At 41.3% G+C, this 69,446-nt stretch overlaps 3 protein-coding genes and 1 long non-coding RNA gene across 16 annotated transcripts in view; 3 read left to right on the top strand and 1 right to left on the bottom strand.

Annotated features, from left to right (window-relative positions):
• LOC141493306 (uncharacterized) overlaps positions 1 to 847 on the bottom strand; it is a 5,968-nt gene extending 5,121 nt beyond the window's left edge. Inside the window, exon 1 of the long non-coding RNA XR_012470175.1 lies at positions 1 to 847. This exon is cut by the window's left edge and continues 650 nt beyond it. This is a non-coding gene — a long non-coding RNA (uncharacterized LOC141493306).
• Positions 848 to 12,663: 11,816 nt separating this feature from the next.
• ZNF384 (zinc finger protein 384) lies at positions 12,664 to 38,746 on the top strand. Of its 5 annotated transcripts, none has more exons than XM_074194480.1 (11): positions 12,664 to 12,920; positions 14,085 to 14,142; positions 26,711 to 26,781; positions 27,406 to 27,643; positions 28,043 to 28,385; positions 29,302 to 29,388; positions 32,896 to 33,120; positions 33,969 to 34,151; positions 35,789 to 35,867; positions 36,173 to 36,331; positions 37,319 to 38,746. In XM_074194480.1, the coding sequence occupies exons 3-11, from the start codon at positions 26,716 to 26,718 to the stop codon at positions 37,685 to 37,687; spliced, it is 1,749 nt and encodes a 582-aa protein (XP_074050581.1). In that variant the 5' UTR covers positions 12,664 to 12,920; positions 14,085 to 14,142; positions 26,711 to 26,715; the 3' UTR covers positions 37,688 to 38,746. The 5 variants fall into 5 exon arrangements, with proteins under 5 accessions (XP_074050581.1, XP_074050583.1, XP_074050584.1 ...); XM_074194481.1 differs by lacking the exon at positions 12,664 to 12,920 and adding an exon at positions 12,955 to 13,243; XM_074194482.1 differs by lacking the exon at positions 29,302 to 29,388 and having other exon boundaries at positions 12,666 to 12,920.
• A 10,464-nt stretch (positions 38,747 to 49,210) lies between these two features.
• On the top strand, positions 49,211 to 55,020 carry ING4 (inhibitor of growth family member 4). Of its 6 annotated transcripts, XM_074194479.1 has the most exons (9): positions 49,211 to 49,308; positions 49,944 to 50,015; positions 50,491 to 50,594; positions 51,799 to 51,984; positions 52,160 to 52,274; positions 52,570 to 52,678; positions 52,789 to 52,936; positions 53,117 to 53,178; positions 53,279 to 55,020. In XM_074194479.1, the coding sequence occupies exons 1-9, from the start codon at positions 49,272 to 49,274 to the stop codon at positions 53,316 to 53,318; spliced, it is 873 nt and encodes a 290-aa protein (XP_074050580.1). In that variant the 5' UTR covers positions 49,211 to 49,271; the 3' UTR covers positions 53,319 to 55,020. The 6 variants fall into 6 exon arrangements, with proteins under 6 accessions (XP_074050580.1, XP_074050576.1, XP_074050574.1 ...); XM_074194475.1 differs by lacking the exon at positions 50,491 to 50,594 and having other exon boundaries at positions 51,818 to 51,984; positions 52,573 to 52,678; XM_074194473.1 differs by lacking the exon at positions 50,491 to 50,594 and having other exon boundaries at positions 51,818 to 51,984.
• Positions 55,021 to 55,133: 113 nt separating this feature from the next.
• Positions 55,134 to 66,992, top strand: ACRBP (acrosin binding protein). 4 transcript variants are annotated; one of them, XM_074194470.1, is made up of 10 exons: positions 55,134 to 55,583; positions 55,894 to 56,070; positions 56,268 to 56,362; positions 56,878 to 56,980; positions 59,932 to 60,199; positions 60,678 to 60,846; positions 61,522 to 61,701; positions 61,837 to 62,004; positions 65,613 to 65,696; positions 66,554 to 66,992. In XM_074194470.1, the coding sequence occupies exons 1-10, from the start codon at positions 55,262 to 55,264 to the stop codon at positions 66,674 to 66,676; spliced, it is 1,689 nt and encodes a 562-aa protein (XP_074050571.1). In that variant the 5' UTR covers positions 55,134 to 55,261; the 3' UTR covers positions 66,677 to 66,992. The 4 variants fall into 4 exon arrangements, with proteins under 4 accessions (XP_074050571.1, XP_074050572.1, XP_074050570.1 ...); XM_074194471.1 differs by having other exon boundaries at positions 55,135 to 55,583; positions 55,930 to 56,070; XM_074194469.1 differs by having other exon boundaries at positions 55,135 to 55,583; positions 55,852 to 56,070; positions 59,935 to 60,199.
• Positions 66,993 to 69,446: the final 2,454 nt, after the last annotated feature.

Below are 69,446 nucleotides of genomic sequence, written 5' to 3'. Positions count from 1 at the left end.
AGTGGCCTCACTAACTGAGTCCAGGCTTTGTAGGAAGCAAAGCCAGTAGGCTTAAGGCCATTGGGCACTCTGCCCCCCCCAACCCATGACTATGCCCTTCTTACCCATTCCCATTCCTTGTCTCACTCTGGCTCTTTTTTTTCCTGTTTTCTTTCTATCCTTGCCTTTCCTCCCCTTTCCTTTGCTTCCTCTCTGATACCACTCTATTTTTCTTTCCAATTTTCTTTTCTCTTCCTTCTCCTTTCCTTGCCCTACTTGGCCCCCTATGCTGTGATATATATTTTTGTATTATCTCTCTTTCTTCTTGTGGTGATAATCTTTGATTCTTGTGGGATGTAAGTTTCAGAATTTTCAAATAAAACCTTTGCAAAATATTCAAGGCCCCTCCTTCTGCCTTGTGACCCGTTGAGAGGAATGGGTATTGGGAGAAGGGAAGAGAAAGACAGGGTGGAGGAATCCCTTGCACCTATATCTGACCAGAAGGTAAGTCTACTTGGGGTCTCAAGCATTAACTCCTGAAGGGAAGGGAGGAAGAGGACAGGATAAGCAGTTATGAATGAGAAAAACCCGCCCAGCTTCCAATAAATACACCAAGAGACAAAAATGAGGAGGGGTGATGTGGTGTAATGTTTAGAGGGCTGGTTTTAGAGTCAGAAAGATTTGAGTGCAAGGTGTGGAGGTTTGTCACCAACACAAATTAGCAGTGTAACCTGAGGGCAATTCACTGGCCCTCTCAATGCCCCAGGCCATTCTCTAAACTGCAGAGCAGGTGCTAACTTTCATTCATTACTAGAGGAAGTTTCCTCACTAGAAACGAGTGGTATAATAATACCACTGAAATCACAGATCTGTGCCCACTCTTAACCCTACCCCACCCCACCCCCTCAAAAAAAAAAGAAAAAAAGAGTAATATAGCCAAGGAAGAATTAAAAGTGGAGAAAAGGAAATTATAAAATAAGATTAGAAACCTGGGGAGATAGGAGAAAGGGGAGAAATGAAAAGAAGATGGAGTTAAGGGGGAAGGTGGGGGGAGGAAGGATGCCTTGCTCTTCAGCCTTGACACCACCTCCTCAGAGTTGCCCAAGTTGCATTAGTGTGCCTGTGATTAGGTCTCCCCGTTGGCTCCCCAACTCCAGCATTTCTGATAGGAAGACCTCTAAGTAGCAGATCTAAGATGGGGTGGGGTGGGGAGTAAGGGGTAGAAAGGTGGAGGTTAACTGATTTGAACGAAAACAGGGAAATTCAAGACTCCAAAGACTGTATTTGGCTATTACAATAGCACCTAACGCCCTACCCCCACCCCGCCCCCGTCCCAGTTCAGACATTAGTCTATCGCTGTTGCTAGGTTCTGTTGCCATGGTAACTGTACAATATTGTTTCTCCCCTTATTTCCTACCCTCAGCCTCCACCCTGAAATGGGATAGCCTTGGGGTGTGTGAAAATAGCAGCAGGGAAGGGTATCTGAGTCCCCCTGAGAGGCTATATGTATATCTATGTGATAGTATATAAAAATAGAATTAAGACATGTATTTCTAGCAAGATTGTATGGTGATACATTCATGGGTCATGTCTAGGGAAAGAGGTACAAATAATATAGGTACAGATTCATATAAATGTGAAACTAGATTATCTACAAGTGATAAAAAAAAATATGATGTGGGGTGGGATAGTGAAGCAGTGGACCAAAACACACAGAAATGTAGAGAAAACAAATCTCTAGAGAAAAGACTCAACGAAGTGGAAACAGGAGAGATCAAATGAAGTATCAGTGACTGTGCTGGCTGACAGAAAACTAGAAACTACTAGAGAGATCATGAAGTGATGGGGTGATGAGACAGGGATAGAGAAGACAGAATGGGAGAACAGGGCAAGAAAATGGAAACTCAGAACAAATCTAATCTCTTTTGGAAAGCCCTAATTGTTAAAAAGTTTTTTCTTATGCTGAGCTCACATTTCCTTTCCTCTAACTTCCTCCTATTTATTGATCCTAGTTATACAATCATGGCCCAAGCAGAATTTGTGTTATCCCTCTTCTTAGTTAACCCTTCAAATACCAGAAGTGATTATGCCCTTTTCTTTAACCAGTCTGAGAATGGGCTCCAAAGAGACTCCAAATAAAGGGTTAGGGCTGAGAAATGTGGGAAGAGGCATTGATTGGAAACAAAGTCTTCTCCTGTGAATATGATAGAGACACAAAAAAGTTTGGAGACCAATGCCCTCTACAATTGTAATAACTTCCTAATTGGTCTCCAGTCCATACTCTTTCCAATCAATTTTCCATACTGTTGCCCGAGTAAACTTTCTATCATAATCTTTGGATTCTGTTATTCCTTTACTTAAAAAGTTTTGTGGCTTCCATTGCCAGCCAAATAAACCTCTGATTCCCACATTTGAGGTTTGTTATAATCTGGATCTAATTCATCTGTTCAGCTTTATCTTAGAGAATACCCTTTTATCTAAACTGATTGTTTGTCTCCTGTTTTCCTCTATCACCATGTCTTTGCTTCTAACATTCCCTGTGCCTAGAAGAGATTTCCCCACTTCCATATTTTTTGAAGGTCTTCCCTTCTTTCTAGGTCCAATTTAGATGCTACCTCTTCCAAGAAGCATTCCCAGAAGACTTTCCTTTTCATTCTTCTTCCCTAACCCTCAAAGTGAAAATGGTCACTCTTTGCTTAAATTTTTTTCCTAATTTTTTTAGGGGGGAGGCGGGGGGGGGGTTGGAAGGCAATGGGGTTAAGTGACTTGCCTGAGATCACACAGCTAGGTAAATTAGAATCTGAGGTCATATTTGAACTCAGGTCCTCCTAATCCCAGGACCAGTACTCTATCCACTGTGCCACCTAGCTGCCCCTTTTTCTAATCTTTTCCACAGGTTTGCCTCTCCTGTGACCTTCTCTTTAAAGTTTCTTGAGAGTAAAGCTTATATTATCATTCATATCTGCAGAGCCTAGTACCCCACCCCCCACACACCCCTATTTTCCTTAAAGCAACCTAAGTTCTCCCAAGTTTTCTTGGCTTTCATATCACACTGCTGACTCACATGGAGCCTAAATTCTGTTAAAACACCCAGATCTTTTTCAGATGGATTGCTGTCTAGTCATATTCCCCACATCTTGTACTTGTGAAGGTGATTTTTTTTTAACTCAAGTGTAGCATTTTACACCTAGCCTTATTAAATTTCATCTTGTTAGACTCAGCCCAACATTCTAAGCTGTTCTAATTTCTTTGGATCCTATTGTCCAGTGTGCTAGCTTCCCTCCCAATTTGGGGTCATCTGAAGATGTGATGAACCTGCCATCTACTCCTTTGATAAAAATGGTAAATAGCACAGGGTCAAGTTCAGATTCCTGATGCTTTCCATGAAACTTACTCCCAAGATGATGCTGACCCATTAATGACCACTCTTTGAGTCTGGCCATTCAGTATAGTTAGAATCCACATACTCTATTATAATGGACCCTATATCTCTTCCATCTTTTCCATAAGAATAGTGACAGATTTTTGTCAAAAGGTTTGTGAAAATCAGGATAACTCAATCTACAGCATTCTTCAGATCTACCAATCTAATAACATGATCTGTGTTGGATTTTGTTTTTCTCTTTAAAGGGAAATTGTTGGCTTAAATATTTTATTTATTCATTTCTCAATTCACTTACTGCTGTTGCCTTTTTGTTGTTTAAATATACACTGTAATTTAAGAACTTCTGGCTCTACTAAAATAAGTTCTGTTCTGTAGTAAAAAAAATGAAATGAAAATAATAAAGGGATCACTATGTGTGCATCATTCAGCACTCATAGTCCCCACTTTCACTCTACAAAAGAGAGAAGATGCTTACTCTTCTTTTGATTCAAATTCCGTCATTATTATTTTATGGTTTAGCTTACTTTAAGTGTACTTTTTATTGATGTTATTCTAGACATTGTATATATTGGTTTCTGGTTCCACATACTTCATTGTGAAGTTTTCTTGTCTCAAAATTCTTCATATTCACCATTTCTTACATTATAATAATTATTCATTACATGTATGTACCACAATTTACACAACTATTCTCCAAGGGATAGTTATTTACTTGGTTGCCAGTTTTTTCTTCCTAATCACAAAAAAAGTGCTTCTATGAACATTTTGATATATATAGAACCTTTCTTTTTTCTCTTTTTACTTCCTAAGATATATGCCGAGGAGTGGGATCTCTAGGTCAAAAAGTATGAAGAGTTCTATTCATTTTTCTCGTGTAATTCTAAGCTGTTGTTTCAGAATAGATGGAGCAATTCACAGCTTCACCAGCAGTATATTGTAGTGTGCATGCCTTTCTATAGTCCTTCCAAACTGATTATTTCTGTCTTCTATCATCTTGGCCAATTTGCTGGGTATTGAAAGCTTAGAGTTGATTTAATTTGAACTTCTCTTATTAGTAAATTGGAGCAATCTTACGTAGTTCTTGGTCATTTCCAGTTCTCCTTTGGACAACTGTTGGTTCATAGACTTTGATCCTCTACTGAAGAATCTATGATCTGTTTTGATAAGGTAATGCTGGCTTTTTGTGATCCCAACTTACTTATCTAGATTCCATTTCTTTGGTATTATATTCTATAATTTTTCCAGGACTCAGTCAGGTTAATTGACTTGTAGTTTTCAGAATATTTTTCATGAAAATTGGGATCTTTAACCTTTTCCAATCTTGTCATGCAACTTTCATTTTTCCAAAATCTTTCAAAGATCAATGATAGAGCTTCAGCAATCACTTTTCTCTCTCTTTTTAACACCAGGGGATGTAATTTGTCTAACTTTAGTTCTTTGAATTCACTAAGGGCAATTAGGTTGTTTATTTTTATTATTTTCTAAATATTCCTTTATCCTTTACAATCAACACCCTATAGTAACTACATACTCTATGCACAGCCTAGTGGAGTGTCAGAGAAAAAGGAAGCTAAGAAGGCTGAGCAGGGGAAAAACACTTTAAAATAATTTTAGAAATTTTTAAAGTTTATTTAGTATTTTATTTTTCCCCAGTTACATGTAAAAACAATTTTCAACATTCCTTTTTAAAAATTTGAGTTCCAAATTTTCTCCCTTCCTAAGTCCCCCACCTACTTCTTCCCCAAGCCCCCACCCAATTGAGAAGACAAGCAATTGGATATAGGCTATACATATGTAGCCATGTAAAACTTTTCCATAATAGTTATGTTGTGAAAGAGAATATATACCAAAAAAACCATTCAAGAAAAACAAAGTTTAAAAATGTGTATCAAACACTACCAGTTCTTTCTCTGGGGGTCAATAGCATGAAATACTTTTTTAAAAATGAAGACCTAAAAAACAATAAGGATAGTTTAATTATATATGATAATGAATCTTATCTATTTATTATTAGTTTCAATGTTTATTCAACAATTCAACAAACATTTATTAAGTACCTTTTTATGTGCACAAAGCCCTTTTAGTTCAGTCATATACAACTCTTCATGACCCCATTTGGGTTTTCTTGACAAAGACACTGTAGTGATCTGCTATTTCCTTTTCTAGCTCATTTTACAGATAAGAAAACTGAGGCAGACAAATTAAGTGACTTGCCTAGGGTCACACAATAAGTGTCTGAGGTTGGATTTGAAGTCAGGTCTTCCTGACTCTAGGCCAGGTGCTCTATCCACTTCACCATCCAGCACTATTAGGCATTAAATGAGTTACAAAGACTAGAAAAGATATAGCCTCTGCTTTCTTGAAATTTAGTTTAATGGGGAGTATGAATCATGTATAGATGATTGTAATACACAATTGATATAAATGGAAAATAGGTGATCATGAAAAATTTAAGAAATAGAGGATGGAAGATAAAGTATCTGCCAACAGATGATCTTTTCAGTGAAATAGGAGTTGTTAATATTATTTGTCTGTATTTTCTTTGTCCCCGTCAGTATTCTTAAAATTCTAAGCACCTTTATTTACATGTAAGCAAAATGTAAACATATCATATCCACTCTCACTCTATCATAAAGAATGTAGGCTCTTTGAGAGTTTTTTTGGGGGGGGTTCTTCTATCCAATAGTATGTAGAAAGGTGCCCTGCATGCAGCTGTTGCTTAATAAACATTTTTCTTTTAGTTTGTAAAAAAGAGACTCTTAAACCCTCTCAATATAGTACAGTCATATATAAAGAGAAGTGGTAAAAGCATAGTTATAAACCAGAGAAAGTAGGATCTGGATAGCATCATTAACTCTTAGGTTCTTTGAATTATTAGTTCAGTGACTTGGCAGGGGTCATTCATTCTTTTATTCCTTCAGACAAGAAATAGTTATTACATTCCTCCCTCCTTTAGTATTGCAGTGGATACAAGAGACAAGTTCCTCCACTGAAGAAACTTACAATCTGGTTATGGAGACATGATTATATATACATATATGAAAATAATAGTTCACATTTACATAGCTTTATTTTTTTATTTTATTTATGGCAATGGGGTTAAATGACTTGCCCAAGGTCGCACAGCTAGGCAATTATTAAGTGTCTAAGGCTGGATTTGAACTTGTGTCTTCCTGACTCCAGGACAGTGCTCTATCCACTGCACCACCTAGCTGCTCCTACAGAGCTTTAACATTTACAAAAGGCTTTCTACACAATTCTGTATTGAAAGTGTTATATCCTTTTTACAGATGAAGAAACTGAGTCTCAGAATGACTCAAGGCTACATAAATAGTGGAGCAGGATTCAAACCCAGGTTTTGTGACTCTATATTCAGTATTCTTTGTTATCTGCTAATTATGAAAAAGACATCTAATATCCAGAAGTAGAAGATGTATTCTATGAGCAATAGAGACTTCAAGAGCTGTAGCAAATCAGAACAGGAAGAGAGCGCTATAGGTTGTAGTGGAAAGCTTTTATGGAAGAGATGGTGCATGAGCTAGCTTCGAGCTCTAACTCGAGTGAAGAGATTTCTGAAAATTCCCTCTGTGGGTTGCAGTTCTCTCTTTAAGCACTATCAGTATTTCAAACTTAATATGACCAAAACAAAATTTATTATATTACTTCCTTATGCCACATCTATCCTTCCCCCATCTTATTCCTTCTCACTACTAATGTTGAAGGCATCACCAATCTTCCAGTCACCAAGACCACTCTTGATTTTTTAAACTTCTTCTCTATCTTCCTTCCCAGCTAATTAGTTGCTAAGTCTGTCATCTCTCTTCTTCACACACTTGCTATAGTAGTTCAGAGGCTTACAGCCATTCACCTGGGCTAATGCAATAGCCTCTTAATTGGTCTCCCTATCTCCATCCTCTACAAAGCTACTAAATTGATTTTCTTGAAATAAAGATTGGTTTATCTCACTGTGATTCATATCTTGACTTCCTGACTACAGACTTGATACTCTCTGTAATCTACTGGTCACACAAAAATACCTACTACCAGGCAGTGAGTTGATATTTTCCCAACAAGAGGGACTCGGGGCAGGAAAAGATCCCTGGTGTAGTGTGCAAAGTATGGGTTGAATCCTGCCTTGGACCCTAAACCTACTAGGGCCCAGAACAAACCAGGCTCTGTTTCCTCAGCTATAAAATTAAGAGAATAGCATTTGTCTCACCCAAGACAGTGTTAACATCTGTTAACATCAAATTAAGTAAAGTTTGTAAAGTGCTTATAAATCTTAAAATGCTATGTAAATGAGCTATTCTTTTTAATTTTTTTAATTAACAAAAAGTGACCAATCCCTCCTGTCTATTCCCCCCCTCTTTTAGAAAAGGAAGAAAAACAGAACTCTTGTAACAGACATGTATGATCAGGCAAAACAAACTGACCATGAGACATTGGCTGTATTTTAAAAAAAGGATTCAATCTGCATGGAGGCTGTATAAATTGTTCTCCTGTTCTGCTCATTTCATTTTGTATTAGTTCATTATTACTCAAAAATCATGAATGGCTCCTCAGTGTGGCATCCTAAAGGCCACCACCATAGAGTTCCTACTTACCTTTTCAGGCTCCTTCCGTGTCATTCCTCTCCATTCTGGTAGAACTGTCCCATTTGCTGTTCTTCTTGCATTCCATTTAAGACCTTCCTGCCTTCCAAGTATGGAATTTGATCCCTCTTCAATTCAGCCTCATAGAACTTTGGCTTCCTTTAAAACATAGCTCAATTAATCAAGCAATCAATAAGCACTCATTCAGCATTGAGCACTGGGTCCTCACCTTCTGGGAGACCAAGCACAGAGAACACTTGGCTGCCTTCAAAGCATAGCTCAATACATCAATAAGCATTTATTAAGCACCTATTATGGTGCAGGTACTAGGGGTGCAAAGACAAAAAATGAACCAATCCCATCCTTTCCTTCAGGGAGCTACTTTCTATGGGAGTAAACAATGTGTATAATTATATATAAGTAAATAAAGAATAAATTCAAAACAAATAACAATAGTTTAATAAGGGAGAACACTAGATAACTGTATGTGGGAAAGTCAGGGAAGGCTTCACATACATGGACCTGAGTTTTAAAGGACTGAGGTAGAGGTGAGGTGGAGGTGGCTGTCCATTCTTCAGATTGGGAGTATAGAGGGTAAGAAAGCAAGCAAAGGGAGATAGAATGTCTTGAAATAAAAACAGCAAAGGACCATCAAATCGGGGGATAGTAATATTTATAGTGAGACTGGAAAAGTGAAGGACTTTAAAAGTAAACAGAGGAGTTTATATTTGATCCTAGAAACAATAAGAAGACCCTAGAGTTGAGAGAGAGAGAGAGAGAGAGAGAGAGAGAGAGAGAGAGAGTGAGTCAGTATTTACAGAAATTCACTGGCAGCTATGTAGAGGATATTGTAGAGATAGAAAAGGCAAAAGTTGACCAAGGATTTCATATGTAAGGTAAGGAAAAATAGGATAATGATAATATTGTAAACCTAAGAGACTCAAGAAAAGAATGCTAGTGCCCACAACAGAAATAAGAAAGTTTGGAAGAGCATGGGTTTAGAGGAAAGGATAGATTCTGCCTCTGAACATGGTGAATTGAGATATCTATGTAACATCCAGTTTGAAAGTTCAATTGATGATGTGGCACTGGAGTTCAAGAGTTCAAGAGAGATGAGTCTGGATATATAGATTTGGAACCCATTTGCATAGGGATGATAATTAAATTCATGGAAGTTCAAAATGATCCAACAAAGGAAACTGAGGAGGGAATCAGAACTGGAGAAATAGGAGAGAATAGTGTTATGAAAATCCAGAGAAAAGAGTATTCAGGAAAAGAGGGTGGTCAACAGTATCAAAAGCTGCAGAGAGGTCAAGAAGAAAAGAGAAAAAGACTATTAAATTTGGTCATTAAGAGATAATTTAGGGGCAGCTAGGTGGCGCAGTGGATAGAGCACTGTCCTTGGAGTCAGGAGTACCTGAGTTCAAACCCGGCCTCAGACACTTAATAATTACCTAGCCGTGTGGCCTTGGGCAAGCCACTTAACCCCATTGCCTTGAAAAAACTTAGAGAGAGAGAGAGAGAGAGAGAGAGAATTTAAGGGGCAGTTAGGTTAGGTGGCACATTGCACATTGGTTAGGACACTGGCCTGGGAATTCAGACATGGTCTTAGATACTTAATAATTTACCTAGCTGGGTGACCTTGGGCAAGTCACTTAATCCCATTGCCTTGCAAAAACAAACAAAAGATAATTGATAACTTTGAAGGTAGTTTCAGTTCAGTGATAAGCTTTTTTTGTTACTGTTGGACACTCATTTCAGTCATGTCTGACTTTTTATAGCTCCATTTCTGATTCCTTGGCAAAGATTCTGGAGTAGTTTGTCATTTCCTTCTCCAGCTCATTTTATAGATGAGGAAACTGAGGCAAATAGGGTTAAATAATTTGCCTAAGGTTATACAACTAATATCTGAGACTGGAGTTGAACTCAAGTCTTCCAGACTTTAGACCTTTGGCTCTTTCCACTTTGTTCCTTGCCTAATTAATTTAAGAAGTCAGTCAGTAACAGATTAAAAAGTTCATGAATTAAGGAACTGGTGAGAAAAGGCCATTTCATCAAAGTAGACTCTGAGATGAAAATAAGAGGAAGTTTACAACAAATGGTCTTTTTTTCTCTCAGTATGGAAGAAAAATTGCTTTCCCTGGCCCAGATTGACCACTTTTCCCTGATTGGTGATATCTCCCAAGCATTGTAGACCCCAAATCAGTTGAATCCTTTCCTGTTCAATTCCCTTTAGCAAAACATTCATCCTAGTATGACACTATTGCTGCTTCTGCTGTCTGTAGTCTCAACTCTGCTGTTGCCCACTCTAATCACAATCCCTGCATAAATTTGAACTGCAGGATGTGGATCTCAGTCTCCAGCATCACAAATGCTAGAGCCTCAAAGTCTTCTACTCACCTCCAGGCCAGCCAGTTTTATTTCCTCCTTAAGTGTTTCTGTCCACTTACTGAACAACTGCCTAGGAAGTCTCTCAATACCAAAGGAGAAGGGAGGAAAATGCAAGGAGGGGAAGGTTTGTCATACTATCCAACACAAATCTAACCCTTCTCTGGGTCTCACTAGGAACTTAACCTGTTCCCATTTGAAACCTCCAAAGCAGGGGGAGACCAGTCACCAGCCTTTTAGTGATCAAAAAAGGAAATTGCAGTTGCCAAACACTCCAGTGTTGATCAGTCCCTAAGTCATTCTAGACCTTCCAGCAGATGAAAGTTCAGAATAGAAAAAACTGCTATGGGTTCTCTTATAACAGATTCCCATTAAAGTTGTAGTTACAGTGATGTAAAATAATTAAATTGATTGATGCAATAATTCTTTTTTTTTTGCAAGGTTAAGTGGCTTGCCCAAGACCACACAGATAATTATTAAGTGTCTGAACTCGGGTACTCCTGACTTCAGGGCCGGTGCTCTATCCACTGTGCCACCTAGCCACCCTGATGCAATAATTCTTTAAAAATTTTACATCTTTCCTATTTTTAAAATGCAATATAGCCTTTATTTTGCTGCAGTCATTTGTTTTACATATTTTTAGATAGAGTTTATAAATTACTGTCACATTATCAAGAAGACACCCTTTTATCCACTGGATAGCAAGCGTAACTTTTTTTTTTACGTTTTTTTATAAGGCAAACAGGGTTAAGTGGCTTGCCCAAGGCCACACAGCTAGGTAGTTAAGTGTCTGAGACTGGATTTGAACCCAGGTACTCCTGACTCCAGGGCTGGTGCTTTATCCAGTACGCCACCTAGCTGCCTTGCCACAAGCATAACTTTAACAAATAGCTCATACCCCCAAATCTAGCTTTGACTACTGCTTATAGGATTCAGCTCTGAATTATCTCCAATTCCTGCATTAAGCAAGAAAAACAAAAACCTTCCACAAACATATGGTCAAACTAATAAGTTTTCAATGGAGTTTAAATCAAGTCAATTCCTGTCACTGAAGTATGTTTCTTTCTTAGATACATTCTTTATTCTTTTATTATCCTTTTTTAACACATATACAGAGAAGTTTTGGGAATTCCTGTATTTCTAGAACAATTCAGATTCTCAGTATATTAATACATTTACCATCATTCATCCTTCCTTCACTGGGGATAAGAATTCCAGGCTCAGTGAAATAAAAAAAATCTAAAACATTTTTTGGGGGAATAGATGATTTAACAGTCTGATGAAGATGCATATGTTTTATAGGCTTATCTGGACTTCTAATATAGAAGCTCTGAATGAAAAAAGTCAGTTTCATTAAAACAAAACGAAATCCTCATCTTTGTGTTGTCTTGCCCACCGTGAAATTTTTAATTTATAACAATAATTGGCAGTTTTCCCCTGGTATTTTGCTGTCCTTCCAATTTTGAAAGCTTATGCCACACTGTAGGAATCAGTAAAAACCTCTCTAGTAACCAGGGTCCTCTGAAGGTCTTTGCTTATTTTCTAAGAATTAATCAGGCTATTTTGTAGCAATATTTTATCAGTTCTCTGTTGTTTTCTTTTTTTTAAATACTTTGTGTTTCAGTCACCTGGTGTGTCAGTGGGCCTTGAATGCCCATTGAAACACATGATTCCCCATACAAACAGCGGCTACAATACCTCTGACAATCAATGAAATGTGTTTTTTTTTAAAGAACTACAACTTCTATGTTTCCATTAAACGCACGACAAAAAGGCGCCAATGAGATCCGGGTATGAGGCTCCAAACCCGGCCCTTAACCGGCGGAGAACCGAAGCGGGTGGGTGGGTGGAACGTCGGTCCGAGTCTGAAGTTGTCAAGTCAGCCCCGGGGCAAACACGCTGGCACGCTCACACGCCCAGCTGGTTCCAGGCCGGAGTAGACCCGGCCCCACGGAGGGGAAGCTCCCTGAGGGCAGAGGCTATTTGTTTTGGTTTTCATCTTCGACCTCCTAGGACGGGGCCTTGAATGTGGGTAGAATGGAATTCACTGAAATTAACGTCCTGGCCCTTTAAGGCACCACCCCTCTCTACTTATCTTCGAGGATCTGCTTCATAATTCATGAGGACAAGATCCTCCCTCCCTCCCTCCCTCAAGCAAACGTCCCACCCCAACCTCCCAAAAGGCCCCCCGGGGCTAGTGAGTTCATTTCTGCCCTTACTTACCCCCACTAGTTCCGGTTAACGTCACGTTTACTTCTGACCACTGAAAGATTGCCCTCCGAAGAAGCTACTTCCGCCCTCAGTCATCCCGACTTCCGCCTCGGGGGGTGTCCGTCTTCCCCAGGTGCCCGTACTACCAGATTCGCTCCCGCCGCTCCCGGAAGTGACTGGGCCTCCCCCCCCCTTCTCCTCCCACCTCAGTTCCCTCCTTTCCCCACCCCTCCTTCGTTTCCGGTGTTCCCGCCTTCTCGCCGCAGCGGCTCCTCTCCAGGCCTGTGGGGGGAGGGGGGAGGGAGGGGGGTGGGGAGGGGAGGAATCTGGGTTCTTCAGTGCAGGAGCGCCAGCAGCACTTCCGGGTGAGTGGAGGGGAGGGGGGGCGCCGAGTGCCTCGCGCCCCCGCCCTGCGGGTGTGTGGAGCGGGGCGTGTGTGAGTGTGTGTATGTGTGCGTGTCGGCCCGTGTGCGTCCACGCTCCCCCGGGGCGGGGGGCCGGAGGCTCGGGCCGCGCAGCGCCCCGAGTGCGCGCGCTCTGCCCGGCGCTACTTCCCCTCGTCCCGCTCCCCTCCCTCCCCCCCCACCCCTCCGCCTCCCTCCCGGCAGAGGCACGCGCCGCCCCCTCCCGAGCAGCTCTCCGGCTCTCGCGCCGCCGCCGCCGCCGCTCGTGCCGCCGCCGGAGCCGGGTGAGTCCCGCGGCGCCGCCGCCACCGCTGCCGGCACGCTCCGCGTTCCCTCCTCCCCGTCCCGAAGGGGGTGGGGGGGCCTGTCTGTGTGTCGTGTGTGTGTGTGTGTGTGTGTGTGTGTGTCTGTGTGTCCCCTCCCGGAACCGGAAGTGGTTGTGGAGTAGCGGGCGCAGGGGTGGGGGGCGGGGGGAATGGTGGGAGTGGGGGTGTAGGGGGTGGGTTTCTGGTGGGTGTCGGAGCTCGGCTGGGAGGGAGGGATCCCGTGTCCCCGAAGGGCTCTGAGGAAGGGGGCGTGAGCGGGGGGTGTGGGGAAAGAAGGGGTTCATCAGAGCAGAGGGGACCCAGGGGGGAGCAGGGTCTCCCCGAGAAGGGGCAAAGTCCTCTCAGGAGTTGGGGGGAATGTCCAATGGGAGTGGCTAGGCCCGCGCTGGCTTCCTGGCGCAAAAACTTGGGGCACCCCCATCCCAGTTCTACCGCCAGACTTGCCTTCTGTCCTTACAGGGGGGAGGTGACCAGGCTCCCCCCTACCTTTTTTCCTGGCTTCTGCCTCTTAGCTACCTGTGAGAAGGAATTAAGTATCTTAAGTCCTGCTGGGGGGAAATTTTCCTTTGCAGCTCCTACTTAAATGGTGAAGATAGTTCAACTTCACTACTAGGGATTAAGTTCTTTTTCATTTAGTGACCAAATATCTTTTACGGTAACCTTCCCCCTGGGGTTAGTAGCAGGAGTTTTGTCTTCCCTCCAGACTGATAGCTGACAGATTAGAAATCCTCGGAAGTCCCTGACATTTCATTAAATTACATCTTTTTTGACCATTCTAACACAGAAACTTTGTTTTCAGAAAGTTCGGGAGCCTTGAGAAAGAGGAGGAATAGGACAGAAGGAAGAGGAGAGAGAGGGTAAGAAACATTTAACATAAAGGGGGAATCTCAGTTTGGGGTAAGAGAGGGTCGTTTTACCCTTATTGCCCATGGATGTTTTCCTTTGGCTAAAAAGTTAATTACAGCATTTGTTGTTGGAGAAGTTTCAGCCTTTACTAAATCAATGTAGACTTTCTCCAGTTTTGAAAGTGACATTCAGACTTAGTTTTTGGAGATCCTCAGTATGTTGGTCTGGGTAGCCCAGAGGCTGTTTAGCAAGAGGCCAGGTTAAACCACCCCGATAGTCACAGGGCCATTTAAAAGAGATGCTATTTGTGTTCCCCTGTGGCATTGTTGAGTAGTGGTTTCTGCTATTGGAGCAAGCTTCTCTCCTTGCTGTTAAAACTGGGATGTTTAGGGTAGGGCTGCTGATTGAGAGATTCTTATAGTCAGTGTGGTCAGACTGGAGAGTTGTACTTGGGGGCAGGGGGGGCATAGACAGTGTCAGATGTTGAGAGATCAGAATTTAGCCTCAGTTTGAAATAAACTGAGAATTGAATTGTCTTGAGAGGTAGATTTGGAATTAAATGTAGAACTAGTAAAATTCTTGTGTAGTAAAAAACTTATAAGATTATTTCTTATTACTGTTAGATTGTAAGACTGACAAAACTTTGGTAGAATAAACTAGTGACTGGTTTGACCCAAAGCTGAATAAGAAGTATTTTTATAGACTGGAATTTGAATTCATAACATTCATTTCTCTAAGGTAACTACTTAGAACTAAGGGTAGGCTGGCAAATTTGTAGAACTTAATTTTCTCAGGACCCCAAGTTAATGGTGACTATTTTGCCTGTGTCAGAGACAAGTTCCCTCCCTCCTCCCATAGTCCTTACTGTCCTGCTGTCTAGAGATGTCAGGCTCTCCACAAACCAGTTTCCCTTTTCCCTGTGTGTCTTGCCATTATTCATAGTAAGAATGTTAGCACAAGAGGAAACTATTTTGAAAGACACCTTTACTAATTTAGAATCCCAAGGATGCTAGACCAAGATCTGCTATTCTAGATGGCAGGCTATTTATTAGTAATAGCCTTGTTGGTTTCTTTGGGCATGGACCAGTGCTTTCTTTCCTACAATTTTTGAGATCTACATGAAAAGTTTTACGTTCAGTTCCATTTGCTTACTTGGTTATTCTTTGTAGTTGCTTGGGTGCTTGATGGCGTTGAACTGAAGTGTTTAGCAGGAGCTCAGACTTTATTTCTCTCTGGAGTTTCTCAGTTTATATGGTAGCCATAACTCCCCAAACTTAGCTGATTCTTATATTCTCATCATTTCTCTCTGTTGCCCTACTATGGGGGGGGGGGGGGAATAAACAAAACTTTTATATTTGCTGAAGCCTTTCTCCAGCATCTTACTTCTCAGGAGTACTTCTAGTCTGTTATGCTTTTGTTGTTGTTGTTGTTAAAGATTTTATTTTGAGTTTTACAATTTTTCCCCTAATCTTACCTCCCTCCCCCCACAGAAGGCAATTTGTCAGTCTTTACATTGTTTCCATGGTAAACATTGATCCAAATTGAGTGTGATGAAAGAGAAATCATATCCTTAAAGAAGAAACATAAAGTAGCAAGATCAGACAGTAAGATATCAGTTTTTCTAAATTTAAGGTAATAGTCCTTGGTCCTTGTTCAAACTCCACAGTTGTTTCTCTGGATACAGATAGTATTCTCCATTGCAGACAGCCCCAAATTGTCCCTGATTGTTGCACTGTTGGAATGAGTGAGTCCATCAAGGTTGATCATTGCCCCCATGTTGCTGTTAGAGTGTACAGTGTTTTTCTACTTCTGCTTGTTATGCTTTAATATAAAACTTTTCCCCTTACCTTTTCCTTCTAAACTTGGTTTCTGGAGTTCATTCTCCCCAGGTAGAGGCTTAAGGAAGCAGTGAATTGTCCAAAGAGAGATGAGAAGTTAACAAATCTTGAACTCAAGAATTTTTTCTCATTCTCATTTATGAAGTAGGCCAGATAAGGAGACTGTTCCTGGATGCTTAGCAGTGAACTCTGTACATACAGATTCATAATAAGTGGCTGGTGAATGAATTGATTGATGAATAAGAGTTCTTCCTAAAAGCTATATAAAAGGAGTATATCTTTTTTGGGAAAGGAAATTGAGACTCTACTTTAATAATACATGACAATTTGTTGTTAATAATGGGAAAATCAAAGGAGATGGTCTCTCTACTTACAACTTTGTGATAGAATGATACTCTAGTGGCATCAGTTTCATCGTTTTGTTTATCCTTTAGTAGCAGAGTGGTAGTTTAGAATTCTTAGTTCTTGATTGTGTATGGCCTCAGACAAATTGCTTCTCTGTCTCAATTTCTCCCACTTCTGAAGTAGTGTAAATTTTCACAGATGCTTTGCTGCTAGATTTTTTGAGAATTAGTGAAGTAATATGTGTATGTATAAAGCTCTGTGAGCCTTTTAAAAGAAAAATACTATATATTTAAGGTTGTAGAAATATTAAAATATATAATCATTCTTTTTAATGATGGTTCAGTTGATGCCTAAAGAGAACCTTCCCCCAAGGCCTTAAAGTGAAGAATTTGTCAATAGAATCCAGATCTTTGGCTTTCTACTCTCTTAAAACTCACTTAGCACAGTGAGATACTTAATATAAGTTTGTTGATTGATTGATTGATATGGTTTTCCACTGTCATTTCACTTTGGGGTCATAAGCTTTGTCTTCCCAGACTAGTATAGGACCCTTAGTTATTATTACCTACAAAGCCAGCATAGCCAACTTTTTTTAGTTTGGAGCCAGCTATGAGTATATAGTTAAGGGTTTGCACATTTATAAGGGTGGTGTCTTATAAAAGGGTGGTGAGAAGGAATATAGTAAGTAATAGAAGAATTAATATTGAGTGTTGAGAGACGGCTAGGTGGCCCAGTGGATAGAGTACCAGCCCTGGAGTCAGGAATACCTGAGTTCTATCAGACACTTAATAATAAATAATTGCCTAGTTCTGTGACCTTGGGCAAGTCATTTAACCCCATTGCCTTGCCAAAAAAAAATATTGAGTGTTGATTTGAAGGGTGATCTTCTCTGATGAATATATCCTCTGCTTTCATTCCTCCTTCTAAACCATGCTTTTTTCTTTAGTGATTTTATTGCTAAAATGAAAAGAAAAATCCCAGAGGATCATTATCCTTTCCTCCCCCCCAAAAAAATATACACGATCATTTGATGTTGTAGGAGATGGTTATATTTTCCTGAAAGTTAACCACCACTGACATTCTACTAGTCACCATTTCTTAGCTTATCCTGACTTGTTATAGGCTCTTAATCTCTGGGGTTTTTTTGTCTTCTTTATGATTTAGGGAACAGCCAGGTGGTGCAGTAGATAGAGCACCAACCCTGAAGTCGGGAGGATCTGAGTTCAAATGTGACTTCATATATTTAATACTTAGTTGTATGATCTTGAACAAGTCACTTAAACCCATTGCCTTTCAAACACCCCCCCCCCAAAAAAAGACTTAGAGAAGAGAACTAAGAAGCTGAATAAGGAGAAGTGTTTTTTTCTTCCCCATTTGAGAATAAGGTCTCATCATTCTAAAATCACCTTGATAGCTAAGACTGGATTCCAAAATTAGAACAATTTGCATTTATTCTCCAAAAGACTTGTTATGACTCTACATAAGTAGATGAGTACGGTGGTCCCACTAGAGAGCCATTCCCCCAGTAAGTATTCAAACTCCCTGAATTGAATTGTTTTTATTGATTTTGTTTACTTTTAGACAGCCCTTTCTTGAGATCCTTTCTTTCTTTTTTTTTTTAAGGATTTTGCAAGGCAAATGGGGTTAAGTGGCTTACCCAAGGCCACACAGCTAGGTAATTATTAAGTGTCTGAGGCTGAATTTGAACTCAGGTCCTCCTGACTCCAGGGCCGGTGCTCTATCCACTGCTTCACCTAGCTGCCCTGATCCTTTCTTTACTATAGTGTTCTTGTCATTAAAACTACATATTCCCATCTTCTTTATATTAAGAAATAGCTTGAGGCAGCTAGGTGGCGCAGTGGATAGAGCACCGGCCCTGGAGTCAGGAGGACCTGAATTCAAATCTGTCCTCAGACACTTAATAATTACCTAGCTGTGTGACCTTGGGCAAGTCACTACATTGCCTTAAATAAATAAAAAATGAAAAAATAATCTCTTGCTTTGATTACTTTTTTAGAATTTGCAAAGTATTCCCTCATAACTTTTCAAGGTAGGTGATACAACATTTTATAGATGGGAAAACTGGAGATAGTCACTCACAAAAAGTTGCTTCAGCAAAGGGTATAGCTGGCATTTGAACCCACATTTTTTGGTTTCAAGTTCAACAGTCCTCTTGAACATGTAATGATCACAGTGTATTTCTTTTAACTTCTTCAAACCTAATTTCTGGGACAGCTAGGTGGCGTAGTAGATAAAGCACCGGCTTTGGAGTCAGGAGTACCTGGGTTCAAATCCGGTCTCAGACACTTAATAATTACCACATCTTTTGGTTTCAAGTCCAACAGTCCTCTTGAACATGTAATGATCACAGTGTATTTCTTTTAACTTCTTCAAACCTAATTTCTGGGGCAGCTAGGTGGCGTAGTAGATAAAGCACCGGCTTTGGAGTCAGGAGGACCTAGGTTCAAAACCAGTCTCAGACACTTAATAATTACCAAGCTGTGTGGCCTTGGGCAAGTCACTTAACCCCATTTGCTTTGCAAAAACCTAAAAACAGACAAACAAACCTAATTTCTAATTCCTAGTGGCTGTCAATATTTTTATTCCTATCACTTTTCCCTAACCACCTGGGAAATTGAACAGCAGGATGTTGCAGGTGATAGGACTGGGCTTTAACATTGTTTTAGGAGCTTATTTGTATATATGACAGACATTGTTTTTCAATTTAAAAAAAATTAATAAAGAAAAAGCTATAAACAGAAGACCATACTAGTTGGAAGATCAGCAACATGGTGAAGTAGCAGGAAGAAATATACCTAAATTCTCTTCTGCATCTAAAGATGAATCCTGACCAAGGAAAAAAAAATCATTATCAAATCATTTTTCCAATCCAGGTCAAGATAAGGAGACAGATCTGCAGACCCTGAAAATATAGGGGTCTAGCTGGGAATGCACTGTTTAAACTGTATGGCTTTGCACTTGGACAGAGAAAAGGCCCAGACCCAATGCAGAATTAAAATTTATGCAGAAATGGGTGCCAATGAGCGGCTCTTTTATTGAGTACCTAGTACTGAATCACAAGATTCAAAATGAAACTAGAGGAGGAATTCTGTACTTCTAATGATCCAGGGCAGAGAATGGTCACAGACTCTAGACTGTATTGAGCAAAGAGCAAGTATGGAAGCAGGCGACAGTTGTCTGGATTTGACATGAGCAATTTTCAATTCCAATTTCCATTCTACTCTAAAATCTGACTATGGAAGGAATCAAAACCTGTCTCCTATAATTCTGTTGTTCTGAACTTGCAGAGTCTTTCAGCCAACCAATAATTGTTAAATCCAGCAGTGGTCTTTTGGAACTCCAGCCAGTGCTAATCCCACAGTTAGGACAGGAACTTGTAGAGCTCAGATCAAGAGGGTAACATTCAAACTTTGCCCCAGATCAGACTGCTTTGGATCAGAGCATTTACAGCTTGCAGGTCCCCAGCCTGAGCTGATCCTGAGATCTGGAATAACATAACACTCAGTACCTCAAGAAAGTCACAGCAGGACTGAAAAGAACACAAATTACGGCCTAGGTATTCCTCCAGAAATTTACAAAGTATGACTCTTAACATAATGTCTAAAATAAGAAAGTAGTTAGAAGAATAAGCAAACAAAAAAAGGAACTCCCACCAAAAAGAGTTCTTTTGATGATACAGTTTGGTTACAAGTTGAATAAGAGTTATTGAAGGGATAAAGCAAAGATTTTTTAATTAAATAATTTTATAAATAAATGAGAGCACAATAGGAAAAAATTGGAAAAGATCTAGAAAAAGAATGGGAAAGAAAATTAATAGCTCAGCACAAGAAGTACTAGCCTTTACTCAGCAACGCACTACCTAAATATTAGAATGGACCAAATAGGAGGTATTAGCTTCAGAAGATAAGATATAAAACCAAAGTTAAAAGATGAAAAAGCAGAAAATGTAGTTATATTCATGACAAAAAACAATTGACCTCGAAAAGAGATTGAGGAAAGATAATTTTTAAGACTCATTGAAATATTTAAAAGTTATAACTAAAAAAAAAAAATTCAAGAAATCAAAAGAAGAAAAATGCCCAAATCTTTTAGAACCAAAGAACAAATGAGATCAAAAAAAAAATCCACTGGCCACTTCTTTTTTTTTATTTTTTTTGGCAAGGCAATGGGGGTTAAGTGACTTGTCCAAGGTAACTCAGGTCCTCCTGACTCCAAGGGCTATTCACTGTGCTACTTAGCTGCCCCTACTGGCCACTTCTTGAAGGAAACTTCCAAAAGAAAACTCCAAAGAACATTATAGCCAAAATCCAGAGCTTCCAGGTCAAATAAGAAATGCAAGCAAGTAAAAAAAGAGACAGAATTCATATACTAAGGGGCCACAATCAAAAGTTCTCAAGATTTAGCAGCACAAATTTAAAAGAGTAGAGAGATTAAAATACAGTATTCTTTAAATAGAAGATAAATAGGCTTACAATCAAGAATAACTTGCTCAGTTATTGATTGTACTCCAGAGGGACAAATGACTCTTTAATGATAATAAGAGGATTTACAAATATTCTTGATGAAAAGACCACTGCTATGTAGAAATTTTGAAATTTAAACTCATTAAAAGACACACAAAAAGGTAAATATAATCTAGAAGTCATGAAAACTAAAGGATAAACTATGTTCTGAGTGTCATCAGAGGTCAAAGAGTCTTAAGACGATCGAGGGCCTCTTAGTGACTTTATTATGTTTTGATGATCCTAAAAGAAGAAAGGGAAGGGACAAGGAATACAGGGGAGAGTGAATAGGGAAGGAGGCAAGGTTAGAGGGGGAAATTAACTGACAAAAAAGGTAAGCAAGTAAAAGTCAATACAGAGGATTGGGGGGGACAGGCTATGGAATGCAAATGTAATTTGAATATCACTTTCCTCAGAAGTAATCAGAGGAAAGAAGGGTACATACTACTTACTTCTAGCTATATATATAAGAAAATGGATCTCAGATTTTAAAGCAAAGAAAGGAAGAATGACAAACTCTGGGCTCTGGGGGAAAGAAAGAAATGGGGCAGGGGAACAAAAGTAGATTTTGTTAAACCTAAATTATTGGTGCTGAGCATATTCCTTTCTCTCCACCTTCTGTAGAAGATAGAATAAAGAACAGAAAGCATAAGAGAATAGGAAAGAGGGAAATACATAAATACTCATCATATTCATGAATGTACATGGAATAAACTCACCCATAAAATGGGAAGAGGATAGTAGAATGGCTAGGAAAGTAACAATATGTTCTTTACAGTAAACACACTAAATTCACATAACCTTAAAATAAGTGACTAGAGCAAAATCTGTTATGCCTTAACTAGACTAGTAAAGAAAAAAGCAGTCATAATTTCAGTTATAATAGATTTAATTAAAACAAAGAAACTACACTTTGCTGGAAGATACTATTGACAAATTAATTTGCACAAATAGCATAGCATCTAAAAACTTGAAGGAAAAATTAAATGAGTTATGGAGGAAATAGACAATAAAACTATAACATAGGAAGACCTCAATGAAATTCTCCTAGCTCTAGATAGATTGATTTTTTTTTAAATGAAGTTAAGAACCTTTAGAGAATTTTAGAAAAGTTACCTATTATATACCTCTGGAGATTATGGAATAGGATTAGGAAAGCACATTATAGCTGTACATAACACCTTTATAAAAATTAACCATGTATTTAGGGCTAAACAGAAAAGAAATATTAAACTCATCTCATAATAATGCAATAAAATAAAAATTATTCATTAAAGGATCACTAAAGAAATTATTAAAAACAATTGGAAAATTATGCTAAAGAATGGGTAGATCATAGAACAATTCATAGAAACAAGATATAACTTCATTAAAGAGAGTGACAACAAGGAGATAGTGTACCAGAATTTGGGGGATACAGCCAAATCTTAACCTTAAGGGAAAATTTATATCTCTAAGCACTTTCATTAATAATAGAATAGATAGATGAATTGGGCAGGCCATTAAAAAAACTAGAAAAACCAATAAAATTGTAAAATAGGAAATCTGAAAATCAGAGTGTAACAAAATTTAAAAAAATCAAAGGCAGGATTTTTAAAAATTGGATGTTTACTAATTTGATTTTTTTAAAGAAGAATTATCAATATGAAAAATGAAATTTTCAGATACCTGAATAGTAGGGGAAGGGTTCATGACCAAATAAAACCAAATAAAAGGGTTCATGACAAAATAAAAAAGACAATTTTTATGATAAAAAGTTAAATGGCTTTTCTACCAAAAAACTCCCTAATCCAGCTAATGTAAAAAGGCAGGGGGGGAAACTTTATAGAAAGTGTCTCATTTCTAAAATAATTAGGGATCTGATTCGAATAAGAATAGTTCCTAAAATGGGAATAGTTCCCAATTGATAAAGGTTAGAGGATATAAAGGCAATTTTTTTAGAAAAAGAAATCAAATTGTTATCATAGTCAAAAAATGCTTTACAACACTAAAAATTAGAGAAATTCAAATTAAAACACTGAAATTCTACTTTACACTCCTCAATTTGGTAAGTTGACCAAAAAATAATGACAAATGTTAGAGTTGCTATTGGTGGAGCTATTAAGTGGTCCAGCCATTTAGGAAAGCAATTTGAAGCTTATTAAATCTTGCATACTCTTTCAAGTAGTGATGCCATTACTAGGTTTGTATCCCATAGAGATAATTTTTTTTTTTTAGGTTTTTGCAAGGCAGTATGGGGTTAAGTGGCTTGCCCAAGGCCACACAGCTAGGTAATCATTTAAGTGTCTGAGGTCAGATTTGAACTCAGGTCCTCCTGACTCCAGGGCCAGTGCTCTATCCACTGTGTCACCTAGCCACCCCTCCATAGAGATTTTCTTAAAGTGGCAGGGAAAATTATTGTCGGGGGTCGGCCCTGACCGCCTGGGTGGATAGGACCTCCCCGGGAGTGAGGTCAGACCAACCCAGAGAAGACACGGCTCCTTAAGGGGAGCAGTGGCTTCCCCTGGTTGGCCTGTGTCGCTTGCTCCAATCGGGTGGTAGGTTCTGCCCTCGGGGCGGATTGGGGTGGCAGCCCGGAAATAACTCCCTATATTAACCAGCGCCCTGAGCTATTCGGGGGATCCCTCTGCACCTAATAAAACATATGCCTCCTGAAGACGTGTCTGCCTGAGTCCCTCCTCGCTGATCCCCGGGGGAGGGAAAAACCGGGGACGCCCGATGCAGTGCCCACTGAGGAGCTCACTCGGGGGTCCGGGGAAGAAGACCCCGGACAAATTATAAAATAGACAATTTCAATATTAAAAGGGTTTTGTACAAATAAAGCAAATGTAGCCAAAATTAGAAGAAAAGCAGAAAATTGGGGGGGAAATGTTAAATACAGTTTATTAGATTGCATCGTGTGTGTGTGTGTGTGTGTGTGTGTGTGTGTGTGTGTGTGTGTGTATTAAGCTTTGTCAAATCTACAAGGATATGAGTCATTCTCCAATTGATAAATGGTCAAAGGATATGAACAGGCAATTTTCTAATCAAAACAATTTGCAGTTATTTAAAAATTGCTCTGAATCATTATTGATTAGATTGAAATGTTATTTTATATCTACAATCTGGCTAAAATACTACAAGGGCAAAGTGTCAAATGTTAGAGGGAATGTGGAAAAATTGGGACACTTCATTATTGGTGAAATTGTGAACTGAACCATCAGTTTTGGAGAACAATCTGGAATTATGCCCACAATGTTATTAAACTACTTGTGTAATTACTTGGTCTATTTCCAAAGATAATTAGGGGAAAAGGAAAAGAATCAAAGTGTTCTAAAATGTTTATAGCAGCTCTCTTTGTGATGGCAAAGAAGTGGAAATTACAGGGATGCCCATTAATTGGGGAATGACTGAACAAGTTGTGGTGTATGTTGCAATACTACTGTGCTATAAGAAATAATGAGCTCAGTGATTTTAGAAAAGCATGGAAAGACTTGAATGAGATAATGAAGGGCTAAATGAGTAGAACCAAAAGAACATTGTATATGTTGACTAGTGGGGTGAGTGTTTTTTAGAAAGCATGTAATGCAAAATCAAAAGGCATAAATTTAAAATCTATGGGTGTGTGTGATTCTTATAGATAAAGATGTGATATGGCTATAAAGATATTTTAAAGATTTCTCCAGAGTACCAGTAGTAACAGCAGTATTGCTTTAAGAACAACTTTGAGCAAATAAGTTATTTAGACTATTATAAATAGCCATATGAACTCTCTAAAGAACATATGAGGAGAGGTACTATCTGCATGCAGAGATCAATTTTACATATATATACCTCTTTGTGTCTAATGATAGCCATCTCTAGTGTAGAGGGAGGAAAGAAAAAAATTTACATGATGATTTTGTATATTTGAAAAGAATAGTAAGTTGTACATAGCAGATTTGTAGTTTAATGTGCAGTCATCTTTTATTGTGCTGTGTTATGGAAATAATTGTTTTATTCCATAGGAACCTATGTACAAAAATACTTAAAGCATTTTTTTTTGTTGGCAAAGTACTGGAAACTGAGGAGGTGACCATTTATGTGCAAATATTTGAACAAGTTATAGTATATGAATTTAATGGAATACTTGTATGTTACAAATTAATGATGGAAGGGGGATGGTTTCAGAGAAAATTGGGAAGACTTGTATAAACTGATCCAAAGTGAAGTGAATGGTACCAAGAGAACAATTTGTACAGTAACACCAATATTTTAAAGACAAACAACTTTGAAGGACTTAAAAACTCTGAACCCTATAAAGATCAACCATGAATCCGAAGACATATGCTGAAGCACTTAGACAGGTGGTAGACTGTAAATTGAGATAAAGAATTTTATTTTTCATACGGCCAACGTGGAGGTATTTTTGCTTAACTGCCTATTTTCCTTTTTTCAGTGCTGAGAAAGATAGGGAGGGGAGGGTCATTTAACAAAAAAAAATTGAACAAAAATGTTAAATTTTTAAAAGTTAATTTAATTTTTGAAAATACCATACTAGGTTATGTTGGAGTAGATGGGAACTTGGGGGCCAAAAGATTAGCTTTCAAATGCTAATATTAGGACACAGAGTTAATTCTTGGTTTTATTAAATTTAAGTATGATTTTTTTAACTTTTAGTCTAAATCCCTTTAAGAATACCCATAAAGTTCTACTGTCTTCAGAAGTTTGGTGCATTCCCCTCTTCCATTTTATAGCAGAAGATCCCTCATTACCAGGAAGGAGAGCAAAATTGGATGCTACCTCACTGTAGATGTCTTGTAAGAATTAGAAATTCTATTTAGTATAGCTAGGAAAGAGCTAATAAACAAGCTCCATGAAGAAGGAAATGAGAAACTAGACTTTTAAGGTGATTGAGATGCCTTTAGGGAAGATTTCACTCTTCATGCTATATTGTTGAATATCTTTCCCATCTTCCTTAGTCATTTCCTGAAGCCATGTTTTTTTAGCCAATCCCAAACTACTCTTGGGTAAACCTCATCCAGCCTCTTGATACCTCACCTCTCCCAGTTTTGAGAGTACTAATAATTAACTTCTTTGAGCCTTAATTTCCTAGGGCATTATCCTAGATGGCCTGAGTTCCTTTCTAACTATACACATCTTTGATCCTGTTGGTGATATTGGGAAAAGTTGTATCTCACTCCTAGAATTTTAATAAGTCAATATTGATTTTGATTGCTTCTGACATTTCCTCTTTGTTTTGTTTTTTTAATTGTTTGGGGTTTTTGTTTTTGTAAGGCAATGGGGTTAAATGACTTGCCCAAGGTTATACAACTAGGTAAGTATTAAGTGTCTAAGGCCAGATTTGAATTCAGGTCCTCCGGACTCCAGGACCGGTGCTCTAACCACTGTGCCACCTAGTTGCCCCTACACCTTTTTGTCTTTTTTTAAAAAAAATTTCACTTTTATCCAAGAATGGTTTCTGAATCTGTAAAATTATAAACAGGAACACTAGAAAACTTGACTTGTTCATTCCAGAAAAAGGAATATGAAGCAAAAAGATTTGAGGAAAAAAGGCAAGGAAAACTTTATGATCGCTATTCTTACCATTTAGTGTGCAGCTGTAGGTTCATTCTTTCCCTTCTCTAGGGCTCAGTTTCTCTTTCTGTCATAGTATTGGGAATGGAGAGTGAATGGATAGATATGGAGTCTTTTAGAATTATTAACTCATTCATCACTACAGTTGTAAAAATGCCTAAATTTAGCCTTAGGATATGTAGGATGCATCCACTGAGAAGATTCTAAGATCTGGGCCTCAGAAGATGGCACTAGGAGTCTTCTATGCTACCATTCCTCTTCACAGTGACTTTTCACATTGTCTTTCTGATCATGATTTTCCCTTTCTCTCCTTCCAGGTAGAATGGAAGAATCTCACTTCAATTCTTCCCCGTACTTCTGGCCAGCAGTTCCCACAGTCTCAGGACAGGTAGGTTATGTTAACTTGATTTTCACCCCACACACATGTAATGTCATGGAGATGGTAGTGAATCCCAGAGGTCAGGTGCCTAGCTCCTAGTCTCCTAGTCTTTATTCTCCTAGTCTCCTAGTCTTTATTCTGGTACTTAAGAAGCAAAGTGTACTTGGGCAAGTCACTTTGTAAGCCTTCATTTCTCCATCTATAAAATGAAAAGAATAGTATCTGCTTTCCTCACAGAATTGTGTAAGGATAAGTAGAGGAATTTTACATAAAGGTATTTTGAAAACTAGAGAACAATGCAAATATAAGGGAAAACTTTACAGAATGATGCAAATATAAGGTCTATTCTTATTATTCAGCTCTAAATAGTGGTATGTCACTCGTTCTATCTACCACTTAACTATTGGGCAAGAATAGACTAATGAGTGACTACCACAAAAATATCTCCTGTCACTGAATTGAGTGTAAGTTAGAGATGATCTTTTCCCTTCTAGATTCCCTTTAGAAGAACAGGGGCACCATCTCTTAGTTTGCTATCTGTTAATTTGCTCATATGTTAAAGAAGCAGAAACTATGGAGAAGGGGAGAAAATAATCTTTGCTCCTTTCTGATAACAGATTTTTCTTCCTTTAGATAGAAAATACGATGTTCATCAACAAGATGAAGGATCAGCTGCTCCCAGAGAAAGGCTGTGGTCTGGCTCCACCTCACTATCCCACCTTGCTAACGGTGCCTGCTTCAGTACCCCTGCCATCAGGCATCAGCATGGATGCCGATACCAAGCCAGAACAACTGACACCACATAGCCAGGCTTCAGTCACTCAGAACATCACTGTAGTGCCTGTGCCATCCACAGGACTAATGACTGCTGGTGAGTAACTCCACTCACTCCTTAAATTGTCTGAGTGTTGAAAAGCCATGGTCAGGATTTCAAGATGGGATGGTTCAGGTGATACTGAGTAGAATGGGATATGCATGTTGTCTCTCAGAAATCCTGTTATTAGAGGTCCCCAATGGGTTCAACATCATACTGTTCTTTTAAGTAAAGGATTCCAATCAAGAGATAAATTTCACTGATATCAGGTAGAGGGGTGGGAGTGGCAATGGGAACCTAGAGTAAAAATATTCCTAGGAATTTAGGATTTGCAATCACTGGACAGAGTGGGGCAGTTCAAAACAATAGCGTAATAATATTATTTTCTGTTAATTTGAAATAAGTTCAGATACCAGGGCTAAGAAACCATAACCCTTTTTTTCCTTCTACTCCTAGGTCCAGGCTTGGTGATCACTTCCCCCTCAGGCTCTCTAGTAACTACAGCCTCCTCAGCTCAGACCTTTCCCATCTCAGCCCCCATGATTGTATCAGCCCTTCCCCCTGGCTCCCAAGCCCTGCAGGTGGTCCCTGACCTCTCCAAGAAGGTGGCATCAGCTCTGGCAGAAGAAGGGGGCGGGGGAGGTGGTGGTGGTGGGGGTGGTGGCACTGTAGTTTCCAAGCCTCCCCGGGGCCGAAAGAAGAAGCGGATGCAGGAATCAGGGCTGCCTGAGATGAATGACCCTTATGTGCTCTCCCCTGAGGATGACGAAGACCATCAGAAGGATGGCAAGACCTACAGGTGGGGGGCAGAGCCAGGGGGCCGGATGGGGTGAGGATCACTATTTCAGCCACTCTTGTTTTTGTCCTGCTTCAACCAGGACTCAGTTGGGTGACTCTTTCTTGTCAGACCCAGTTGCATGTCAGAGCTTGGGGTTGGAGGGTAGGTTGGGACCAAGGGTGGAGGGGAGGGTATATGACTTCCTCTTACTTTTAATTCTAATTTGCTTTTGCTTTCTATTGCCCCTACATTGGGGTGTCTTAGCAGTGACCTCTTTGGGGTCATAGAATGAAATAGGGAAAATGCTACAGATATTTTTGGTATTTTCCTCTCATTCTTCAGAAGTCTGAGTCTCAGTTTAGGATCCTCTGTCCCACAGATATATTTTGAGGCATGAATTTTCCATCCCTGCTTTTCTACAATATCTTTCTGACAATTATTGGCCCAGTCAACATGCCTCCTTGTGGCTATAATGCCTGTTTGATCCCTGCACCTTCCTGCCCTAACACAGTTGGAATGATTGTAGTGGCCTACACAGAAAAAAAAAAGATAAAAATGATAATAGTTCATTCTCCCTCTTTTCCCTCCCTACCTTTTAAAAAGCCATATATAGTCTATGTTGACATTTGCTAAATGGCTGATTAAAATAGACCAGATCAGACTTTCTGATCCTGCCTTTTCCAAAGTTTTTCATCATCAAAAAAACTTATCAAATACTTGTTTGCATGTGGTATGCTATACAATGAGTAGTAAAGATAGTCTTTACCCTCTGGAAACCAATGATCTACAAGCTCTTGTAGTTTGGGGGAGCTTCAACCCTCATGTACAAAGTGGGTGTAACCTCAAAGTGTAGTCTTGGACAGAGGCAGACATGTTGAATGGGAGATTGGTTTCTCTCCTTAATATACCCAGATGGGCAATGTTGTTCCCATTTTAGGAGCCAGGGAAACTGCGGCACAGGAAATGGACAGAGCCCTGGGCTCATGGATTCAGGCTCCACCACCAACTTGCTGTGTGACCCTGGGCAAGTCCTTTTCCCCTCTCTGGGCCTCAGTTTCCTTGTTTGTAAAATGGAGAGAATTCTGTTTTATACCTCCCTTCTAGTGGTATTAGGAATTTTTTGTAAAATGATTTGAGCTGAGAAGAAAGGAATGAGAAATAGTGATTGATAGAATTTATTTAATATATACAACTTCACTATGGAGAGAGATTATTCTTCCTGAATCTCTACCTTGGCAATTGTTACTGGGGACTTAACCCCACAAAAAACATCATGTACCTTAGTTCTCCAGCCTCCTACCTCACTTTACACGCAAATGTATTCTTGAAAAGTTATGACTCAGGGCGGCTAGGTGGCATAGTGGGTAAAGTACCGGCCTTGGAGTCAGGAGTACCTGGGTTCAAATCTGGTCTCAGATACTTAATAATTACCTAGCTATGTGGCCTTGGGCAAGCCACTTAACCCCATTTGCCTTGCAAAAACCTAAAAACAAAACAAAAAAAGTTATGACTCAGTTTTTTGGTAATTTCTATCATTTTTAATGCCCTTAAGCTTGTTTCTAAAAGGAATCAACATGAATCCTTTTGTAAAAATAATTAACAACTCTTTGTTTTGTGTAAATCTGGATATACATTGAATTAATTAAAGCAGAGGACTACCTTCTAGCTACAGTAGTCTCATGGGGATAGTCATTTTGACATAGATTTATCTATATTAAAAGCTAAAATTAGGATGATGGTGTCTTGTTGGAATGCCACATACACCATTGTCTCAGTTCTTTCCTATCCAGCTATGTGACCTTAAGTCACTTGATCTCTCTAGACCCAAGTTTCCTCATCTGTAAAATGAAGAAGTTGGATCATCTTTAAGGTCTTTCCTAGTTCTAACATCAGAACTCTTAACTTCTTTAGATAGTTCAAGATGCTCTTCTTCTGCATATCTCTGCTGATGTTATTTCAGATCTGCCATGGAGTTGACTGACCAGCATAGGAAAATGACAGGATTCATTGTATTGTACCTCCTAATCTCGGGGGCATTGATTTTTCTGGAGTCAGGATTAGTTGGCCATTGTCAAAAAAATATGTGTACTTAAGAAAGGTAGAGTTAGCAGAATTAAATCTATTCTAGGTAATAAGAAATTCCTATAGAAACAGATAATTATGAATTGTTTTGAGTCTTCCTTGCAGCAAAGGGGACACCATATAAATAGCAACAGACTTGCCATGTCAAGGAACAAACTCTGATGAGTATTGGCAGAACTAAAGATCTAGCTCCAGTCTGGCTTGCTATGTGACTTTGGGTAATTCACGGAATAGTTCAAAGCTTTGGTTTGCTCATCTCTAAAATGGGGGTATGGGGGAAGCAGGGAGAGAATCGACAGTACTTTGAGTTCCTTAAAGCAGTGGTATCAAACTCTAATAGAAACAGTGGAAGACCACAAATTAATATTGCCTATGTTGTATTTTTATTTTGTTAAATATAATTCCTATTACATTTTAATCTGGCCACACTGAGGAGTTTTTAGGGCCAGGAGTATGACCAGTTCTGCCTGTCAGAGAACAGATTGTAGGGGAGTTGAAATATTTTTATTTCTGAGAATTTGCATCTTTTTTTATGAAATCAAATTTATATCTAAGAAATCAAATTTCATTATACTAGAATAGTAGTCTTTGTCCTTAGCTGTGATTTTGAACTTTTCAACATTTTTCTGTACTAAGTAACTGTTGGCAAATACCAACCAGCACAGGGGATATGGTTGGTGTATTTACTTTTTAAAAAACTAACCAAGTCGGGGCGGCTAGGTGTCACAGTGGATAAAGCACCGGCCCTGGAGTCAGGAGTACCTGGGTTCAAATCCGGTCTCAGACACTTCATAATTACCTAGCTGTGTGGCCTTGGGCAAGCCACTTAACCCCATTGCCTTGCAAAAACCTTAAAAAAACAACAACTAACCAAGGGGCAGCTAGGTGGCACAGTAGATAGGGCACTGGCCCTGGAGTCAGGAGTACCTGAGTACAAATCCAGCCTCAGGCATTTAAATAATTACCTAGCTTTGTGGCCTTGGGCAAGCCACTTAACCCCATTTGTCTTGATAAAAAAAAAAATGGCAAATAGACCTTGATGGAGTCAAGAGTTCTAGGTTCTAACTCTGGGATGTTGTAGGCTTGCTCACTTCTCTAGAACTCATTTTTTTTTCTGATGAGAAAGTTAGTATCTACTACCTACCTAGAGGTACACTATAAAAATACTCTGGGCTTTCTCAATAGAAAACGTCAAACACCACCAAAGATTGAATTCATTATATTAATAACAGCAGTGTCAGCAACAAGACAGTTTTGCTATTTATTTCACACTCTTCTACATTTTTATTAGAAGGGTTCAACATTACTGTATGTTGGTAAAATTTTTTCCTAAGAGGTAGAGGAGTGCCTCAATTCTGAATCTAGATTAAAATATCATCAGTTATTTTTAGGGTTTTTTTTTTAAGTATTTGCAAGGCAAATGGGGTTAAGTGGCTTGCCCAAGGCCACACAGCTAGGTAATTATGAAGTGTCTGAGACCGGATTTGAACCCAGGTACTCCTGACTCCAGGGCCGGTGCTTTATCCATTCTGCCACCTAGCCGCCCCTGCCATTCCTTTTTGCAGAGTACATTTCCTCTTCTTCCTTGCCTTTCTTCCCCCTTAGAATTCCTTAGAATTTGGCAAAGAAATTTGAACTAAAGTATTATAATTTAAATAAGTTTTTCTAAAGGTAGAACAGGTCTATATTTAAGCTAAAAGCTAGCAGCCACATTTCCCTTTTGAGAAGCTCAGAACCCTTGACAAATTGCTCTTAAAACATACTTAAGGGAGGGAAATGGCAGTGATCATTCTCACATTTTACAGAAGGAGGAAAGGAATAGAACCTGAGGCTTAGAAAAGGAACTTGTATGAGTCGTTTGGCTTCCATTCTGTTACTCTTTTAAGACTGTGTGCTGCCCTTTCTTGCATTGTTGAGGTAAAACAAGAGTTCCAGCTGACAGTCATAGCCCTTACTCTGAGGCCTAAATCTAAACTTAAGCCTATTCTAGGTGAGGCATAGCAGAGGAGAGAGGATGCTTATCCCAATTAGATAGTGAATATAAGTGGATTCAGGTGATTCTGACACTTTTTTTCAGCCTGATAGACTGATAGCTATCTCTATATACCTAGAGGAAAAAAAAGAACAGAAGAAGTTCCTTGAGGCCTGGGAAATATTTTTGATTGATGCTAAGATAAAGTTCTCCAAGAGGAGGGAAGGTACCCTTTTAGGAATCCAACTCTTCACTGCCTTCCTGGGGAATTGAGGAGTGCATGGGGTACTTTTCCCAGTTTATAGTTAGGGCATATAACAGAGGGAGGAGAAAAATTCAGAATCAAAGAGCAGAAGAAATACATATTTCCTAAACAGTTAAACTTCTCAGGGCTGGACTTAGCATGGGAGGAAGGTATGGGAATACCTATGTTTTGGTGGGAGGGCATATCTAATTTGTCGCCCTGGCTGGGCCCAGGTGCCGGATGTGTTCGCTGACCTTCTATTCCAAGTCGGAGATGCAAATTCACTCCAAGTCACACACAGAGACCAAGCCCCACAAGTGCCCGCACTGTTCCAAGACCTTCGCCAACAGTTCCTACTTGGCCCAGCACATCCGTATCCACTCAGGGGCCAAGCCCTATACCTGTTCCTACTGCCAGAAGGCCTTCCGCCAGCTCTCCCACCTCCAGCAGCACACACGGTAAGGCAAGCTGCCCTTCTTGTCCAACCCTTTATTATCCTTACTTTGCCCATACCCAGGCTACCATGCCTGTCCTTCCTCCCAGATAAACTCTTGATTTTTCTGTGTTTCTCTGGTTACTCTACAAGAACTCTGTCTCTTCTCTGATAACAATTTTGGGGGCATGGGAAGTACTAGGATCCTATAATGGAGCCTGTATTGATGTTAGGGGCTATGTATGTATGTGTATGTAACTGTTCTGCAGAGCAGGTCCTGCTTTTGCTTATTGCCTAGATTCAGAGCCAGTATGATAAATTATGGATCTATCTTTTGGCCTTATGAATTATCAGGAGTTTGTTTTCTGTAGAAATTACTGCCTTTGAAGAGGGTGACCCTGGGAACTGTGTTGTGAGTAACCTTATAGGGGACCAAGGAATTCAAAGAATTATAGATTTATAGCATGGGCATCTAGTCCATGCCTCTCATTTTACAGAAGAGATTAAGTTACTTGCCTAAGATATTAAGTGGCAAAATTGAGTTTCAAGCTTGGTCTTCTGATTCTAAATCCAGTATTCTTTCCCTGTACCATGAGCTCTGATTCCTACTACGGGGTTACCAGGAGCCAACAATAGCAGCTCTTCACCATTTCTCTACCATTCTTGCCACCAACTTATATCAAGGAACCATCTAGAACTGACTCTCCTCTTCATTTAGTTCTAGTCAGGTCTGTGAGTGTCTTTGGGAGGAGGGGGGCAGTACTTTCATCCGTCAAGCAACGTCATTTCACCCAGTGGAGAGCTCAGCCCGTGGTGTCGAACTGCTTCCTCCTCCTCCTTCCCCCCTCCCCCCTCCCCTCTCCTCTCCGGCAGGATCCACTCCAAGCTGCACACGGAGACTGTCAAGCCCCACAAGTGCCCGCATTGCTCCAAGACCTTCGCCAACAGCTCCTACCTGGCCCAGCACCTCCGTATCCATTCGGGGGCCAAGCCTTACACCTGTTCCTACTGCCAGAAGGCCTTCCGCCAGCTCTCCCACCTTCAGCAGCACACACGGTAAGGGAGAGTGGCGGGCGACCGCCCCCCCGCTGGCATGCCCTCCCCACCCCCGCCCTGGATACACACAACAACCCGCATGCAGGGGGCAGGGGAGAGACCTGGCTGGAGGAGAGCATCACTGGCAGAACAGAGAGAGAGGACTGAGTAACAGCGCTGGAGACATCAGTGGGTACCAGGAGAGTTTGTGCGGGGCAGAGATGTACCAGGGAAATACAATGGCTATTATGCCATACCCCTGATATATGGGAGATGGAGACAGACTTGAAGCAGAGACGACTTCTCCCCTTTCCCCAGTACCCTCCCCTAAAATACATATACATGCATATACACTTTGCAAGATATTTCCCTTGCAGTGGAAATTGATTGGAAGAAATCAGATCAACATTCCATAGGGCATTGACTTTGTGGGACCCTCATTTCATCTCACAAAGCAAAGGATTCCTGATCAAGATGATGGTTCCTATAGTGAGATACAAGTCTAATGAAATCCAGTCAAGCCAATGAGTTTCCAAGGAAAACAAGAAGATCATGACCCCAATTTCTGACTGAAATATAACATTGGAACATCACAGAAGCCAAGGAATCTTCAACTATCTAAGAAATAACTTCTTTATCAACTTCACAAGGGTGTGCCTAATTATTATATACCATTTAAATGTGAATGTGAGAAAGAGTGGAAGAACAGAGCTTGACAATCAGGAAAGTCTTGTAATCATGGATTCTCAAATCTGACTCTGGGACCACCTTTCAACCACTGCCCCCCACTTCATGGGGCCTTTGACAGACCTGCCATGGATATAAAATTCTTTGTAGGTGATCATGCCTCTCACTCTGGAAAGATAAAAGAACCTCAAGTATCCATTTTGGAAGATGACAAATCCTATGATGATGGTGGTGGCTTTTTATTTTTTTTGCTGTAATTTGGATGAGCTGACATGTATTTAGTTCCAGATCCTAGATCAGAAGTGGGGGTCAAATGTCAAACATTCAAGAGTCTTTGGTTCATGCCTAGTGGGTGAACAATGGTATAGAAATAAAATGGCCTAGTTAGTACAAGCTAGGCATTTCTTGGCATTTCATTACTTGTCTAGGTAGAGCCACAGGGTCTGTTAACATGGATTATCAGCCTTGCTCTCCAAGATTGACATAATTGAGTTTTGCAACAGTCTCCCTTGCTATCACTCAGGACTTAAGGCATGATTCCTGGATGTGATGTAGGGAATAGGGATGTTGGACATGGGAAGTCCCTTTATTGCCTTTCCTTTTAGCTCTTCTTGGGTGTGTCACCCAACCAAAAAAACATCAAGGGCCATATACAGAATTCAATACCCGTAATACAACCCACAGGTCACAGGTTGGATGCACCTGGTTTAAAATATGGCTCTGAGTACTGATTGGATGGATTTGCTGTCAGGACTGGCCTGCATAGAAAGTTACATGATGATTGCCCTGTGGGGGGCATAGATGCTTAACTACCTAGATTTTGGGAAGAAGTAGCAGTACTGACCTGTAAAGATGAGTAGTGTCTGTGACTGATAAGGGAAAAAAATTTGGAAAATGGTTGGTTCTCCAAGAACCAGCTTTGAGAAATATTGTTAATTTTCTTCTTTTTTGTTTTTCTCTCGTCCTTGCAGAATCCATACCGGAGATAGACCATATAAATGTGCACACCCAGGCTGTGAAAAAGCCTTTACTCAACTCTCCAACTTGCAGGTAACCACCAGTAGAAGTACTTGAGCAGTAGGAGTACTTGAGTAGACCCATGCTTAGCTCAAGACATCCTTTAAGCATTAGCATGGTAACTGTTGGAATCCTTGCATGTATCATGTTTATGAGTGACTTCTTAATCTTCATTATAAACCATTTTATCTAGGCTCAGATAGTCTAGCTTTTTTCCTTATTGAGAATGTCTCTTGTAGGAAAGGGTTTGGGAATCAAATCCCTCTGGTGTGTACCTTGGGTGGGATCAGGAGCACAGAGTGTCAAAAATTGATGTTAGTTTGTCCCCCTTCACTTAGTCCCACAGAAGGCAGCACAATAAAGACAAACCCTTCAAGTGCCACAACTGTCATCGAGCTTATACAGATGCAGCCTCATTAGAGGTGCACCTGTCTACACATACGGTGAAGCATGCTAAAGTGTATACCTGTTCAATCTGCAGTCGTGCATACACATCGGTGAGTACTTCTTTCTTTTCTTGAGCCCTAAAAAGACTATTATACCCTCTGCCTTAGTGATGTCCTGACCTACGAGGAAATCACAGTGGAAGTTGCTTAAGTAACAATATTGTCTTTGAGAGAAGTGGATTATGTGTTAGTTAATGTACAGCAATTTTCCATCTCACTTGTTTTTTAGATTTTTTTTTTTTTACAAGGCAGTGGGGTTAAGTGGCTTACCCAAGGCCACACAGCTAGGTAATTATTATAAAGTGTCTGAGGCCGGATTTGAACTCCGGGATTCGTGACTCCAGGGCCGGTGCTCTATCCACTGCGCCACCTAGCTGCCCCTCCATCTCACTTGTAAAAAATGACCCACTGTAGCATCATTTTAGAATTGTAGAAGGATTTTAAATTATTATCTTCTAAAAGAATTACTAAATTCCAGAAAGAAGTTATGGGATGTCAAGCCTTCCTTTCACAATGCCTGACATGTTGTTGTTCAGTTGTATCTGACTCTTCATTACCTGTGGACCCTAGTGTCCATGAGGTTTCCTTGGCCAGGCCACTGGAGTGGTTTTCCATTTCCTTCTCCAACGGATTAAGGCAAACAGAGGTTAAGTGACTTGCCCGGCATCACACATCTAGTAAGTGAGGCTGAATTTGAGCTCAGGTTTGCTCTATCTATTGAGATATCAAACTGCCTGACATATAGTAGGTATTAATAAATTATTTCTTGGTTTACCTTTATGCAAAAAAAGGATGTTAAGTCCTAAAGTCAGGAAGTAGACAAGATCTCTTCTGAAGTTTCATTCTAATTTAATAAGAAATTGTTTTTATACCTCTATGCAGACTTAGTGGGTATGTGAATAGAGAATTTGCTAAAACTATATAATGGATCTGGAGTATCTTTGTATGAAGCACTTATTCTGAAAAACCAAAAGAAACCAGGTTATATACACATTCTATATCTTCCTCTTTTTTTCTCCTATGTATGAAATCCCCTAGGAGACATATCTGATGAAACACATGCGAAAACATAATGCTCCAGATCTCCAACAGCAGCAGGTATCTGCAGTATCAGCAGCAGCTGCAGCAGCAGCAGCAGTGGCCCAAGCTCAGGCCCAGGCTCAAGCTTCCCAGGCCACACAGCAGCAGCAGCAGCAGCAGCAGCAGCAGCAACAGCAGCAGCAGCAACAGCACTTCCAGCCCCCTGGGGCAGCCCCCCAAGGTGGGGGTGGTGGGGACAGCAATCCTAATCCCCCACCCCAGTGTTCCTTTGACCTGACTTCCTACAAGACAGCTGAGCACCATAAGGACATTTGCCTCACAGTTACCACCAGCACCATCCAGGTGGAGCACCTGGCCAGCTCCTAGAGACTTGATTCCACCCTACTGAGGGAAGAGAAGAGGCCCCATCTCTGTCCCCCCAAACTGCACCCCCATCATCACCACTCCCTTTCACCCTTGGCAAGTGGCAGGATTTGGCTCAACTTTCTTGGGCCCTTGGCTTCAGCTTCCCACAAAGGACATCACCCTGCTCCTAGCTCTTTGCTTAAAGAGTAACAACTCTGGGGCTGAAAAGGAACTCTTGAGTTGCTGAGTGGGGCCCAACTGAATTCCCTACAATCATATGATGAAAGGGCTATGAAAGTTATAGTGGGGAAGGGGGTGCTGAGTATTTAAAGAAGAGGCTTTCTTGTGGCTTCTTTGAAATATGCCAAACCTGAGATCTTCCTCCCCACATTCCCCACTTTAGAAGTTGGGATAATTCTAAGCAGAAAGGGGAAGACCAAGAGGTTGACCTTTCCATGCTACTGGAAAGGAGGAAACTCTAGACCTATCCCCTTGTTCTGTTTTCACATACAGAAGGACAAGTTCATTTTGTTCTCTAACTTGGCCTCTGCTCATGCTCTGTCTGAAGCAGTGGGAAGGAGATTTGTATTGGGGGTGGGGGTGGGGACTGTAGTTAAGACCTCCTGGTATGAATCTCTGGATTATTAAGGGACAGAGGCTGTGGTCCCCAAGGGGCCAAAGATACCCAATATGGTTTAAAAAGGGGGGGGAGAATTTTCCTTGGAGTATTGGTCCCTTTCCTTCCCCTTCCTCAGTCATTCTTTGGTCTCCCAACAATCCTTTCCCCTTTTGGTCAAAGCCTTGCTCTCAGAGGTTTTCCACATCCTTAGACCCTGGGAGCCAGCTAGCCCCATGGAGTTTCAGGACAATTTGTGTTCTTTATGAAACCCAAAGCAAGGGGACTATAGAGAAGGGAGAGTTTGGACTGGACTTAGATCCCTGAGGTATTGGGGCCATTTGAATGGGACATGGATTTATATATAAATATATATATATAAATATATATATATATACACCCACTTACCACAGCCATCTTTGTAACCGTTTCTTTGTTGTTTATAAATGCATTATCTCTGAGAATTTTCATTTTCAATTTTTTTTCATTTTATCTCATGTATTTTTATTTTTTACTATTTGTTCTTTTCCCTTTTTCATCTCTGACCATGGTATTTTTATTTCATTTTATCTTTTTTAAAAATCATGGCAAATTCCAGAGAAGAGAACATGCAACAAATCAGGAAATCAGTTGTTATAAAGCAATTTAAACATGGGGGAGGGGGGAGAAAAACATGTACAAAACAAGGGTTGTTTTTAGAATATTGTATAGAAATAAATTCATGTAAAAGGATCAGAGGCAGTAGAGGTGCTGGTGTGAAAAAGTATGGGGGAAAATAAGAATTTGGAAGGTATATACTTTAGGAAGTATAAATATATGTGTAGCTCGGTGGGTAATTTTTCAGAGATGCAAGGACCTACTTTTGATCCCTCCACTCTAAAGACTGGTGGTATATGTGGATGAGAACTATTTTTCCTGTATATGAGTAATGCAGTGGGAGCCTAAAAAAAAATGAACAGTTAAGAAGAGGCTTTCATTATATGTATGGAAAGGTCTTCCTATTCCTTGGTTAAGAGATGAAGTGAAGTGTGGTCACCAGAAGCATACGTACGCTCAGAAGCCCAATATGTGTCCATTCTTTCCAGACTTGGGCATATACATATATATATATATATATATATATATATATATATATATATATGTATATATGCCTGAGGAAGAACAAAATTTAAGAAGTGAATTAAATTCACTTTTTAAGTTCTTATGTGCAAAGCACTGCTCTGGATGATGTTAATCTAAGAAGTTTGCATTCTAATAGAAGAAAAGGCATGTGCAAGTAATGATAAAACAGGATTGAAGAATGCATGAGGTACAAAGTGCCATAAGAAACATGAAAAAGTAAATTTCAAATCAGAAGACAAGAAACAACATGGTGCAGCAGATAGAGCTGACTTGTGACAAATCATTTAACCTCCAGTGCTCTAGACAGATACCTTGGACTGTAAGCTGCAAGAGAAATTATCATTTATGTTAATAGAAGACTTTTTCTCACATGGGAGATAACCTTGTCATTGAAATCGGTTCTCTATCCATAAGATTCAAATTGGATCAGAATAGTTCATAAAGGAAAAGGGGACATTTGAGACAGAATTTGAAGGATGGGTAGGACTTACACAATTATATTGATTAGTATATAGTGCTTAAAAGTTCTCCTGCTTTTAATATTTCAGTCTCATAATAACCTTGTGAAGTAGGTATTGCAAGTACTCCATTTAAGAGAAAATTGGTTTAGAGATTGTTAGAAGTAGAATTTAGATCTGTGCCAAAGTCCACCTACTTAACTACCATGGTACAAAAATGGTATTTAAGAGTTGGAAAGTATCTTGGAGCTGACTAGTCCAGTTATCTAAACACAGGTATTGTGCTAAGTGCAAGGGCAAAAACCTGGATCTTGCCCTCAAGGAGGTCACGTTCTAAGAGGACAGAAACATGTAAAATGAAAGTTATACACAGAAGACAGAAATAGTATAAATGAAAAGTAGACTCAGAGGAAAGCCACTAATGGTAGAAATAGGGACTCTTGAAAGTAAAGGGCACTGATGATGGAGGGAGAGTAATCAGGCATAGGAGATAGAAGGCTGTATCAGGATGTCTTCCAGGAACATTGAAAGAATCCATGGAAAGTGGGAAGGAGTTAAATGTTATGAGTGTCTCTAAAAGTGGTACAGGGGTCTGGCTAGGTGGTGCAGTGAGTAGAGCACCTGCCCTGGAGTCAGGAGTACCTGAGTTCAAATCGGGCCTGAGACACTTAATAATTACCTAGCTGTGTGACCTTGGGCAAGGCACTTAACCCCACTGCCTTGCAAAAACAAAACAAAGTGATAAAGGATCCTGGAGGAAATAGGAAGCTTTCGATTAGATAGGGGTTAAGACTTGGATTGTAGGAAATTCCTAACCATTTGGCAGTTGAATGGAGCATGGTTTGGAGTGGGAGATACTTTAGATAGGGAATCCAATTACAATAGACCAGGTTAGAGGTAAGGGTGGCATCTCTCTGATTAGAAAGAAGGGGATTACAAGACTGGGCAACAGATTATGTCTATGGAATAGAGTCAAGGGGAACTTTGGAATGATAATAGGGATATAGGGCTGGGGGTTGGATTTAAATTGTCCAAGTGAAAAGGCCAGGGAATGGGGTTCATGAAAGATTAGAGACTTAAAGGTTGTTAAGGTAGAGAAACTCCAGACCAGGGCTCAAGAGAGAAGCAAGAGCCAGATTTGGAAATCATCTGCATAGAAATGTTAGTTGAACCCATGGAGTACTGATGAGTTAGTGTGAGAGCAATAAGAAGACTCAGCTCTGGTGTATATCCATGCTTGGTGGACATAACCTGGATAAAGATAAAGGGACCTTTGAAAAGAAGCCATCCGAGGAGAAGAGGAGATCAATGTCACAAAAATCTAGAGACAATATCCCAAAGAGGGTGATGGATAGTGTCAAGGCTGCAGAGATATTGAGGAGGGTCAAGGTTGAGAAAAGGCCCTTAGATATGGTATTAAAAATCAATGGTAAATTTGGAGAGACTAGTTTGAATGATTTGGTCAGAAAGCTAGGTTGCAGAGAGATAAAACTGAGGGGGAAGAAAAGAAGTAGAAGCTTTGAGTAGAGAGCTCAGAGGGTTTAGCCATGAATGAGTGACTAGATATGGTATAATAGCTAAGGAAGATGATAGGTTTGCTTTTTAAGGACTGGAGAGGCATGGAAATGTTTGCAGGGAGCAAGAAAGCAGCCAGTAGATAGGAAGAAATAAGGAACCCGGAAGGTATCAAACAATTATTAAGCTCTACTGCACATCAGGCAGGCACTCTGCTAAATGCTTTTACAAATGTCCATTGATCTACATGGCAATCATGCAAGGTGAATGATATTATCCCCATTTTACAGTTGAGGAAACAGGCAAACAGGTTAGATGACTTGCCCAGGTCACACAACTAGTAGTGGCTGAGGTGAAATTTGAATTAACTCAAGTCTTCCTGACTCCAGGCCTAGTACTCTACTGCAATTCCAGAAAGATTAGTAAGGGAGTATTAGTGCTTATTAATATTAGTGAGGGAAAAGCTATTTTTTGGAGAAGGTAAGAAAGAGATGAAGGTACATGTAGAGGAATTTGCCTTGATAAGAGAAAAATGTTATCGTATCAGACAGAAGTAAGAGAAAAGATGGGGGGGGGACATCTGAGTGAAAGGGGGAAAAGAGGGAGCTCCACACAAATGTTCTCATTTTATTTTTGGTGAAAGATGACTGTAGCTGAGAGGGCGGGGGAAAGGGTTTAAGGTTTGAGGCAGTATGAAAAGATTTGGAATAATTACAGTGGTGATTGAGATAGTGTATCAATTGGGGAGGTATAAGCAGATTGCCTCACAGCAGTGAGGGCTCAGTTAAAATAATGTAACATAAATTTGAGTGTAGGGAACAGTTGAACTGATTTATCAAAGAGTTAAGACAAGGAAAAGAAGAGTAGTCAATGTATAAGTAGTAGCTTGGGAAAAAAACCTGAGTGGAAGAATTAGAGGACACCAAAGAAAAATAGACCTACGGGTTATAAGGCAGAAAGAAAGATATGACAAATTATGAGCAGATAAAGAAATATTGGCATTCATTAATATGGAAGTGGAACACTTGTAGATTGTGGCAAGATCAAGGCTATAACCAATCGTTGTATAGCTAGGCAACTAAATGATGAAGTGCCCTGCATCTGGAGTAAAGATGACCTGAATTCAAGTGTAGCCTCAGCCCCAGTGACTCTGGGCAAGTCACTTCTGTTTGCCTAAGTTTCCTTATTGGTAAAATGGAGATAATAACAGCACCTACCTCCCAGGGTTGTTGTGAAGGCCAAATGAGATAACTGTAAAGTACCTGGCACATGGTTTTTGAATGCATCTTAAAGCAGGAAGGCTTATTGTGTGATGGTGATGGAGGAATTTAGAAACAGCAAGAAGTATGTTGATTCAATCACCTCCTGTGAGTCAGCATGTTTTGGAATGGAAATGGTGACGAGGGAAGTGGTTACCCATCCACAAGGATTCAGTAGTTAGGGTGAGCTAAAAGATGGAAGAAGGGTAGAAAAAAAATTTAAGATGAAAATACAAATTTAGTTATTATGGATCAAGGATTCCAAAAAAGCACAGTGGAAGGAACAGTTAGATTTGGAATGAAATGTGCAGGTGAAGTGAACTATCAGGTTAAGGTGAAAGGGAGGTAGATAAGGAACAGGTTTGAACAATGACAACCAACTATCAAAATCTTTGACATGGGGAGCATAGGAGAGGATGGGAGTATACTAATGATTGAGAAATGAATCCTGACAGAATATTAGTGGCTAGGGGCGGCTAGGTGGCGTACTGGATAAAGCACCGGCCTTGGAGTCAGTAGTACCTGGGTTCAAATTCGGTCTCAGACACTTAATAATTACTTAGCTGTGTGGTCTTGGGCAAGCCACTTAACCCTGTTTGCCTTGCAAAAAAAAAAAACTTAAAAAAAATATTAGTGGCCTGTTGAGCAGTGCAGGTGATTAGACTTATTCAAGGCTCTCCCTCAAGGTCCAGCTTCATGTCCAGTGATGATACTGTGTCCTGTAAAGTTCAGAAGGTCCACCTCACAGCAGGGGAGTTAGGAAATGGTATGGCCCCTGGCAATTTAAGGTAATCCCAGTCTGTGAAAGGTTTCTAGAACCTGGAGAAAATTCCTGATATGAAGACATATGTTGGAAGGTAAGTAAAATCTGGGATTAACACTGAGCACTGACCCAGGGCCAAAGAGGTCAAAGACAGGTAATCTTTGTATCCAGAGCAAAGCTATTATAACATACCTTAAAAATGGTCATCCAACCTCTGTTAGAAGATCTTCAAGAAGAAAGAACCCATTATCATTCTTTTTTTTTCCCTCTGTCAAATCATACAGGTGACAGTGATCTTACAATCCATAAATGAGCAGTTAGGACAGTGGATAGAGCACAGCTCTGGAGTCAGGAGGACCTGATTTCAAATTTGACCTCAGATACTTACTAGCTGTATGGCCTTGGGCAAGTCACTTAACCCTGATTGCCTCTCATCTGGGGTCATCTTCAGTCATTCTAATCTGTATCTGTCCACTGGACTCAAATGCTCAGGAGTAGAAAGTGAGAATGAAGACAACACAGCACCACCTCACTCAAATCCTATTCCTGTGCATGCCATGGTATCGCCTCCCTGATGTGATCTTCTTCAAGAATGAAGGACAAACATCATCATCACAATCCATTAAAACCTCAAGATCTTTTTCAGACAAACCATTGTCTAAATATGCCTCCCAATCATATTTGTGAAGCTGATCTTTTGAACTCAGAGACAAGACTGTATTTTTTCCTGTTGAGTTTCATCTTAGATTTAGCCCAGTGCTCTAAACCCAGCAAGATCTTTTGAGATTTGGTGCTATCACACTACCAAGCTGTAGGCCATTTGGAGATTTGATGAGCATACTGTCTATACCTTTATCTAAATTAATGATAAAATTGTTAAGTAGCACAGGACCAAGCATAGATCCCTGCTGTTCTCGATTTGGATACCTGAAAATTTAACAGTGAACCAATAGTAGCTATTAACAGTCAAAAAACTTTAAAAAATCAATTCTGGCATGACCTGGTCTTGCTGAAACCAGGCTAGTCTTTCTCAATAATTTCTCTTTTTTGATAGGGTTTTTGATAGGGTTTCTTAGCTTGCCTCCTTGCCTCACTGATCAGTTCTTTAATGAATATTAGATCACTAGTCTATAGTTTGAAAACTTTTTTTGAAAATCAGGATATTTGTCCTTCTCTGCAGTACTTCTATTTTTCATAATCTTTCAAATATTATTATTGATAGCTCAGCAATAACATCTTAAGTTCTTTGAGTAATTGAGAATATTCTTTGAGTATTTGAGGATGTAGTTTACCTCTGTCGGGTAACTTTAATTCATAAACAGTAAAACTAGTCAGGGACAGCTTGATGGCACAGAGTCAGGAGAACCCAAGTTCAAATTAGCTTCAAGAAACTAACTGTGATCAAAGGCAAGTCATTTAAGTCAGATTGCCTCAGAAAAATTTAATTTCTCCTCTTTTTTAATCTTAGATATCAACTGCCTGTTAATATTTTTTGTTTTGTTATTTCCAGTTCTTAGTGAATATGCAAAAACGTTTTAGGTAGAAGAAACATGGACTAAGGTGGGGAAAGGTCTAATTTGACTGGGGCATAGAGGATATTGGGGGAGTGGAAAGAGTAATAAGGTAAGATGTGGTTAGTAAAACTATGTGTTTCAACAGAAGTATTGTTCAATTTGTAGAAAAACAATCAAGAACCCATTAGGAGTTCTTAATATTTTTCTGTGTCAGGAACCCAGAATTTTTTTTTAAAAGTAAATCTCTTATTTTTCAAAGTAAAATAGAATATATATGATTACAAAGGAGATCAATTATGTTGAAAATACCATGTACTTTTTTTGCCCCAACAAGTTCATGTGCTTACTGAAATGTTTCCATGGACTCCTTTGGGACTCTGTGCATCCTAGATTAAGAACCCCAGTGCCATGTATATACTAGGTACCAGAGATACGAAGACAAAAATGAAAGTCTCTTTCCTCAAGGAATTTACATTGTATCAGGAGGTAACAATTTATATAAACAAGTATTTACAATATATATAAAATAAACAATATAATATTATGGGGGGCAGGGAGAGTCCTAATGAGAGGGTCAGAGATAGATTTCATGTAGAAGGAGGCCCTTGAGCAAACTTTTTTTTATTAGGTTTTTTGCAAGGCAAACAGGGTTAAGTGGCTTGCCCAAGGCCACACAGCTAGGTAATTATTAAGTGTCTGAGACCAGATTTGAACCCAGGTACTCCTGACTCCAGAGCCGGTGCTTTATCCACTGTGCCAACTAGCCGCCCCATGAAGAACTTTTAAAACCAAACAGAAGAACTTGTATTTGATTTGGCATCAGGGACTATCAAAGTTTATTGAATAGAAAAGTGATCCGGGTTCAAGACTTGACTCTGACATTAGCTATGTGATCTTTTTTTTTTTTTTTTTAGATTTTTGCAAGGCAAACAGGGTTAAGTGGCTTGCCTAAGGCCACACAGCTAGGTAATTATTGTCTGAGACCGCATTTGAACCCAGGTACTCCTGACTCCAGGGCCGGTGTTTTATCCACTATGACACCTAGCCGCCCCATTAGCTGTGTGCTCTTCAACAAGTCAATTCACAATCTCATAGGGTTATGAGGAAAGAACACTGTAAACCTTAGAGATGTCTGTAAATGTGTTATTTTTGCTAGATTGTGGAGGACCTTGAAAGTCAACCTGAGTTTACTCTGAAGTGAGATTATAGATATCAAGCAGAAAGGGATCTTGGAAGCCATTTAGCTCAACCTTATTTAAGAGATGAAACACCTAAACCCCAGGAGGTTATATAACTTCTTCATAGTCATATAGGTAATATATAGAGGTGGGATTGATCTCCAGTCCTCTGACTCCAAATCCAGAACTTTTTCCAACGAAGTTTATAAAGATTTTTTTTAAATGGAAAATTGAAATTAGATCTTGGTTTGGGGAGAATTAAATAAGTAGCAATATGAGACAGGATTTTCAGTGGAAGGAGAAGAAAGAAGACAAAAGGAGGTGAGATGACTGTCCTGGAGGTTATTTTAATAGTATTTAGGCAAGAGGCAGTGGAGAACTGAACTAAGGTCAGAGTGGAGGAATGAGAAGGGGCAATTGACTGGGAACAAACTGGTGAAATGAAAACTCATTTACTGCATACAGTATAAGGACTCTGGCATGATTATTATTGAAAATTTATAGAACCTATAAGTTATAAAATGCCCTTTGGTAGCTGGTAATAAGAGTTGTGAGATAAGAGTTTCTTCATATGGGAAAACAACTGACAAGGTCCACCAGTTAATGCAATGGAGATAATTAATCAAATAGTGCCCCCTTTAGTTTGGAATTAGGTATCTTCTCTGGAATTTTTCTTAGCTTGCCTCCTTTGAAACAGGAGAAAGTTTTTTATTTTTCCAATTACATGTTATGAAAATCATCCAGTCATCCACATGTATATGCATATTTATAATTTACATAATTTCCTTCCACCCTCCCTTCCCCCACCCTCCCCTCAATAGCAAATGGGTGAACATTGTATATATACATTTGTTTTTTATTTTATTTTATTTTTATTTTGTTTAGGTTTTTGCAAGGCAAATGGGGTTAAGTGGCTTGCCCAAGGCCACACAGCTAGGTAATTATTAAGTGTCTGAGGCCGGATTTGAACTCAGGTACTCCTGACTCCAGGACTGGTGCTCTATCTGCTAGCTGCCCCCTATATACATTTGCTTTTAACATGTTTACAGATTAGTCATTTTCTGGATGAGGAATTAGGACTAAAGGAAAAGAAAGAAAATGTTGAGACAGGAAAGAAAAATATAAGAGAAATTTTTAAAAAGTGAATATAGTGTTCATTCTGATTCTGTAGGTTTTTCTTTGTTTTCTTTTGTTTTTCTTCCTCTTAATGTGGATAGCATTGTCCATAAAGGTCTCCCAGGGTTGTCCTATCTCTCTGAACTTGAGAGGAGCTGCACCTATTGACTCACAATGTTTTTGTTAATGTTTACAGTGTTCTCTGGGTTCTGTTCCCTTCTGGTTTCTTATAGAATAATAGTACTCCTTAACATTCATTTACCATAACTTGTTCAGCCATTCCTCAATTGATAGACATCCCCTCAATTTCCAATTCTTTGTCACTACAAAAAAGAGCTGCCATGTTTATTTTGGAACATGTGAGACTTCTCCCATTTTTTTATTATTTCATCTGGATATAGGCCTACTCTTAGCATTACTGGGTCAAAGGGTATGATCATTTTTATTGCTCCTTGGGCATAGTTCCATATTGCTCTCTAGAATGGTTGGATCAGTTCACAGGTCTAGCAACAGTACATTAATGTCCTAAACTTCCCACAACCCCCATTGATCATTTTCCCTTTTTGTCATCTTAGTTACTCCAATAGGTGATGAGATGGTACCTCATGACTGTTTTAATTTACATTTCTCCAATCATTAATGATTTGGAGGACTTAGAAATAGATTTCTTATTTGGGTGTTTTGATGTTTTTTTTTTTCCTGGTCCAGGAAGGTTATGTAGCCTCATGAACACTTGAATCTGTCCAAAAGGTCTTTATCCTTTGATTTTTGTGTTGGTTGTTGTCTGCGATGTCAGTGATTTTTATTTAAATTGGAAGGTGCGATTATTTTACTGATTTTTGTTGGGGAGAATGTACTAATTAAAAAAATTCCGTCAAAGGAGATGTAATAATTGATTGATCTGCCATCAGAAAATTATCTGAGTTGTTTCTTGCCCTTGTAGTTGGTAATGAACCGGGAGTTATCTGTTCATGTCCTTACTTGCCTTTAATCGTGGGCAAAAGGCAGACTAGGCGATGGGTGTATAGTGTGCATCCCGGGAATAGAGGACTGCTATATAGCCTGCTTAAGTGGACTTGCTTACAAAATTGCACTTGTCAATTAGCAGCTTGGAGGTGAGAAGCATAAAGTGCCAAAGTCTGAGAGGAGAAATTTGCTCTTTGAGGACGTCTGAATTGAAGTGGGACAGCCAGGAGGCTCCCCACCTATGGGGGGAGTATATATTGGCATATGTAATGGTTATAGTATTAACAGAATTATTATTTGGCACATAACATGTATACAATTTATATATTATATATATATATATATAAATGGTAACACCATTGTTTTATGGCCTCAAGGTTTGCAAAGCGCTTGGCATAATGTCCTTTGACCCTGTGAGGCAGGTGCTCTTGATAGCCTCATTTTCCAGATGAGGAGGCTGCGCCCGAGAGGCTTGGTGACGCGCTGAGACAGAATTTGAACTCGTCTCCCTCACAGGCTCTCTACTAGGCCGCACACCCCGCCGGCGCGGGTGACACCCGTAGTTAATCCTCCCCCGCTCCGGGGTTGGGGTTCGGGCCGGGCCCCGGGCCAGGTCCCCTCTTTCCCCCGGTTTCCTCGGGTTGCTCCCCGGTTCCACCCCACAGATAGGTGACGGCGAGAAATCAAAAGGATGCGACCCCCCCCACACACACACAACGCATTCAAACACTAATGATAATTTTTTTTTTAAGCAGGGACAAGAAAAGTCCGCATTTTTGGATTTCTAAAAGCATATTCCTTTCGGAAAAAGCCGAGAGTCGGGGAATTTAATTCAAAATGGCGAGCGCGGTGACGCGATTCCTCTTCCTGGAGCGCCACCCCCGGGGGCGCAGCAGGTGCGGGCGGAACCGAAGCTGGCTCCACCCCCTAAGCGCGGCGGAGCTTCCCCGGGAGGAAGGTGAAGATCACGGGCGGAAGCGTCCGCGCTGGAAACACACTGAGGGCGGAAGAGGCCTTGGCCCTACGACAAGCTCGAGCCCCGAAGGGTGAGCGATCGCTTCCGGGAACGGACCGGAAGTTGCTTTGTTTTGCTTCAAGATGGCGGCGGGAATGTACTTGGAGCATTATCTGGACAGTAAGCGGTTGCGGGTGTTGGGTCGGCAGCCTTAGCGCGGGTGCAGGGCCAGGCCGAGATGGGACATGCGCACATCGGTGGGCCCGCGGGGGGGAGACCGCGGAGAGGAGAGGGCAGGAGGGGAGGGTGGGGGCGGGGTGCGGGCTTCGCCGCAGCCGAGGGACGTCAGCCCCGGGAGGGGCCGCCGAGCTGGGCTCCCTCGCTTTGGGCTTGGGGAAGGCTGCAGAGTGCCGCTCGGGGAGGAGGGCAGGGGGCCTGGAGGCCCGCACTGCCTGGGGTGCGGGGGCCCGGCCGGGGCTCCCACCTGTCGGCAGGTCCGTACCCGTGAGGTCCACTCGTTTCCCTCTCCCAGACTAGACCCTCCGGCGGCGCCTCCCTCAGCCAGCCCCCTCCCCCTTAAGAGACTGGAGGGAGGGCAGGAGCCGCCGAACCAGAAAGGGCTGAGACTCCCACCTAAAGGGGCCCGGTGCTAGGCAGGTTGGAGTGACGGGTGTTTTGTGATGAAGCCTTTGCCGCCAGTTTCCGACCACTGCTCGTATTGACACAGTTCAAGGGCCTCTTTGGGGTTTGGAGGTTTTGGGGGCACCGTGGAGCCCGGTGACCTCCAGCAATTCCCAGCCTCTTCTTCCCCCCAGGTATTGAAAACCTCCCCTTTGAACTCCAGAGAAACTTCCAGCTCATGCGGGACCTAGACCAGAGAACAGAGGGTGCGTACAGATCCAGGTGTACATTTATCTGTGTCTAGAGTCAATTATTATTTATTCTTCGGTTTGGTATTTGCTTGTACAGTCTGATAAACGGGTACTGTTGTTTTTCTGTGGCTGAAAATTATGAAGGGAGGGTGATGGTAGCTAGCCTAGATATCAGCACAAATTTTTCTTCGACAAATGAAGTATTGAGGAAAGAGCTAAAGAGTACAAAGACACTAACCTCATTACCATCCTCAAGAAGAAAGTCAGAAAATCTTATGGTTTCAACTATAATTGCATCTCTTTGGGGGTAGTCCTTTCCAGAATACTTCTGCTACACTTCATTCTCGGTCATACTGCCACAGAATTCACAGTATGACTTTGACTGCAACTCATGTTGACAGACATAATCTTTGCTTCATGGCAAATACTGAAAAAAAAAAATACACAGATTAACAACAAGACCTCTACACTGTATTCTTCGACCTTACAGAAGTATTAGATATCATCTGTGGACGTGCACTCTGGCAACTCTTGATCAAGTTTGGCTGCCCTGAGAAATTCACTTGGAGCCTGAGGCTACTCCCCGATGGTCAGGTTGGTCTCAAAAGAGTTGATAGTGCCTTATCAGGTCCATTTCCCCCCCTCATCAGTAGAGGATTTTGTAATAGGTACAGTCTTTTCTCTTTTATATAGTCCTGTTCAAAGAAATAACAAGTGATCTGCAAGCTGATGACTGAGTCCCATTGGGAAGGCCATCTTAGTAAATTCATCACAACATCAAAAGTCCTGGAAATGGTCATCCAGGAGCAGCTGAATGTTGAGAATTGACTTGTTTTTTCTGTAATCCAATCCCATCTTTTGAAGTGCATACAACAAGAAGAGATATCAGAGAACATATTGCTTGCATGACTTAATATTTTTTGGGGGAGACTGGCAGATGAAATGTAGTGCAAACATAGAATGAATCAACATAACAAACTGAAGATCTACCGAGCATTGGTTCTGCTCAGCTTTGTGCAAGACCTGGACCTGTTACAGACAACACAACCGATCTCATGAGCAGTTTCATCCAACAGTTTCAATGAGCTCTACCAAGCAACAAATGGCAAACCAGGATCATCGGTATTAAATTGGAATACCACAGTCTCCAAACCAATTTGCTTTAACACATTCTAGTTGACCCTTTCTATAGAAACCCAGTACAATTGAAAACCCAAACAGATCACTGAATTGAAGTCAAAGAAAGGTGACTAGGTAGGTTGAGCAGAAGGTATGCATCAATGGGGTAGAGGTATGAATCACTGAGAGACATAACGGTGGATGGATCAGCAACAACTTGACCCAGGGTGGATAGTTTTTGAGAAGAGACACAAGGCAGCTATTGAGGCATGCAAATAGTGACAGGCTTTGTAAACAACAGCTACAGCTACCAAAAACTAACAGGTATGCTTAGGCTATGAAAACTGTAGAGAGAGAAATACTTGCATATTTAATTTCAGCCTCTTCTATACATGGTTTATAGATATATGCTTGTCAAATAGAGCCTTAAATACTCAACATCTTGGCTATTTTCACTCAGGGAAAGTCACTTAACTTCCCAGCAGTCTACTTGCTAACCTGCATTGGTTTCCTCACGTGGGAGTTCCTAGTACCAGGAGAGCCACAGATCTAGTCTATATAGTATTGTAACCCCTCCTTGAATATTCTGTGCTTTTTCATTTGATGAGGTTGAGTGGAAAGGGGTCTAGGGGGAACATGTTCAGTTAACGGTTTGGGGGGTGGGGGGCATTGTGACCAGGCCTCTGTCTCTATTATAGACCTGAAAGCAGAGATTGACAAGCTGGCTACTGAGTATATGAGTAGTGCCCGAAACCTCAACTCAGAAGAGAAGCTAGCATTGCTTAAGCAGATTCAGGAAGCCTACAGCAAGTGCAAGGAGTTTGGGGATGACAAGGTGCAGCTTGCCATGCAGACCTATGAGATGGTACGGCCAGGATCTGCATGTTCCTCTTTACTTTTCTGTACATTTCACAGGGGTCTTAGACTTGTTTTGGGACTTTCTGAAATGTTTTGGGTCTAGAATTTTCCTTAGTATTAGTGTCATCCTTCCCACTCTCTTATTTCCCTGCTTTCTCTTCTTCCCCCTACCCCAATCCTAGGTGGATAAACATATTCGAAGGCTGGACACAGACCTAGCCCGCTTTGAGGCTGATCTGAAAGAAAAGCAGATCGAGTCAAGTGACTACGACAGTTCTTCCAGCAAAGGAAAAAAGAGTGAGGAGGATGGGAAAGGGCTCTGGGAGGTAGGGTGAGTCAGAAGAACTAGGGTCAGATGCTGTCTGCTAATTACTACCTATATAACCTTGGGCCTCAATTTCCTGATAAGAAAAAAATGGGGTAAAGAGTTTGAGTTGAGGTAGGTGATTTTTTTTTTCCTTCCACCTGTAAATCCTATGACCCTAAGAGAATCAAAAGGAGGATAGTTGGATTAGAAGGAAGAGAAAAGCCAAAAAGGGCTTAACCCATATTTTTGGTCTCTTTGCCCCCTGGCTTTTCCCCTCCTTCCTAGAAGGCCGGGTTCAGAAAGAGAAGAAAGCTGCTCGTGCTCGTTCCAAGGGTAAGAATTCAGATGAGGAGGCCCCTAAGGCTGCCCAGAAGAAGCTGAAATTTGTGCGCACGTAAGTTAGTCTTGCCAAAATCCTTCCCTCCCTGTGTTCTGTCCTTATCCCCAAATACCTCCTGTTATATCTGGAGGTCACATCCCGGGCCATCACCTTTGTTTTTTTAGGAGCCCTGAGTATGGCATGCCTTCAGTGACTTTTGGCAGTGTCCACCCTTCAGATGTGCTGGACATGCCAGTAGATCCCAATGAACCTACATACTGCCTTTGCCACCAGGTTTCCTATGGGGAGATGATTGGCTGTGACAACCCTGATGTGAGAACTGGTTTGCCTGTGGGATGGGAGGTGAAAGAGGGGTTAATGGAAGGAGGACATGAGAAGGCTGTCAAGGCTGCTTTGTGGGGAGGGGAAAGGTGGGAGATAGGTGTGGATTAAGTGAAGGGAATTCTTATTCCCTCCCTCAGTCTAATTTTGCTTCCCCCTCCCATCTTTCAGTGTTCCATTGAGTGGTTCCACTTTGCCTGTGTTGGATTAACAACCAAACCTCGAGGGAAATGGTGAGTGTATTTTGAGTCAGAGCCTTGGACTAAATTTGAGAGAAAATTTCTTCCCAGATTCCTTTAACCTATCTGTCCCTCTTTGCCATCTCTTCCCTAGGTTCTGCCCTCGGTGCTCCCAAGAACGGAAGAAGAAGTAAACAAGAGCTTGGATGCATCATCGCAGTTTCATCTCTTCTCCTCACTTGGGCTGGGGCATGGGGCAGAGATCCCTGTGTTGGGGTGTTGGGACTCAGGGGGAGAAGGGGGCTGGTACAGAGAAGTCACTCCTTTCTCCCTCTGCCTCCCCCCACCCCGCACATACACACTCTTGGTGCTGAGGCTGCATCTGAACTGCAGTAGGACGGGTGGTATGTGCCCTCCTTTAGAACATCACCTTCTCCTTCTTGGGGTTGGTGGAGGAGGGGTCATCCCCACTTCCCCTTTGCCTCCATGCTGAGGTTGGTGCTGTATCTTGGAGGGACTTTTTTATTTCCCTCACTGTATATAAGGAACTGGGGTAGCATTACAGGGTGCCTCCCTTCCCCCCCATGGTGGGGGCTATGGTATGTTGATTTTCCTCCTCCCCCTAACTTCATTTTTTTGTAGGGCCCTTCCTGTAGGGTCACCCTCTACTCCATGGCAGGGGAGTTTTTAGGCCTGTGTGTATTGGATGGAAGTAGAGACTTCCTTTGTAAGGGAGGAGTGGGTGGGAGAATAAAAGTCATGAAATCTGACCTGCTGTATTTATTGAGGAGAAGTTAGGACACCAGACTCCCTCTTTCACTGCTCTATTTATCTCCCCAAAGGCTTTTCTAGGTTTTGGAGCTACCTTGACTTCATCCTCTTTCACATCCTCAAGTTAGAGAAAGAGGAAGAACATGAATTCAGATTCTTGGGCTTTGCTATCCTAAAAACTTATGTGTATTTAGTGCCTTGCAATTCATAACAATCCACTAACATAGTACATTTATTTTTTTCTTTTACAGATGAGGAAACTGAGGCTTTAGGTTAAGTGGTTTGCCCAAGATCACACTGCCAGCAACTGGCAGCCCTCCTGATACAGTTCAGTGCCCTTCCCACCGCCATGTCAGACTCCCTTTCTGTAACTTAGCTTTTATGATGTGTTTAAATAACCCAATCTTAGCCCCCCAAGGCCAGAGCAGATTCCATTCAAAGTACCATATAAATGTGTCATTCCAGAGGTAGTATCATGGAAAGGTCTTGGGAAGACCTCTAAGTTCAAATCCCACTGCAAATCACCCTCTCCTTTACTCTCGAACGACGTCACAGGACATCTACTGAATCGTAAACTGTTTGTGATATGGATTGGTGGAAGGGAATATGTTCTCAAAGTTATCAACATGTGCTTTCTGTAAGATACTATATAAGAGGCTTGGGGGATACAATGACAAATGAAATTTCCTTTGCTCTCAGAGTTGCATGTTCTGTGGGACCCAATAGTTCTATGATACTTTAAGGTTTGCATATGTATTGTATCTCAGATCCTTACAATCAGAGTATTATTATCCCCATTTTACAGATGAGGAAATTGAGGTTAAGTGATTTAGACAGGCTGATCAATGTGTGGCAGGATTTGAAATCAGGTCGCTATGAATCCAAGTCCATCACCACCCGCCTAGTGGCCTCTGTGCAAGTCTCTGACATAGTTGAGGGTCACTACAGGCTCTGGAGGAGCTGCCCCCGAGCCAGACTTAAGTCAGTGACAGATCAGGAGGGTTAGTGCAGCCGTGTGCGAGGCGCCGGGTACAGACACCCAGGAGAGGGCTGATGCGGGAGGTCTGCTTTGGAGGCCGGTGTGGGGCAGCGGCGCCCCCGGGGGCCCGGCTGGACAGGTAGCAGCGCCCGTCGTGAAGGCCGGAGCCGGGCCGCGGATGCCCCCCTTTTGGGCGGGGGGGATGGGCAGCCGTCTGGGTGGAGGCGGGGCGGAGCCAGCAGGGAGCGGGAAGTAACGGGTCCCGGGCCCCTGAGGGCGGGGCCGGGGCCGCCAGTGCCCACCCCCGGGCCGCCAATGCCCACCCCCCGGGCCGCCAGTGCCCCGAGGCGCGCCCTCTAATAAAGGCCGTATTGATCTCTGATCCCCATGCCGCTCGGCCCCCCTGGCCACCAGTCTGCGGGCTCCGCCCTTGCCCGGGCCCGGCCACACCCTAGTGCCGCCTGGGCCCGGCGCCCCCCCCCCCCCCGGCCGGCCCCGCCCCTCCTCCCGCTTTCCTCTCGGGGGGAGGGGAGTCCTTTATGCTCCGCAGGCCCCGCCCCTCGGAGCTCCAGGCCCCGCCCCCGGCTCGCCAGGCCCCGCCCCGCTCCGTTAGGGCCGGTTGAGGTCCGGCGGGTGAGGGCCGAGGCAGCGCCGGCCACCTGGGCCATGGGGAGCCGAGCGTCCGGCCTGCCCCTGCCGCTCCTGGCAGGTGAGGCCGCCGCCCCTGCAGGGCGGGCTGGCCGCCGGGCGCTCCGGGCCCCCCGCCTCTGACAGCCCCAGAGAGCCCTGCCCCGGGACCCCGGCCTCCTCCCCGCGGCTCCGGCCTCACCTGCCCCCCGGAGGGGGCGGCGTAGGCTCCCCCCACCGGGCCGAGGGCGGGGCTTGGGGGCAACAGGGAGGAGTCCTGGAATCCACCCGTTCCTCCCCCCGCCATCCCTCCTCCATCCCTGCATCTGTCTGTCTGTCCCTGCCCGCAGGGATCCTGCTGGCCCCAACACCTGCCCCATTCCCGGTCCCAGACCCTGATGATGCCCCTGGCGCCCCACTTTCTCCAGCCGAATACGAGCGCTTCTTCTCGGCACTGAGGCCACCCTGGAAAGCAGAGAATACCTGCCGCCTGCGGGCAACCCAGGGCTGCCAGAACCACAAACTCGTTCAGTTGGACCAATACGAGAACCACGGCAGCCTGCCCCAGGGTGAGCCCCGGCGTGGCCTCCGAGCGATGCAGACTGAGGGAAACTGAGGCACGGGGCGGGGGCGTCACCCACCCTGCCTCTGGGGCAAAGGAGGAGGGTAAGGGCCATTAGCCCGACGTGGGCAGGAAGGATGTTTTCGTTTCTGTTCACCGCTTTCAACCCCCTTATTACCTAACTCCCAAACCCCAACCCCCCAGGCTCCGTCTGCACAGACCTGCCTTATGCTTCCTGGTTTGAGTCCTTCTGTCAGTTTACCCAGTACCGCTGCTCCAACAGACTCTACTATGCCAAGGTGAGCTTGGAGAGGAAAAAGCCTTCAAGTCCAGGGGTGTCATGAAGAGAAGAGGCACAAGTCTGAGTGGGGGTGGGGGCAGATCTGGCAAAGGGTACGCTTTCATAGCCTGATATTTTGCAAATTGCTTGCACAGTGTGAAGCGGCATTCAACAACCCTGTTAATTTGATGACAACAAAGATGAAAATTGGGGAAAGACGTAGATACAGGAAGGGAGAGAGTGGACCTAGACAGAGCCATCCTTTCTGTTTCTCTAAAGGGATCTTAGCAAACTAAAATGATAAGCCACAGAATACATGAATTTAGCTCTTGTACCCCTGCACTAACAGCAGGGAATCCTTCCCGAGGATTCAGCTTTCTGAAAGGATCCGCTCTCTTTTTAAAGCACAGCCAAGGACATATTGAGAAGGGGCTAAGGAATAAGAAGAGGGTGGGGCACCAGTTTGGGGAAGCCATCCTCAACCTTCTTCGGAGTCTTGTGTTCCCCATCTCTCCCCTTCTTTTCCATCTGCAGAGGGTCTTCTGCACCCCGTCACCCCCACCTCTCTCATCCCCTGAGACCGCTACCAGGATGGACAGCACAACAATCCCTTTTAGCCTGCCCCATGTCTCAACAGGTGAGCTCTCTCAAGCAGCCATAAAGATTCTGATCTCACCCCCAGTAAGGCAGCAAGATGTGTATCTGCTGGTAGGGCTGCTGTGGAAATATATGTAACTTCTGTCTCAAAACCCTTTGGTATGGGACTGTCTCATCATTTGTGGAGATCAGTGCCCCACATCTGTGGGGGGGGGGGTAAGACAGAGTTGGCAAGAGCAGAAGAGAGGGGAGTGCTATTCCCATCAGATTTTCTTCAAGACTCTCTTTGAGTCTTCTGACTGCCAGCCTCAAGAGAGAAGGTGGACAAAACCAAAACCACACTTCAGATTGCCGAATAAGACTCTGGGAAGAAGCTGACCTGACAGGAGCTAGCAGTCTCCATCCTGTCCTTATTCCCACCTTACTAAATTTGAGGCTTCAGGAAATTTCCCCTGAGGTGAAGTATGCGATTCTCTCTCTGTTGAACTGAGTTACCTTGCTCCCAATGGAAGAGTTACTTCACAGAGGATTGTCGGGTATACTTTTCTCATGAATATTTTCTCTGATTTGTTACTCTCAATTTGGATGAATGGGTTTCTTTGCTAGTTACTTTATGTTCATTGTAGAAGTGATTTTTTTGAGGGAACAAGTTCAAACCTTGGATATAAAACTTGGGGACCTCCCTTCTCCATTAAAATATAGTAATCAGGGGCGGCTAGATGGCGCAGTGGATAAAGCACCAGCCCTGGAATCAGGAGTACCTGGGTTCAAACCCAGTCTCAGACACTTAATAAATACCTAGCTATGTGGCCTTGGGCAAGCCACTTGCAAAAAAAAAAAAAACAGTAATCAAAAACCCCATTCCCTAAGCCTAAATTAATAATGTTTAAGAGAGCAGATAGATATAATGATGATGTTTGTTCTTTACTTTCAAAGACCCATCATGACACCAATGAGGGGATGCTGTGACAGGCTAGTAAAGTGGATTTGAGTGAGGGGGTGCTGTGCTAAGTCAACAGCCTTACTTTCTCCTCCAGAGCCATCTGGGAATCAGTGGCCAGATATGAATCATTATGACTGGAGATGGCCCTGGATTGGAGGCAAATCAGGGTTAAGTAAATTGCCCAAGGACACAGCCAGGAAGTGTCAGACTGGATTTGAACTCCAGTCCTCCGGATTCCGAGGCCAGTTCTGTATCCACTGCTCCATCTATCTGCCAGATATAATTCTAGCTCGGTTATTCTCTATGAGGAAAACAAAGAGGCCAAGTTCTAGCTCCAACCTCCTTTGGAGAAGAGTTGGGACAGAAGAGGCTAGAGATAGCTATTCTGCCTCCTTTCAAGTCACACAATGACAGCCTTTAAGTGTTTATATTGTGTGTTGGGTGTGTAAATGGCTGACCTTATGGGTAGGCAACAGCTAGCTGCAAAGTTTTACTTTTTCACCTGCATATTCCAATCTTGGGAAGTACAACATCTTAAGCTAATACCCTCACCTTAGTTCTTTGTTTTTGTTTTTAAAATTTTTTTCAATTAACAAAAAAACTATTTTCTGTTCTGAAAAGAAAAACAAAGCCTTTGTAAAAAATATTCATAGTCAAGCAAAACAAATTCCCACATTGGTCAAGTTCAAAAAATATTTGTCTCATTCTGCACCTTGAGGCTTAACTTTTCTGCAGGAAGTGGGTATTCCATCATAAACTCTTTGAAAATCTAGCATAAAGTAATCAGAATTATAAATTCTTTCAAAGTTGTTTGTCTTTATGATATTGTTGTATAAATTTTTCTCATTCTCTCATTCTCTAAATCCATCCCTCCATCAATTCTTACAGCCTAATAGTTTTCTAATACATTCATATGCCATAACTTGTTCCCCCTTTCCTCAATTAATGGATACTCCCTCAGTTTCCAGATCTTTGCTAACACAAAAGGAACAGCTATAATTTTTTTTTCTTTTGCAGATGGGTCCTCTCTTCCATTTTCTTTGATCTCTGTTTTATAGACCTAGGAATAATATTGCTGAGACAAAGAGTATGTACAGTGTAATAACTTTTGGGGGATGTAGGTCCAAAATGCTTTCCAGAATGGCTGCACCAATTCTTAGTGCCATGAAGATTGCATTAATGTTATCTATTTTCCCATAGTCCCTCCAGTATTTGTAATTTTCCTTTTTGTGGTCAGCTTTGCCAGTCTGAAGGATATGAAGTAGAATACCATAGTTGCTTTAATGGTCATTTCTGTACTTTAAAGATTTAGGGCATTTTAAAATTTGTCTATTAAAGCTTGGATTTCTTTCTCTGAAAACTATCTGTTCATTTCTTTGACTATCATTTGGGAAAGACTCTTATTCATATACATTTCCATCTGCTCTCAACAAATAATGAATATAAAACCTTTACCAGAGAAACTTCGATCACAAGTTTTTGATTTGTTCCCAGTTACTTTCTTCCTTTCTTTCTTCCCCACCTTTTAGGTGCTTTGGTCATCTTGGGCCTTGAATGAACCTCAGTTTCCTCTTCTGGGTTAAACAAGGGTTAACTAGATAGTCTCAAAGTTTCCTTATAACTCTAACATTCTTTAATTTAAATGTGGTGATAGTAATGTTTGGTGATAGGGAAGTAGGGATTAAGAAAGAAAGGGGGGGAATGGGGCTAGGGATGGTGGGTCATTGTCAAATGCAATACTTCCTTCAAGTTACCCAGTTTGCCATGCCCTCTGTGGACTAGGTATTTTTAAATTATTTTATTTTAATAATAGTTTTTGTTTCTGCATTTAACCCATTTCTGAATCCATGTTTTTGTAACTATTAATGTGCATATCTGATTCAATTTTATATTTCTGCTTGTGTATTTATTTAATATGTGAGAAATAGTCAGTAGTCAATATTGTCAGTATTGATCCTGTATTTGAGAAGAGAAAACTAGAGAGACTTCCCTGCTTAATTGTTCCCTCCCTTCCATTCTTTTCTGATCTCTTCTTTTCTCCATGGCAGCAGAAGAACTGAACCCTGAAACCCATCTGCCCTTGAATGAGACACTTTACACAGATGTGGAGGATCTACTGTTGTCCACCTTCCCCTTGGAAGGGAAGGAGAGTAAGACTCAAACAGAACCTCCCACTCCCACCTCTACCAGCCAGGTGAGGGAGGAGGAACCTAGTTCTTCAGTGATTGAGGGCATCAGGGAGCTCATTCGAACATCCCAGACCCTGGGGGGCCAGAACAAGATCAATCAAGATGTTGAAGATGACACTTCTGGAAGGTAAAAGAGAGGTTTCCTCAGATTCCACTCTGGCTTTATGTAGCAGCCTCACCTTCCCAGACCAAGTCTGAGATCTTACAGATCCACCAGGACTTCTGTAGCTGATTTATTGCCCCCCCTTACTCTGCCTAGTTCAGGACCTGTTGAGATGGGCAAGAGGGAGAGAGGGGTCATGTGCCCATTCATTTCAGTGGAAGATACACTGAACTTGAAAGGCTGAAAATTTGGATTCTGGTTCTGTTTCTGAAATCTACAAGTCACTTTGCTTCTCCTACTCTGTTTCCTCATGTGCAAAATGAGAGTTTTGGATTAAATGATCTCTAAGGTAATTTTCAAGGAGTGAGGTTTGTGGTCCTGTGTTGGGTGGCTAATGGAAGGAGAAATAATAGGTCTATATTTTACTTTTTTTAAAAAAAAATTGCCTCATTGCTTCTTTTTTTGTTTTTATGTCACAGTGTATGTGTCTTTCTGCCTACAGCACTTTTCCCATCCCTATTCCGCCATCTTCCCCCAATTTTCTGTCTCTGCCTGAAGAGGAGGCCCTGTTGGTGTTGTGTTATGCAATCCTTTCAAGCAGCTGCCCTGCTAGCCCTGTGACCAAAGCCTGGCAACATATTGAAGAACAGATTTATGGTTTCGGGAACACGGTATTCAATTCAGCTTGATCGAGCAGGGATTTATTTAGTATGCCCAGCACTGTAAAATAGAGAGTATGGCCTCTGTCATTTAATATGGCCTCTGCCAGTGAACTCCTACCTATTCTGCCTATCCTATTATGCCCTCTCTAAAGGGACATTCAATTTTTAAAATTGCATTCAACAGAATTTTTTGTTTATCATGTTCAAAGCATTGTGCTAGGCTATGAATTAATTCATTGCTGATTCTTCCCTTTTTCTGTAAAGGGTTTTCTTTTTCTTTTACACCTTTGTGAATGAAAGGTCAAAACCTCTGAACCTGATATTCCAGAGTTTTCAGAGACTTAAATTTGGTTCTTGAAATACCTAAACTGATGAGACTAGATTCTAGTCCCAGAATTCATTTCCACACTTTCCTCCTTGGAATTTCCCAATCCAATTCTCTTCTTTTCCTCCCCTTATCCCCAATCTCCAGCTGATACCAGAGATTCTGGATCCCATTCCAGGGAATGTAAAACCTGTCTCTAGTTTTATCATCTTCCTAATTACCCTTGCCCATTTAGTTGCACATTTTTCGTTCTTTCTTTTTTATAAGGTCTTTAGAATCAATTCCCAGAGGTTGTTCTTGGGTGAGAGAGGGAGACTGTAACCTAACATTTCTCCTTTCATAGCCTTCTCTGCTTCCAGGTGTGTGATAACTTTGGGCGCCGGCACATGAACACTTGCCAGTTTTGTGCATTCTGCTCCCTGAAGCTAGAACAGTGCCAATCAGAGGTACCTCTAAAGCGGGAGTCCTGCAATGAAAACCACATTGAAGAGTTTCTCAGCCCCTTGCTCTCTGCCCAGGATACCTCCACGGGCATACAGGTACTTTAGTTAGACAGCCTTGACCACACGTAACTCATAGCTGGGGGTAATCTGAGTTCTCAGCTCTTTTGAGGGGTAAGATCTTGACCTTCAGGCAGGTTTAGGAAGGAGAACTGTATCTTTACACTTTTGCAGGTGGGCCCAGTAACAGAGGGCCAGTATTATGGGTTGGAGTTGTATGGGGGACTTCGCATGGACTTTTGGTGTGGTCGGCTGGCCATGAAGGGCTGTGAGGACACCAGAGTCTCCAGCTGGCTGCAGACTGAGTTCCTCTCTTTCCAGGATGAAGATAACCCTTCTAAGGTCAGAACTTTTCCCTTCTTCAGAGACTCCTCTGACTTCTTCAACCCTCAATCATTCTGTTGCAAGTCATATATAGATCTTCTTTGATTTAGAGCTGAAAGGTATCTTAGGAGTCATCTGGTTCTGGACTCTTGATTTTTTTGAGAAAAAAAGACCCACTAAGGAAATAAAGACAGATAGGTTAAGTGATTTGCCCATTGTCACAGAGTAACAGGTAAATTCATACCATTTTCCAGATTTAAAGCATTTCCAATATGCTTTCTTGTTGGGTTCCTGTGGTTTAGAGAAAGAACTGAGATTTGGGTTCTATATCCAGCCCTCATAATGTGACCTTATTTGCTTTCATTTGGCTCAAAAACCTTGGCGGGGGGGGAGAAAGTTCCTCTTTCTTCATTTCACCCAACTTTCCTTTTCCCAAAGGAATGAGAAAATTAATTACTGTGCTTAAAAGAAGAGGCAGAGTTGTAGAACAGTAGAAAGTATAATGAACTTGGGACTTTTCCCAGCTTTGCCATTATCTAAATGTTTTGCCTTAGGCAAGTCACTTAACAACCCTGGGACCTCGGTTTCCTCATCTGGAAAATGGATGATTTAGACTAGGTGATCTCAAAGGGCTCTTTTGATTTTAAAATCCTATTTTACAAACTCCTAAGATTTTAAATTTAGGATTGGAATAGACCCAACCTTCTTATTTTACAAATGAGGAAACTGAGGCATGGGGAAATTGTGACTTTCTCAGGATCACACAGCTAATAAATGTCTGAGGCAAAATTTGAACCTAATTCTTCCTGATTCCAAGTCTGGTTCTCTGTTCATCTTACCGTTTTGCTTCCTCTCCTTTTCCCCTTCTAATTTTCTGTTTCCTCATCTAACTGACCTACTTTATGAAATCATCTTTTTTTCCTACCAATTATATAAATCCTACTATATGGATGGTCTTCTTCCCCTCTGCCTCCTCCTATGAGATCAGCAAGAGAAAGATAAGCAGAAGGAAGAGTAGGGAGGTCAAGAGAGGATTAGTAGTTGCCCTGTTACTCAGTCCTTTGCTGTAAGTCAAAGACACTGAGTACTTTTCTACCTTCTTGTTATCTCCAGAAAGATATATTGTCTCCTCTCCAGTAAGTACTATGAACTACCCCCAACACTCCTATCTCCTTATTGGAGACCAGTCACCACAGCCAACAGTTCTGTTTCCAATCCCTTCTCCCCACAGCCCCAACTCTGACCACTTCCCCAGGAAGAGGAATCCCAAGTAGACACTTCTCACCCTTCTTGGCTTCTGGTCCTTCTCTCTAGCGATTTGACTGTTAGTGAGAGGGAACTGAGTAAAATGGAAAGAGTATTAGACTTGGAGACAAATTAATGACTCTTCTCATCAACCCTTAATTTTAGATAAACTGACTCATCTATGAAATGGGGGTGAGTGCCATCTCTCTCACAAGCTTGTTGTGAGGTTCAAATGAGATCATGAATCAGAAGGATTCTAAAAATGTGAACTATTATTATTGGAACCTGGAGACTGAGAGATGGAGTGAGAGATGAGAAGATGCTTTGAACCTATAGTCTTTTGGATTGTAAGGAAAGGTATCTGTAGAATTAGAGGAGTATCACTTTTGTTGAACTCCCATTTCATATTGTATTTGCTGTGACTTTTTTGAGGGATGCTATTCTAAGAAAGGGAAAATGATGGTACATGGTAGAAAAGATGAAAAGAGGATCTAAGCAATATTATAGGTAGATTTGGAACTAGTGGTGATTAATGAATTAGGGTCAAAATGGAGAGGACATTAGCTAAGTGTATTGCTGGAACTTTGTGCTATTCAAAGTTTTTTTTCAATTATGTAAATGATGTTTTATTTATCAAATTTGAAAAGGAAAGGGAGCAATTAGCTAATAATAGCTCATATTTGAAAATTTTTAAGGTTTATTCAACATTTTCCTAGCGAATAGAGTACAGGACTTGCTGAGAAATCATGATCAAGTCACTTATTGTCCCTAAATCTCAGCTCCTTCTGCAAAATGGAGATGATACCTATCTCACAGTGTATGAGGCTTAAAAGAGATAACAGTTAAACAAACAAAATTTGCTCTCTCAAGCACAGATCTTGCCATCTCTGTTGGTGGAAGGGTTCCCACATTGAAGGTTTTCAAATTCTTAAAGAGTGTATCATAATGTTGACATAATAAATTTTCAATGCACTAGAAAACCCAACTTATTTTCTTGTAAAACTATTTTCTATCCACTAGTTTATACAATCTAGATTCATACAACTGATGCCAACTCACTGGTAGAACTTTATCAGTATGTTCATCTAATAAGGCTATTGTTATCCCATTAGATTTGACCCATCATTTTAGCTCCTCAAAAGCTCTTTGGATTCTTTTTCTGTCATTTGTGTTAGCTGGAGCCTATATTGGCCAACAACAATGTTGAAATAAGAAAAGGGCTGGAATCAGGGAACATAGATTTGATTGCACAACTTACCTAACTTCTCTGAGTCTAAGTCTCTTGATCTGTAAAATGAAAATAATACTATTTACCTTGGCTGTCCCATACAGTTTAGTGATCCTTATAGTTACTGCTTACAAAACACTTAGTATGCATCATTTTATTTGGTCCTTACAACAACCCTTTGAGGTTGGTACCATGTCTGACTTCATTTACAGATGAACAAACTAAAGCCTAAAGAGAAGTTTAATGACTTGTCATGGATCTCCCATCTTCAGTATCAGAATCAGGACTTGATTCCAAATTGTGCTGACTCCCAAGTCCAACATTTCTAACCAACAAACCAGACTAGGGAACTCCTAGAGTAAGGAGACTGGAAAACATCAGTTAAAGAAACTGAGTGTGTTTACCTTGAAAGAAGTGAAGACTTAGGATAGGTAGTATCTTCAGGTTAAAACAAAGAATTAAATTTGTTATACTTAAACCTTAGTAGAGGACAGAACTAGAAGCCATGAGTAGAAGTTTCAGAGAGGCTGTTCTTGCTCAATATAAAGAAAAACTTTTCCAACACTTTTTGTTGTTGAGTCATTTCAGTCATGTCTGACTCTTCATGACCCCATCTGGCATTTTCTTGGCAAAGATTCTGGAGTGGTTTGTCATTTCCTTTCCAGTTCCTTTAACAGTGTTAAATGATTTGCCCAGGTCACACAGCTAGAAAACGTCTGAGGCCATATTTGAACTCAGATCTTCCTCACTATAGGCCCAGGACTTTGTCCATTGTGCTATCTAGCCGCCCTCCATTAGAACTGTTCAAAAGCGAAATGGGCTGTCCCTGTATTATATGTCTTCAAGGTGAGTTTAGATGGCAGAAATATTTAAAAGGGATTCATCCTTTAGGTAAAGGTTAAACAAGATAACCTCTTTTTCAACTATTCTAAGTGTGGTAATGAAGAAAAAGCATAAAATTTGGAATCATATATAAGGTAATCAGGGTATATAAGCCCTGACTCTGACACTTATTATTGGAATGACTGTGGATGGACTAGTTAACTCAACTTTCTTGGCTCAGTTTCATCATCTGTGTTTTTTTTATAATGGAAATATAAGTTGTCATTTTTATTCTACCCCTTTACCCTCTGATTCCTACCTCCTGGTCTAGATCTGTGACTCGGACTATATACAATATCCCAACTACTGTGCTTTTAAAAGCCACCAGTGTCTGCTTCGTAACCAGGACAAAAAGGTGAGCCCTTTCTGGATCTGCCCCCTCCCTGATGTAGACCTCATCCCTAAATTGGACCCTACAGCAAAACAGTCTCTTGTAAGCACTTCTGAAAGCTGCTAGAAAGCAGAGGATAGTTTTCTCCATTCATGCATCCTTCCTCTATTTTTAATTCAAAGTCTCTATCCAGAGCCTCTTCACTGACTCCCTGTTGTTGTTGTTGTTCAGGTGAAGCCAACTTTAGTTTTATTATTTTTTTTTAGATTTTTTTTGCAAGGCAATGGGGTTAAGTGTCTTGCCCAAGGCCACACAGCTAGGTAATTATTAAGTGTCTGAGGTCAGATTTGAACCCAGGTACTCCTGACTCCAAGGCTGGTGCTTTAGCCACTGTGCCACCTAGCCACCCTGAAGCCAACTTAAAAAAATTTTTTTTAAATACTCATTTTTGTAAGATTTTGAATTCCACATTCTTCTCCATCCCTCTTTTTTTCTCTTCCCTCCCCACATCATAATCTGATATAGATTATTCATCTATAATCATTTTAAACATATTTCCATGTTACTGATTCCCTAAGTTTTAGGAAAAACAAGACTTTCCCCTAGATGAAAAATGAGATAAGATGATAGAGGCAGTTAAGTAGAGTAGTGAAAGCATTGGATTGGAAGTTAAGAAATCTAGATTTAATTCTTTGATCATTATCCATGTGACTTTGGGTAAGCCAGAGCCTCATTGTCCTTCCCTGGAAGATGACCAGATTAGATGATCTTGAAGGTGCCTTAGAATTCAAGCATTTTGTGATTTTTGAGTTTACTCCTTCCCCTCCATCTTGCATCCTGCTGTCCCATATCCTTCTCTTCCTTTCATAATATCCACAAAGGTGTTCCGCCAGAGATGTTTGAAGAATGGGACGTATTCAGTACTGAGCATAGCCAAAGGTGAGGAGGCTATACTGCTCTGGAGCCAGGAGTTCAGCAGTGTAACCCTGGGCCATGGGGGATAAACTTGGAAACCAAAGAGATAGCAGAAGTTATAGTCCCTTGGATCCATCTCAGTGCTTTTCATCCTCTAAACTTGTCCACTCCCAACCCCTTCTCCAGTCTCATTCCTTCAAACATACCATTCCTCTTGGATCCCTCGGCAATATTTTTTGTCCCCCAGTCTGGTCTTAGCCAGTCCAGCCTCTTGTCATTGAGCCCCTGACCCCACTCTCACTTGATCCTGGGAGTAAGGCAATAGAAAGGACATTTACTGTTGTGATGTCTTATGCTTACTGTGCTTCCCAAAAGGGTGTCTTTAAATAAAGCATTTATTTTCAATCTTGGATCCCATTTTATCTGTGATCTCCTTTTTTCCAAACACTACACAAAAACTCTGGGAAATATATGACTCAAGTTGTATAATTGAATTGTAAAAGAAAAATCTGTTTTATCTATGGGGTAGAAAGGAAGCAACTTCCTACCATTGGAAATTGAAGGTCTAAGCTAATTTAGAGGTTGTGATTAAAGCAGATCTTGGATCCCACTGATTCAGAATATTGCACATCTCTGCTGCCTAAAGATGTCCCTACATCTGGGCAGTCCAAGAGTCTCTAGTGTCTTAATCATGAAGCATTTATTAAGCACTTACTATAACCAGGGATTGAGTTAAGCACTAGAGATACAAAGAAAAGGGAAAAACAATCTTTTCCTCAAGGAGTTTACATGCTAAAGGGCATACTGTAAGTCAGCCTATATGAGGTAAATACATAATTTATGTTTGGGAGGTAGAAAGACCTCCTGAAGGAGCTATCTCTGAAAACTTAGTCTTAAAGGAATCTAGAGATTTTAAGCATCAGAAATGAGGATGGAGGCAATGAGTACAAAGGCAGGGAGGTTGGAGATGGCCTGTCTTGTGTAAGAAACAGTAAGTTGCAGAGTATATGGTTAGACTGTGGAGGACATGTTAAGTCTAGAAAAATGGAAAGAGGTTAGCTTGGGATCAGTTTTAAAAGCTAAACAGAGTAGTAGCTATCTGATCTGATCCAAAGCAAGAACACTCTGGAGTATATTGAAAGGGGGGAGAGTGACATGGTTAGATGTGATTTAGGAAAATCCTTTCGGTAGATGTGGAGAGGATGGATTAAAAGGAGCAAAGACTTGAAGTGATCCAGCTGAGATATGATTAGAACCCAACCTAGGCTGCTGGCAGTGTGAGTAGCAAGAAGGACCCAGAGGGCTAGTCTTGTGGCAAGCAGCTGTAAGCCCAGCTCTTAGGCTGGTGGATCTGAGCTACAGTAAGCTAAACTGAGAGGTCGTCTGAATTAATCCATGAGCCCCCTGCATCTGAGGACCACCAAGCTGCTTGAGGGGCAAATTGTAAATGGACCAGATGGAAATTTAGAGTGGGACCCTCTTCTGAACTTCCAGCATGGGAAAGATAGGGAAGTCCTCTCTCTCTGTCTCTCTCTCATAAAGTGGACAGATACCAGACACATCTGTTGACAAAAGATTAAAATTACATGAGATGTGGGTTTGGAGGGGAAGCTATGAGTTCTATTTTGGCCATGTTGAGTTTGAGATGCCTGTGAGACATCCGGTTTGAAATACAATAGACAGTTGGGGATGAAAGACTAGAGCTCAGGAGAGAAATATACTGGATAATAAATGTAGGTAGGAATCATTTAGAGATAATGATTGAATCCACAGGAGCTGAGTCAGGGGGCAAAGGGACATTGGTTCATTTACCTTTCAGGGATCTCCTATTTTTGCCCCTTCCCAAGGAGGAGACAACCTTGCTCTAAGAAGAAATGCCCTGATACTGGCCCAGGTTCCTAGATGTACTGTAGTCCCACCCTCATTGTGTGTATATGGGTGTGACTCTTTTTATTGACCCTTGATATTTCCTGAATACCCACAATCTTAAGAGCAATTGGGTAGATGTGAGTCTTGCTCAAATGCTCAGCAATCTTCCAGATCCAAAGAAAGGAGTAGACACTGTCAGAGAAAGAATGGAGTGAGGGCAGCTACCCAGAGAATCAGAAGCAATGGTTATTATTCCTTTGGTGCCTGCAAAGTGGGTATGTCAGGGGAAAAAAAGTGTGTATGTGGAGGACTTTTCTGAAGGTTGGGAGAAGCAGGTCTCTGGAAGCGGATCTATTTCTATTCGTTTGTTACATGTATCTGTTCCTGTATGTGAATGTAGCTATTCCTGTGGTTGCATCTAAATATGTCTGTGTGTGTTTCTCCCTCCTCCTTGCTTGGGATCGGTTATGTACTGGGAACAGGAAAAGGACATGCCAGGATATGCTAGGGTGGGTGTGTTTAAACCTGCCTCTAGAGCAGGTCTTACCAGCCCAGCTTGGCGAGGGCAGCAGAAGCAAGCACCAGGTATCGGCAGAGCAGTGGTGAATACAGGTATGGGGGTGTCACTGACAAGGGTGGGGTGAACCCCATGGCTGTGCACACAGACCCCTAGAAATGGGAGTGGGGAAGGTGACCATGGTCTCTGGTCCCTGGGAAGGTATTTCAATGAAATACAGTTCACAAGGAAACTACTGTTCAGATATAAATGGAGTCAATCAGGCTCCAAAATTTTGAGACCCCTTATCCAGGGAAACTCCTCCATAAGAAAGCCCCCCTGAGTGGCCCAGTGTCACCTCTCTTGGGTCTTTTAACTTGACCTAGTTAAATTATTTTGAGTTCCCTATCTCAACTTCCTACTGATACGCTGCTCTTCATAGCAGCCTTCTAGATTTCTCCATTTTCCACTAGCATTACTCCACCCAGTTCTAT

The sequence above is a fragment of the Macrotis lagotis genome, chromosome 7, assembly GCF_037893015.1.
Source record: "Macrotis lagotis isolate mMagLag1 chromosome 7, bilby.v1.9.chrom.fasta, whole genome shotgun sequence".
Lineage (NCBI taxonomy): Eukaryota > Metazoa > Chordata > Mammalia > Peramelemorphia > Peramelidae > Macrotis > Macrotis lagotis.
This window is presented reverse-complemented; position numbering and strand designations above follow the sequence as displayed.

Bases quoted from the DNA above. Each gene is read 5' to 3' on its own strand.
- ZNF384 (XM_074194480.1), top strand. From the start codon at position 26,716: ATGGAAGAATCTCACTTCAATTCTTCCCCGTACTTCTGGCCAGCAGTT. The intron at 26,782-27,405 runs GTAGGTTATGTT...TTCTTCCTTTAG, and splicing joins TTCCCACAGTCTCAGGACAG to ATAGAAAATACGATGTTCAT. The intron at 29,389-32,895 runs GCAAGTCCTTTT...GGCTGGGCCCAG, and splicing joins AACTTGCTGTGTGACCCTGG to GTGCCGGATGTGTTCGCTGA.
- ING4 (XM_074194479.1), top strand. From the start codon at position 49,272: ATGGCGGCGGGAATGTACTTGGAGCATTATCTGGACA. The intron at 50,016-50,490 runs GTGCGTACAGAT...TCGACCTTACAG, and splicing joins CCTAGACCAGAGAACAGAGG to AAGTATTAGATATCATCTGT. The intron at 52,679-52,788 runs GTAAGTTAGTCT...TTGTTTTTTTAG, and splicing joins AAGCTGAAATTTGTGCGCAC to GAGCCCTGAGTATGGCATGC.
- ACRBP (XM_074194468.1), top strand. From the start codon at position 55,262: ATGCCGCTCGGCCCCCCTGGCCACCAGTCTGCGGGCTCCGCCCTTGCC. The intron at 60,847-61,521 runs GTATTCAATTCA...CTCTGCTTCCAG, and splicing joins TTTATGGTTTCGGGAACACG to GTGTGTGATAACTTTGGGCG. The intron at 65,697-66,553 runs GTGAGCCCTTTC...ATATCCACAAAG, and splicing joins TTCGTAACCAGGACAAAAAG to GTGTTCCGCCAGAGATGTTT.